The sequence below is a fragment of the Notamacropus eugenii genome, chromosome 1, assembly GCF_028372415.1.
Source record: "Notamacropus eugenii isolate mMacEug1 chromosome 1, mMacEug1.pri_v2, whole genome shotgun sequence".
In the NCBI taxonomy this organism is placed as follows: domain Eukaryota; kingdom Metazoa; phylum Chordata; class Mammalia; order Diprotodontia; family Macropodidae; genus Notamacropus; species Notamacropus eugenii.
Genome location: NC_092872.1, coordinates 627,983,272 through 628,055,360, shown reverse-complemented (window position 1 = coordinate 628,055,360; position 72,089 = coordinate 627,983,272).

Here is a 72,089-nt window from a genome sequence, read left to right as displayed (position 1 = left end):
TGCAATACCTGTTAAGTTCTCTTGTAACAAGAGAAGTTCTCTTTTCAGGTCTACTGGATTTTGTGTTGTCTATTAGTGTGCACATGTTCCATGAGCCGATGGTGAGTGGAATCATCTTTGCAGATGTTTCGTACATTTTTTTGTGTTTCGACCACATAGTGGGATTCCCCACCTGCCGCAGTAACCAGGCCAGGGTTGGGTAAGCAGGTAATGTTTAGGGCACCTTTACTAGCCCCCTTCATCACACCAGGAGGTGAGCAGTGTGATCCTTAACAAGATACTCAGACACCCAGGGACCTGCCAAGTCCCACTGCTGCTTCCAGTGAGAAACAATCCTATGGCCTGGGGTGCCTGTGTGCAGGATTGTAACTACAGCTCCCAGTGTATCTACACCTGCTGCTTCATCACTTGCCTGTTGCCACAGGACTTTGAGGCATATTAGTGAAATGGTATGGATAATGTCTTTTGATTCATGTGTAAATTGGATTTAAGTGAGACAGAGTTGTATGAAGTGGTCAGCCTCACTCTCTTCCAGAGTCATCATAGTCCAGTGGCAGGACAGAGTCAAGATGACTAGTGATGGCTCAGGATGCAGTGGATGACCCTGGTGTCTTCAGTATCTAACCAAGCTCTAAGCACTCCACATCACTAGCTTCATCTGCCTTCATGGCCATTGGACCAAATTGTTCTCATCTTCCCATTACACCAGATGAGGTCTTCACATGCTTCACACACCCCCCTAACTCACTAACATGTTTGGGAACCCTTGGTTACCCTTAACCTGGTTTGGTCTGTCTGCCAAAACAGTTTACCAGGCTTTGCCTGCTGAGCATGCTGCAGCGTCTTGGAGCCACAGGTGAGAGTAGGTGGAACAGGTGGACACCAAAGGTGGAAGATCCCTGAAAAGAGATCGACAGCCATCACAGGTACTGTGTACTGGTACTGGTACTCGTCTTCCCTGAACACATCCTACACCCCAATCTTATCTGTAGAGTATGACTGATTTCTATACCCAATTGGGTATGTATGTTATTCCCTCTTTGAACCAGTTCTGATTAGAGAATACACTCCCCCTCATCTTCCCCCTCCTCTACTCCACTGCAAAAACTTTTTCTTAACTCTTTTATGTGAGATAACCTATTCTTCTTCTCCCTTTTACTTTCCCAGTACATTTTTCTCACCCCTTAATTTAATGTTTTACACATCATTCCTTAATAATTAAGTCATACTCCTTCTAACCACCCTAATAATGAGAAAGGTTTTATGAGTTACAAATATCATCTTTCCATGTCGGAATGTAAAGAGTTTAATCTTATTAAGCCTTTTATATGATTTCACTTTCACATTTACCTTTTTATGTTTCTCTTACTTCTTGTATCTGAAAGTCAAATTTTCTATGCAGTTTTGGTCTTTTCATCAGAAATGTTTGAAAGTCTTTTATCTCATTGAATGTCCAATTCTTCCCCTAAAGGATTATAGTCAATTTTATTGGGTAGGTGATTCTTGGATGTATAGCTAGCTCCTTTCTTCTGTGAAATATCATACTCCAAGCCCTCTGATCCTTTAATATAGGAACTGCTACATCTTGTGTTGTCTTGACTGTGACCCCATGATATTTGAATTGTTTTTTTTTGGCTGCTTGCAGTGTTTTCTCCTTAACCTGGAGACACTGGAATTTGTCTGTAATATTGCTGGGAGTTTTGGAGATCACCTCTTTCAGGAGACAATTGGTAGATTCTTTCAATTTCTATTTTATCCTCTAATTCTAGAATATCAGGGAAGTCTTCCTTGATAATTTCTTGAAAGATGATGTCTAGGCTCTTTTTTTTGATCATGACCTTCAGGTATTCTATCTCTCCCGAATCTATTTTCCAGATCAGTTTTATTTCCAATGAGATATTTCACATTGTCTTCTATTTTTTGTACCTTTGGTTTTGTTTTATTGTTAATTGATTTCTCATGAAGTCATCAGCTTCCACTTGCTGCATTCTAATACTGAAGGAATTATTTTCTTCAGTGAGCTTTTGCACTCCTTTTCCACTTGGCCAATTCCGTTTTTTAAGGCATTCTTCTCCTCATTGACTTTTTGGACCTCTTTTACCATTTGGCCTAGTCTGTTTTTTTAAAGTGCTATTTTCTGCAGCATTTTTGTGTCTCTTACTAAGCTCTTGACTTGTTTTCAAGATTTTCTTGGATCATTGTCATTTCTTTTCCCTTTCTTTTCTCTACCTCTCTTACTTGATTTTCAAAATCCCATTTGAGCTCTCCCAAGGTCTAAAACCAATTCACAATTTTCTTGGAGACTTTGGATGTAAGATCTTTGACTTTATTGTCTTCTTACGAGTGTGTGTTTTGATTTTCCTTGTCACCACAATAACTTTCTATAGTTTGAGCTTGTTTGATTGTTTCCCCAGCCTATTACCTGACTTTTAGTTTTTTGTTAAAGTGGAACTCTATTTACAGGGAGGGGAACACATTCTCCCAAGCTTCAGGAGTTTTGTGCAGCCATTTTCAGAGATACTTCTAAAGATCTGTAAGTTTTCAGTTCTTCCAAAGTGGTATGATCTATTCAGAGAGGTTTACTCCTCTCCTGGACTGTGCTTTGGTCTCTGAGTGACCACAAGAAATATTTTCTTCCTTTTAACTCTGAGGACTGTCCCCTCTACACTGGGGGAAGAAGCTCTGCTATGTTCATACTTCTGCTCACCCCAGGGCTGCCATCCAGGACTGTGACCCAGATCCAAGTATGGGCAAAGCAATAGAGTCCTGCCTCATTGCTAGCAAAAGATCCCCTGTAATCTCCTGATCAGTTGTTTGATCTCCTTACTGTCTGTGGCCTGAGAACTCTGGAAGCAGCCCCTGCCATTGACAATTCAATCATTCTCAAGGAGTGCTTGCTGTAGCCACAGCTATGTGGGCATTGCCTGTGCAGGACAGTGCTCCACTTCCACCAAGGTGCAAGAGACCTTTCCTGCTGATATTCTAAGTTGTCTTTGGTGTCTGTGGGCTGAGAGGTCTGGACACTGCCACTGCTACCAATGATTCAGTTGCCCTGAAGCTTGTTCTGGGTTTTCTGGGGTCAGGTCTGTGCTGCTGCAGCTTGTACTGGACTGCACTCTTATCTCATTCTGCTGTGACATACCTTTCCTGCTGACCTGACAAGTTGTTTTGGGCTGGAAATTTGTTTCATTGCATCTTTTTGTGGATTTTGCTGCTGTAGAATTTATTTAGAGTCATGTCAAAAACATATTTGAAGAGGTTTGGGGAAGAGCTGAGGCAAGTTTCTCCCTTCACTCTGCCATCTTGTGTCTACCTTTGTAGGTCTTTGATCTTATTCATTCTCTATTCCTACACACACACACACACACACACACACACACACATACACACACAGACATATATGTATATATGCTATATATATATATTTATACACATATGCATGTACACACATATGTATATGTATTCACACATATTTGCACTAAAGTGGTCATTTATCATAGTGTATATTGAAATAAATGGTTTTTATCACATCCTTCAAAAAACTTTTCTCCCTCTTTATCTTCTGCAACAAATTTTCTTAATAAGGTGAAGTATTTTATTGGAGGTCTTTTTAATAAAAACTTATCATGAACTTTGCATAAATGATGAATAAATGTCCCAGGAGATGATAGTTCTTGTGGTACTTAAATATTCAGTATAATAGAAGTTCTTCAAGAGGACCCCTGATCAGTTTTATTAGTCTTCCAATAATCATAATGACATTAAAGGGCATGGACTCTTGTATCTCTGTAGTCTTTTATAGCCCCTTTATTGACAAGAGGTAGAGAAATAGGAAAGAGGACTGAGGATGCTAAGGGTTACACCATCTATCAAATCTATATGTCTTTATGGACAGTTTTACTGTGGGCAAAGTAAATGTGAGATCCTTGTCTAATGATTGATGGATCCATATACTACTAGAGCAAATAAATTATTTCAATATTGATACTCATAATAAATGATATCAGAAGATTTAAGGAAGATGCTGTTAAATGGAAGGATAACTCATAGATTCACCTTGGGGAGACACACAAAGATGTTGGAGTAGGCTTTATTGTGCATTTGAAGGTAAAAGGGATAGTATTTAATGGGACATTTTGTTATTTCATATTGAAGTGCTCATGATGAATACTTAAAATGATATTGCCATAAAGATAAATGTAGTTTATGTGTCAACAGCTTTTGAGGAAGAGGAGGAATTAAAGAGATTTTGTGAAGAACTAGATAATATCCTCTACATTATGTTAACATATACTTTAATAATTGGCAACTTTTATGTAAAGGTAGACATAGGATAAATAAAATATAATTCAATAATAACAAAAAAACCAAAATGTGATTGAGAAAATATGAATAATTACTTGTTCATATGCCTACTTAATCATATTTACAATATCTTTATGCATATAGTATATGTCATATCAATGGAATGCTTGCTGAAGGACTGAGAAGTGAACAGGCATGTTTTCACAAATCACACTTTAAAACAAACTTTAGATTTACAGTTGCATAATTGCTTTAATGTAACAGAGAAGTCAAGATCCCACTGAATTATTATTAGTTGATGATTTTAAAAAAGCATTTGATTCAGTAGAACAAAGTATTACCATAAAGGCTCTTCTACTAGAAGGTATCTCCCATGCATATGTTAAAAGCATACATGATTCTTTTAGAGATGTCATCAGGCAAATAAAAATATTTTTTTTACAACCATCTAATAAATAATATTAAGCAAAGTATCCAAAAGGGAGCTATATACTCATCAAAGGTGTTTGCCACAGTCATAGAGAACATCTGGTGCAGAGTACAAATGGCATAGGGGCTTTCTATAGATGTAGAGATTCTCCATATATTCCAATTTATGGTCATGCTAATTGTGCTAATTGCTCCAAGTCTTAGAAATTTCAAATCTCCATAAATGAGATTTATAATTATTCAAGTGTTTTACCTGTCTGCAAAGAAAAAATGAAGATTTTATATAGAATAAATCCTAATAAGTATTTAGATAGATAGTTTGTAGAATTAGACTTTCAGTCCAGATATCTTGCTCATATAGTACTGTGGACAGTGAATTAATTCCAAAATTCAACAGGATTAAGAGAAGGTACCACATTGTTTTGGGAATTTTTTTTTTGGTGCCTTTAATAACCCTGAGTTTCTTTCTGAATGAAACTCTAATTTTTAAATAACAAAATTATTCTGATCTTACGAAAATGATTGTGAACCATAAAATATCAGAATTGCCAAATAGTCCGACTTATAGTTTATTGAAAAGGCAACGAATGGTGCCTGTAGAAGGCAGCATATTTACAATTAATAATTGCTCACATGAAAGAGTGTGAATGTGATCATCAACATGACATGTACTTATATATGTTCTAGACACTAAATAAGGTCAAGAGATTGCTAATGGGAAACCTGCATGCTCCATCAGCAGTCATACAATGTCAAGAGAACCAAAGAAAATCACCCAGCACATTAGAAAGAACCAATTTGGAGAATTTTTAAAGGGCCACAGAAGAAAGTAGCACAGAATGATAAGATATGGGGAGTTCTCACATACATGACATCACTAATTCATATTAAGCATTAAAAGGTGAATAAAATAAGGCATAATAAGAACTATTTAAAGTAACGACAAAAATCATCAAATATTTGAGAAACAAACTATAAAGAAAGAACTATTAACTCATAATAAATGAAATAAAGGAAGATCTAAGTAATTGAAAGAATGGTCAATGTTCATGAATACATCAGTTTATAACAGTAAAAATAGCCATGTAATACTATTCAAAATACCCAGGGATTTCTTTTCAGCACTAGGTAAAACCACAATACAATTTACATTAAAAAAAATGGACAAGACCATCGAAGGGTATGCTGAAAAAGAATGTCAGAAGATGATTATGATGTATTTATACTCCTATACTTAAAACATACTAGAAAATGGCAGCTATTGAAAGTCTAGTACTGGGGGAAAACCTAGATCAAGGGGATAAAAAAGAGTTACCAGAAATATAAACAAAATAGGTGAAAAATTATTAGTGATTGATAGGCCTCTAGGAATGAAAAACTGGTCAGGTTACCCATTTAAAACAATTGTCCTTGGGATAATGGGTAAACAGTTTCAAGAGAAACATCGTTAGGCCCAAATTCCATATTGTATCCCTCAGTGAACTTTAGTTAGGAGACAAAAATATTTTATTTGGAAAACTACAAAAATATGATATAAAGTTGAATGTTTTCATCTTTCTTCTGGAAGGGGTATAGTCCTTAGCTTCCATTGATGCATCATTAATATCATGCATAGTAGAGTCTATAACATTGGGCACAAACCAAGGCTGTGTCTTGGAGGATCTTTCTCTGTTCTATGTACTTGGTCATACTTGCTGATCTCATCAAGTTCCATTATTTATCAACTATAAAGATAATTATAGACAACTCCAAGGTCAAATATCTAGCTCTGTTCTTTCTCCTGAGTTCCAGTTCCACATCAAATAACTATTTCAAATTCATTATCCCATAGACATCTGAACCTCTCTGCTCCCTATTCTAGTCATTTAGGTTTGTAACCTTGGCATCATCCTTGACTCAATTCTTTCTTACTTCTGTATAAACAACCAGTTAATAAATCTTATTTATGCCTTTAAAACATCTCTGGAATCCAACCCTTTCTCTCCACTTTCAAGTCACTATCTCAATTGAAGCCTTCATGAACTATCACCTAGATTATTGCAATAGCTTTCTTATTGATTTCCCTTATTCAAATCTCTGCCCACTTCTGTCCATCTTCTATTGCTACCAAAATAATTTTTCTGAAATATAGAATTGACCATGTCACTCAAATACTCAATAAACTCCAAAGAAATTTTATTTCCTTCATGATCAGTACAAAATTCTTTGTTTGGCATTGAAAACCTTTCACAACTTAGCCCCAACCTACTATTGCAGATTTTCTGCACGTTATTCTTTTTCATGCCCATTAAATTATTATTATTATTACTCCTAAGGCACAATATACATTTTCCATCATTGTGTCTTTAGCACTGGTTGGCCAGGTTACTACTGACCCTTTAAATTACCTTGTTTTTATTTTATGCATGCAGTCCCCAAATATAATACACTTTCATTTTTGCTTTTTTAAATTTTCATTTACTTTGCATATAGAAGAAATTATTAGGGAAAAGATGTAATAGTTTTAAAGTAAAAAATGTCTATATAATACTCTAACTTCCTCCCCCCAAATGAAAATAACAGATTGGGAACAAAATATTTGGAAGATATGAGAGTTCCTAAATGAGTATGGAAACATGGGATAACTATACCATGCAAGCTTTGGATTTGGTGTCAGAAGATCTTACTTCAAGCCTTAGTTCTTTGATTACTATGTGTAAGATATGGGCAAGTCAATAAATTCCCAGGATCTCTGCCTTTTCATCTAAATAGTTGGTATAACAATAGGCATGGTATCTCTTAGAGGTGTTGTTAGTTTCAGATGAAACAACATTGTAAATGGTTTTGCTGTTGCTGAAGCATTACATATTTTCATTATTAAATATATGTCTATAGATATTGATGCAAATATATGTCTGCATATTAAGTATATAGCTTTATATTAAATATCTGTTTATAAATCACTGTTAAAATTTTATGTAGGTAACTCCAATTCCTCAATGGCTAAATGAACTTTGTCTAAAAGAGAAATGTAAGTTTGAAAAGAAGAAGCAAAAATTATTAGCAGTCACTTGTAAATATATTCATCCTTAGAATTAGTCAAAGAAACTTAAAGCAACTTTGAGATGACACTTTGTACCTATCAAACTAGCAAGAATAATTTAAACTGCCAAAATTCAGTGATGGTAGGATTTTAAAAAAATGAGTACACTCTTTCATTGTTGGTAGAATTGCAAATTAGTAGGAACTTTTGGAAAATGACTTAACAATACACAGTAAAATTTCTCATGCATTTGTATTTCTATTGGTGGAATGCTTTCTGTCACAAAAAGGATTTCTCTAAAATCCTGTATGGCAGTTTCCTACCATTTCAGATTTGTAGCTATGTAAAGATGGAGTTTCTCCTCCAGGGAAAGAGAGATAGTGGCTTCCTCCATACATTGAATTTTTAAGCAGGTAAGATTTTTTCCCCTGCAGAAGATGCTAAAGAGATAATATTCCCTATATTCTTGAGGCAAAACAGAACAATCAAAATTTCAGGGGTGTTAGTCTAAATTACTCTGAGATGGCCTGTATACTAACAAAGTGGAGGTCAACAGGGCAGACCCTAAATCCTTTATAGGCAAGACCAGGAAAAGCTGAAGGAACTGAGAAAGGTCACTGAGAGACTCACAGAAAGAAGCCAAGTTGAACTTCAGGACAATTTCCCCCTTCATTGAGTCTATTCACAAAGTACTGGAATGTGATTAAGCAGTCAGAGTGATTTTGGAATTAAACTGCTGGTCTTTTGGTGGCTAGGATGGGGCAATTTCATTGGAAAGTTAGGCTATTTTACTGCTTCTAAAGGTTTTCTTTTAATAAATAAACTTTTTTTTTTTTGGTTAAATCATTTTGTTAATCATACTTCTTGTGGGGGTAGAAAGAGAGCACATAGCAGGGCCCTTAGAGAGACATGGGTCAAGTTCAAATATTGATAGGACAGGAACCTGAACCATTACTAAGTTATTACTGAGGGGACACAAAGATCAAATCTGTTGTTATTAGCTTAAGTTTGATAATGTGAAGCATAGTATTTCATTTGTAAAGGCAAAAAAACTGGAAGCAATCTAAATGTCCATCAGTAGAAGAATGGTTAAACAAATTGTAGTCCACAAATGTAATGGAAAATATATATATATATATATATATGGTCATTAAGATTGACAAGTAAATAGAACATAAAGAAATTTGGCAAAACCTTTATGAAATAAATCAGACTTTAAAAAAACTGAAATAGAAGATCAGAGTATACATACTAATTATGGCCATAAAGAGGAAAAGTGAATGAGGATAAAGGAAAAAAGAGAGAATCTTGATGGAAAAGCAGAGGAAGAAATTGAAATGTTGTTATGGAATTTTATTCACTGAAATTCACGTATTTGAATGTAAAAAGACAGAACACTAAATTGGTTGTATTGGTCTTTAAAACTATTAGAATTATTTTTATTCAATTTGATGGGTATTTAGAGATCATTAAGTAGTCCACACTCTGCTACTAATTAGCTATATGACAAGATCTTGAATAAAACATTTAATGCCTGTGAACTATTATTTTCATATCTGTAAAGTGGAGATAAGGCTACCAATTCTTCCTTTCCCCCCATCCCCAAGAATAATGCAATGTGAAGTATTCTGATAAAATTTTTAAACAGAAAATTACTTTTTTCCTCTTATTTATTTTTTCATTTTTAACATAGTTCATATCATATAAAACAATTCCAATTTTTGGTCAGGTGATACTTCTTTGAAAGCATTTACAATATAGACCACAAACAAGTTTTTTTTTTTTTTTAACATTGACCAACTGAGACACAAATAATAACTTTGTATGCTTAGCCCTTAACCTAATTGTCTCCACACTATTACAAAGAATTAAAGGACCCTAACTTATTGTTGTTGGTCTAAAGTTCTAAGCCTAATAGCTTAAGTTTAGATTTAACCTTGGATGTTCCCCTACCAACAATCTGCAATTTAATGGATCTGGTATTAAGCTTACAAACCTTTTGACTATAGGAAATGGCCATTAAGAGTAGGGACATATCTCCTCAACTTCATGTCAATTCCAGGCAGGAGTAGGTTGTCAACTTGTATTAAGTCAGGCTTAAAGTCTACCAGGTGTCAGTGGGGAAACTGAGTCAGGAGAATCCTATTTCAACCCAGGCTGAACAACTACTCTCCTACTCTCCCCATGAGATCACATTTTGCAGTTCACACCAGCATCTCACAGGCTTACTGGTATAATCAATTGGAGCCTCAGACCACCTTTCTTGCTTTCCATACCTGGAGTTTGACTCAGAAGAACAGCCAGTTAATAGTCCCATAGCATCTTAAAATAGCACGTTCCAATAACCAGGTTTCAGATATGACTAAATTTCACATTGGATAAGGAACATCTTTTGAAGCAAGTCTTAAGGGGCTTATATGTCTTTCTATATATGTTCTAGTTCCTAATTAAATCACAATCATAAAATCAAATTTACCATTAAAACAGTAACTTTTCCCAAAATGCCAAATTTTACCTGAGGTTACCTGTTCCTAGGAAATTTAGACTAAAATTCTTTTCCCCAAACTAAAGATGTCTCTAATTTAGTCTCAGTAATTAATTCAGTCAATTGTTTTAATACTAAATGCTTTTACATCACTTTGTAACATGTCCAATTTTTCTTCCCATCTCTCCCCTCCCCCCACACCCTAATACCCTGCATTCTGATTACCCCTTCCATCAATATACCCTCCCTTCTGTCATATCCCACCCTTCCATTGTCCCCATCTTCTCTCTTTTTTTGTAGGGCAAGAAAAATTTCTATACTCCATTCCCTGTGTTTCTTATTTCCCAGTTATATGCAATAATGATTCTCAACATTTATTTCTAATGCTTTGAATTCCAACTTCTCTCCCTTCCTCCCTTTCTACTCATCCCCACTGAGAAGGCAAGCAATTCAGTACAGATTAAATATGTGTCCTTTTGCAAAAGAGTTCCATAATAATCATGTTGTATAATACTAACTATATTGTCCTCTATCCTACACTATCCCCCCTTATTTTTTTATTCCCTCATTTGACCTTGTCCCTTCCCAAAAGTGTTTATTTCTAGTTACTCCCTTCTCCCATTTGCTGTCCCTTCTATCCTTCCCCTCACCCTACTTGTCGCCTCCTCCCTTACTTTCCTGTAGAGTAAGATAGATTTTCATACCAAATTTAGTGAGCATGTTATTTCCATGGAGATAATAGCTTCACTTTCCCCCCTCACCTTCTCCTTTTTTCTCCTCCATTGAATAAGATTTTTCTTAATTCATTTATGAGTTATAGCCTGCCCCATTACATTTCTCTCTTTTTTCTCCCAGTGTTTTCCTCCCTCACCCCTTAATTTTTATTTTATTTTTGTTTTCTTTTGTGGATATTATCTCCTCTGATTCAACACAACCTGTACTCTCTGCCTAGATGACTGTATGTATGCGTGTGTGTGTAAGTACAATCCCTCCGCCTACCCAAATACTGAGAAAAGTCCCAAGAGTTACAAATATTTTCTTTCCATGTAGAAATGTAAACAGTTCAGATTTAGAAAGTCTTTTATGATTTCTCTTTCCTGTTTACTTTTTCATGCTTCTCTTGATTCTTGTGTTTGAAAGTCAATTTTTTTCTTCAGTTCTGGTCTTTTCATCATGAATACTTGAAAGTCCTCTATATCACTGAATAATCATTTATTCTCTTCAAATATTATACTCAGTTTTGCTGGGTAATTGATTCTTCATTTTAATCCCAGTTCCTTTGACTTCTGGAATATTCTATTCCAAGCCCTTTGATCCCTTAATGTTGAAGCTGCCATATCCTGTGTTATCCTGATTGTATTTCCATAATACTCTAATTGTTTCTTTCTAGCTGCCTGCAGTATTTTCTCCTTGACCTGGGAACTCTGAAATTTGGCCACAATATTCTTAGGAGTTTCTCTCTTTGGGTCTCTTTTAGAAGGTGATCAGTGGATTCTTTCAATATTTATTTTGCTCTCTGGTTCTAGGATATCAGGACATTTTTTCTTGATAATTTCGTGGAAGATAATGTCTAGCTCTTTTTTTGTTCATGGCTTTCAGGTAGTCCCATAATTTTTAAATTGTCTTTCCTGGATCTATTTTCCAGATCAGTTGTTTTTGCAATGAGATGTTTCACATTATCTCCTATTTTTTCAAACTTTGGGTTTTGTTTTTTAACAGTTTGGTTTATGTTATAATCATTAGCTTCCCTGAACTCAATTCTTTCTTTTAAAGAACTATTTTCTTCAGTGAGCTTTTGAGTCTTCTCCTCCATTTGGATAATTCTGCTTTTTAAAGCCTCCTTCTCCTCATTAACTTTTTGGACCTCTTTTTCCAGTTGAGTTAGTCTCTTTTTAAAGGTGTTATTTTCCTCAGCATTTATTTGGTTCTCTTTCAGCAAGCTGCTAACTTGGTTTTCAATCTCTTCTATTGGCTGAGCCTAGTTTAAGGTCCCTTTGGAGGCCCTGGAGGCAGGGGTCATGACTTCCTGTGGCAGTATGCCTTGTTCTTCCTCATCTGAAAGGATGGGAGGATATATCTGTTCACCAAGAAAGTAACCTTCTATGGTCTTATTTTTTTCCATTTTTTGGGCATTTTCCTAGACAGTTACTTGACTTGTGAATCCTTTGTCAAAGTGATGGTCCTATTTCCCCTTCTCTCCCCAGTATCATGTTTAAGGCTGAGATTGGACTTAGCTGCTGCATTCCCCCTGGGGCTTTGGGTGGGGGCAGGGCCCTGAGGTTGAGATCAGCTGCTCCCTACTGCCAGAAGCTTTAAGCTGAACTGCGTGGACAATGCAGCCAGGTTGCTTCTCAGCCAGTGTAGCTGCCTGCAGTCTGCTGCTGCTGTTGCTGACATCAGGAATCCCATTCCACTCTCGCCCTGCTGGGAAAGTCCTCCCACGCTGACTTTTGGAGCTTTCTTTGTGGCTTGTGGGTTGAGGTATCTGGGACCCTCCCTGCTGGCAACTCTGCCCTGGAGGACTGTTCTGGTCCTGTTCCTCCCAGTGCCATGTGGCCAGGGTTGGGCTCCACTCTGCTCAGCGTCCTGTGAGATAGACCTTTTCCGTCCACCTTCCGGGTTACCTTTGGTGGGAAACCACTTTCGCTCTGTTGTTCTGTGACTAGAATTTGTTGAGAGTCATTTTTTACAGGTATTTTGTGTGTTGTGAGGGAAGAGCCAGAGTATATGCATCTTTCTACTCCACCATCTTGGCTCTGCCCCTACAGAAAATTATTTTAAAAAATACAATGCATGGAATCATCATTTCCATGAATTCAAACTGACTATTAGTTTGCTTTTGGGCAGTTATTAAAAAAGAATGGATGATAGATGAGGCACAACAAGAGGCATTTTGTAAAAATGTCATGAGGACAATACTACATGGAAGTTGTGGAGATACGCATGTGTATTTACTACTCCTTTTAGTCTCAAAGCAGAAACATACAACACATTTGACAATATGAAACAATTATCTATCAATACACATATGATCTGAGAAAAGATACAAATGATAATAGTAGCAAAAATAATAACATAACTTTAATGACCTTTACGCTTTGGAAATGCTTTGATATTTTTATTTTATTCATTTCGCCCTCCACAAATCTGAAAGTAAGAGAGAGCTAATTGACTCCATTTTACAGATTACCCTTAAAGAATTTAATAATTTATTAAAAAAAAACAAAACAAAACATAGCTTCTGAGGTACCCAACTAAGATTTCAACACAGATCTTTTGCATCAGAACAGAATCATAGAATCACAAGCCTCAGAAAACAACTAACAGAATTGTGATATGAATAAGAATCACCTCTACAGCATCACTAAAAATAATTATACAGCATTGTCTTGACCACCTCCAGGAATAAAAAACTTACAACCTCCTGAGGCAGTCCATTTCACTTTGGGACAGCTCTAATTAACAAGTTTTTTCTTTTCCTTACATTAAGTTAACATCTATTTTTGTTTTCCTGTGTCCATTATGTCCCTAATAGTATGCTAAACTACAGGGTTACAAAATATAGAGTATATTTCTTGCTCTTGAACAGTGCATTGCTTTACAGGGTGATAACTTACATAAGTGAAACAGAAAATAATACAGCTTGTAATGAAATTATGTGACACAATTCAAAACAAAAGTATGATAAAATAGAATATTTTATATTCTATATTACAGTATAATTTTTGATATACATGTTATATTTTTCTGTATTATAATTTATATTTATATGTTTATATAATATATTATGATTTATATTGTAAAATTATGAATTTTATAACATATATTTTATAATATAATAAAAGTATAATAAAATAATAAAAGGATAATAAAAAGGTATTCTAAGAAAATAGTAGATAATCTTAATTTTTTTTATACTATGAATTTCACTAGTCTAGGTCTTGAAAAATGAATATTGCAATAAAAAGGAAAATCTCAGGTTCAGTGATAATTCTTAGCTCATATGAACATTCATTTATAATGATTTCTAAGTCTCTAATCTTATGTCCTTACTCTTCTGTCTAATTAGTAGACATAAAAAACCACACAGATTCTTAATGTTAATAAATAGAAATTATTATAGAACATTATTCCACATAAATAAAAATTTCTCCAAATAACTGGGGTCATAACTTCATGGTGTCTAACACAATTGCATAGGCAGGCAAATGACCTAGGGAAGTTTTACTTTCTTATAGGTTCATGTATCAGTGAAATAAATAATGACCATTTTTTTGTTTTCTTACTCTAAGACTTTAGGTGGCTCCATATTGCCTATACTATATGGTATAAATCCTTTAGATGACTATTTTAGCCTTTGAAGCATGGGGTAGATAGGGTGTTGTGGGAGAACTACCACCTCTGATGTGAGGGATTGCCAAGATCTTTTCAGGTCTGCTTGTCTACCTTTGGTGTCTACCTGAGATTCAGCTCTCACCTGTGGCTCCAAGAAGCTGTAGTATATGCAGCAGCCAAATCCTATTAAAACAATCTTGGCAGACAAGATAAATAAGATTGTGGATAACCAACAGGTCTCAAACCCATTGGTGATTTAAGAGTGTGTCTACCCCAAGCATGTAAAGACTTTTCCCAGAAGAATGAATAAATTAGAGCAATTTGGTTCAATGACCAGAAGGTGGCTAAAGCAGGCATTATGGAGTGCTTAGAGAGTGGGCAGACATCAAAGATGTCAAGGCCATTCACTGCATGCCAGGCCATCACTGGTCATCTTGACTTTTGTCCTGCCAAAGTCTTGGACTTTGATTATTCTGGAAGAGAGAATGATGATGATGACCTTGTGCAATTATGCCTCACTTAAATCCAATCATACACTAGTGCAGATGTCACCCTTTGATGGCATTGGTCCCCTTGTAAAATCAAGGACAGAGGAGTACAGCCAAAATGGCAAAGTAAAGGCAGTGACTTGCCTGAGCTCTCCCAAATTCCCTTCCAAACAACTTTAAATATTGCCTTAAAACAAATTCTGGATTGTCAGAATCCACAAAAGGATGGAATGAAACAAATTTTCAGCCCAAGATAACTTAGAAAATTGGCAGGAAAAGTCTATCATGCTTGTTTGAAAGTGGAACACAGACAGTACCCCAGCAAACCAAAAACAGACTTTGGGGATGATTGAATTAGCACTGGTCATAGTAATTTCTAGAGTTCCCAGTCCACAAATGGGAAGGGGGTTGAAAAATTGGTCAAAATGGATTACAGGGGTCCCTTTGATGATACTGGGTGCAGTGCACTATTGTATCACCTATATTTAGATCAGGGTTGTAGACTGAGGGCAAAGAGGAGCATTAGCACAACAGATCTTGCACCTGCAGGGGAGCTGGGACTCTGGTCACAGTCCCAGGGTAGAATAGAATGCTTATGTTCACTCAAAGAACAGAGCACAACCCAGGAGAGAAGTAAACACACCTTGCCTTAAATCACACTGCCTTGGGAGAACTAAAGGTTTACAAACCCCAAGAACTAGCTCTCAAACAGTTGCACAGGGAACCTGAAACTTGGAATAGTGCCCTGTCCATCCCGGGAGCAGCACCTAACTTTAATATAAAGCTAAAAGTCAAGAAATAGGCTGGAAACAAGAAAAGATTCTCACCATAAAAAATTTACTGTAGAGACAGGGAAGATCAAAGCAGCAACTCAGAAGACAACAAAGTTAGAACTGGCTACAAAACCTCAAAGAAAAACATGAATTGGTTTCAGGTCCCCTTCCCCCTAAATTCCTTAAAGTGCTCAAAAAGAGTTTTAAAAATCAAATAAGAGAGGAAGAGGAAAAAGTGAAAAAACAAATGAGAGTGATGCTAGAAAATCATGACAAAAGAGGCAACAGTTTGGTAAAGGAGGGGAAAAATACTGATGAAGATAACAACTCAAAGAAGCAAAATAGAAAGAATGCCTCAAAAAGCAGAACTGGCAACATGGAAAAACATGTACAAAAAAATCACTGAAGAAAAGAATTCCTCAAAGGATAGAACTGGCAAAATGGAAAAGGATGTATAAAAGCTCACTGAAGAAAATTATTCCTTACAAATTAAAATCAGGCAAGTAGAAGCTAATGATGCCATGAGATATTAAGAAGCAATAAAACAAAATCAGAGAATAAAAAAAAAAAGATGTAAAATGCCTCATTGATAAAAACAGCTGATCTAGAAAATAGATCCAGAAGAGATAATTTAAGAATTATTTGATTACCTGAAAGTAATGATCAAAGACATCTTTCAAGAAATTATTATGGAAAACTTCCCTGATATTCTAGAACCAGAACAAAAAGTAGAAATGGAGAGAATTCACCAATCACTTCCTGAAAGAGATACCCAAATGAAAACTTACAGGAATATTATAGTCAAATTTTAGAGCTCCCAGTTCAGCAAGGATATATTGCAAATAGTTGAAACAATTCAAATATTATGGAATCAATATAACACAAAATGTAGCAGGTTCTACATTAAAGGATCAGAAGGCTAGGAATATGATATTATGGAAGACAAATGAGCTAGGATTACAACCAAGAATCATCTACCCAACAAAACCAAGCAAAATCCTACTGGGGAAAAATGGACATTTAATAACACAGAAGGTATTTAAGCATTCCTGATGAAAAGACCAGAGTTGAAGAGAAATTTTGATTTTCAAATACAAGATTCAAGAAAAGCATAAAAAAGATAAACAGGAAAGAAATGGCACAAAGAATTCAATAAAGTTAAACTGATTATATTTCTACATGGAAGATGTTACTTGCAACTTCAAAGACTTTAATCATTATTAGGGTAGTTAGAAGGAGAATACACAGAGGGCATGGATATGAGTTGAATATGATGGAATGATCTCTAAAAAAATAAAATTAAGGGTGAGAAAAATTCACTGGGAGAAGAGGGAAGGGAGAGGTAGAATGGCATAAAGGATTTCACATAAAACATGTGTGAAGGAGCTTTTATAGTGGGGGTAAGGATGGGAGAAGTGGGTAGAATTCATGAATCCTACTCTCCTTGGAGTTGGGTGTTGAAATCTATGTTAAACTACAGGAAATTAGGAAGGGAAGAGGATAAGAAAAGAGGGGTTGATACAGGGGAAGACTGATTGAGGAAGGCAATAATCAGAAACAAAACACTTAAGGATGGACGGGGCAAAATGAGAGAGAGTAGGATAAATGGGGGGACATAGGAGAGAGGGAAATAGTCATCATAACTATAAAAAAAATCAGCAAGTATCTTTGATAAAAACCTCATTTGAGAGAGAGAGAGAGAGAGAGAGAGAGAGAGAGAGAGAGAGAGAGAGAGAGAGAGAAAGAGAGAATTGATTCAAATTTATAAAAATAAGAACTCTTCTACAATTGATAAATGATCAAAAAAGAGGCAGTTTCCAGACAAAGTAATCAAAGCTATTTATAATCATGTGAAAATTGCTCTAAACCACTATTAAATAGAGAAACACAAAGTAAAAGAAGAGGTACAACCACACATCTAACAGATTGCCTAGTATGACAGGAAAGGAAAATAAATGTTAGATGGGATGTGGGAAAATTGAAACATTTTGCATTGTTGGTGGAGTTGTGAACTGATTTAAACATTCTGTAAAGCAGTTTGTAACTATGCCTAACACACTATAAAACTGTGTACCTTTTGAACCAGTAATATCACTACTAGGTCTGTATTCCAAAGAGATATTTTTTTAAAGGACCTATATGCACAAAAATATTTATAGCAGATCTTTTAGTGATGGCAAAGAACAAAAGATAGAGGGGATGTCCATCAGTTGGGAAATGGTTGAACAAGTTATGTTATGTGATTGCAATGGAATGCTTTTAGAAAAAAAAAAAATCTTGGAAAGACTTAAATGAACTGCTGAAAAGTGAAGTAAACAGAACCAGGACAACAGTATGCAGAAAGACAGCAATATTGTATGCTGATCATCTGTGAATTATTTAACTTCTCACCAACACAAGGATCCAAGATAATTCCAGAGAACTTATGGTGAAAAGTGCCATCCATCTCCAGAGAAATAGCTGATGGTTGAATGAAGATTGAAGCATACTTTAAAATAATTTAAAAATTTTTCTTGTTTTTATTTTGTTCTGTTTCAAAAAATGACTAATACAAAAATATTTTATACGACTGCACATGTATAATTTATATCAAATTGCTTGCCTTTGCAATGAGAGGGGGAGAAAGGAAGGAAGAGAGAAAATTTGGATCTCAAAATTTTAAGAAAACAGTGTTAAAATTGTTTTTACATGTAATTGGGGAAAATAAAACATTATAACAAAAGAAAATGGAAGACATACACCAACTTCAGTCTCAACATAACTGTACCCTAATTAATCTTTTCAGCTTTATTTCCTGGTGCTCGTTGTCAGAAATTCTTCATTTGTAGCTCCAATGTGATATTCACAGTGGCTATAAATATGTCAACACAATTCTGAATTGCAAAATGTAACAGATTTTCCACATGGAAGACAGAACCAAAATATTTATTCAAACACCAGAAAGCTGAATCCCAACACCAGAAAACCATATCCATCATAGTAATAAAGAAGTCTATACACAATAACAGTGCAGGGGGTATTACCATTCCTAAGTCTTCCCTCTATTAGGCTTTCCACAAACCAGCTCCCTTAAACAAAATCACAAACAAGCTCTCCCATTCATGCTAGTTTGCTCTCTTTCCCAGCTCTGACTGTTCTGACTCATTTTATGGTCTACCCCTTCCTGTCCCACGCATTCAGCAAGCTCCTCCCACCACAGGCTCATGTGACTCAGACTTCCATGTGACCCAGGCAGGTCAGATGGGCCTATTGATGAATAGGGAAAGATATTTCAATTTAAATTATGATTGTAACATTCCAGCTAAATTTTACCATGAGCAATTTCCCAGTCTTTGCTTATCCTCTCTGTCTCCATGCATCTGTAAAGATCATTATTCATGATTAGAATGCACTTTCTCCTCATTTCTGCCTATGGTAATTACTTTCTTTCTCTAAGGACCAGCTTAGGTATAACCTCCTCCATTAAACCTATCCTGATTCCTATAATTTAAAGCTTTCTTACCATCCTCAAGCTTTCCTAGAGTACTTTGGAGATGTCTTTTTTTCTGCCGATATAACATTTAACCTTTTATTTTGTTTATTTGTACACATGAAAAACATGTCAGTAAAGGATGATGATTATTAGAATGTAAATTCATTTGAACAACTTTTCATAGAACTACAATGGAAGATTATGAAGCAATTGGAATGAAAAGAATTTACATAAAGGTAGGTATGAAAACCAATTAAAAAAGACCCCATCCAAAGAGTTTCAAAATTAAATGGAAAGGAAAACAAACATGATCTATAAATAATATGTGGCAAGATTTCATTAAAAACTAATTTGCTTCATCTGTGACAGTGCAACAACATATTAGACTATAGCATTTAAACATATTATCATTGATGACTTCTGTAAAAATTGTATATAAATATAAAGGAGATCATAGAAATGTAGAATCAAAGCTGGGTTATACCTTTGAGGTATACATATAGTTTGACATTTCTTTCCCAGTCAATAGAAAAGAAACACTTGAATTGACACTTTTGTTTTTACATCATCTTCATTTCCAAATGGAGACAACCAGGTGATATCAAGCTCTGGATTTGGAGTTAGAAAAATCAGTCATTTAACTTTTCAGTCTCAGTTTTCTCACATACAAAATAAGGATTTTAAGCTATTATGAAATAGCACCTGCCTCATAGATTGTAAGAATCAAATTATATAGCTTATGTAAAGAACATTATGAACCTTAAATTTCTAAATTCTAGCTATCATCATCATCATCATCATCATCATATCATCATCATAATCAATATCATCAGTCCCCTTATCCCTCCTAGGGATTTACAATTTATATATATGTATGCATATGTATATATATGTATATATATACATATATACACATACATATATTTGTATATATGTATATATACATACATATACACACATATACATATATGTATATATATCCACAATACACATATATATGTATATATGTGTGTATATATATATATATATATATATATATATATATATATATATATATATATATATATACATATACACATATGCTTAACAACATTAACCAGTAATGCAAGGAAATCTGACAATATCATCAGTTTTTTATGGTATAACCCCTACTTCTATAACATGAACAGAGGTTTTTTCAAAAACCTTCTTTGGGGCAAGCTTGGTCACTTTAATTTCAAAGCATTCAGATAAGATTCTTTTGTTGTCTTGTCTATGTTCATTTTTATGGTCATTGTGTATATTTTTTCCTTGCTTTACTAAACTTTGTGTAATATTATATCACTTCCCATTCTTCTTGGCATTCGTCGTATTCATTATATCTAGTAATATTCCATTACATTCATGTACCACAATTTGTTTTTCCATTCTTCAATTAGTGGGCAACTAATTTGTTTCTAGTTCTTTGTTAATATAAAAACAAAACAACTTTGAATATTTTTGGTATACTGTATGGCATCATCATTTTTCATCTTTGATGCCCTTGCTCTGTTTACCTAGCAATGGGATCTCTGAGTGAAAGAGCATAGAGATTTTAATCACTTTCTTAGAATAACTCTAAAGTGCTTTCAAAACTGAAAATTAAATTTTAAACATAAAAATAAAGAGAAGCATGAAAAGGTAAACAGGAAAGAGAAAATATAAGGGCTTTTCTAAAGTTGAATTGTTTACATTCCTGCATGGAAAGATAGTATTTGTAACTCTTGAGACTTTTCTCAGTATTTGGGTATTTGGCAGGATTATGCACTCATAAACACACATACACACATATATGCATGTGTATATATACATACATATATATATGTACATATATATATATATATACACAGAGAGAGAGAGTGCACAGGATGAGCTGAATAAGAAGGGATGATATCTAAAAAAATAAAATTGAGGGGTGAGAGAGGAATATAAAGGGAGGAGAAAGGGAGAAATGGAATGGGGCAAATTATCTCTCATAAAAGAAGTAAGAAAAAGCTTTTTCAATGGAGTACAAAAGGGAGGAGGGAAAAGGGAAAAAGTGAAGCTTACTTACATTTGGCTTAAGGAAGGAATCACATGCTCACTCAATTTGGTATGAAAATCTATCTTACACTACAGGAGAGTAGGGGAGAATGGGACAAGTGGGGTGGGGTGGATGATAGAATGGAGGGCAAATGGGAGGAGGGAGTAAATAGAAGTAAATACTTATGGGGAGGGAGAAGGTCAAAAGAGGGAATAGAATAAATGGGGTGCAGAATAGAATGGAGGAAATGCAGTTAGTATTACACAGCATGACTATTATGGAAGTCTTTTACAAAATTACACATATGTAGCCTATACTGAATTGCTTGCATTCTCAGCGGGAAGAGATGGGGAGGGAAGAAGGGAGAGAAGTTCAAACTCAAAGTTTTAGGAAAGAATGTTGACAATTGCTTTTGCATACAAATGAGAAATAAGAAATACAGGTAATGGGGTATAGAACTCTATCTTGCCCTACAAAAACAGAGAGAAATGGGGATGAGGGTGGGGGGGTTGTGAGAGAAGGAAGGGCATATTGAGTGAAGGGGTAATCAGAATGCAAGACAATATGGCATGGGGGGAGAGGAGAGATGGGGAGAAAATTTGAAACTCACAATTTTGAGAAAATGAATGTTGAAAACTAAAAATAAATAAATAAACATTTACAAACAAATAAAAAAAAAGAAATAGAGGGGTAGATCAGTGGAATTAGTTGTACTCAAAACACGGTAGTCAATGACTGTAGCAGTCTACTGTTTGGTAAACTCAAGGACCTCAACTTCTGGAATAAGAACTCACTGTTCAATAAAAACTGCTGAGAAAACTGGATAATAGTGTGGTGGAAACTGAGCATAGAATAATGCCTGACACCATACACAAGAATAAAGTCCAAACAGGTTCATTATCTAGGTATAAAGGCTGATAATATAAACAAATTAGGGGAGCAAAGCATAGTGTATTCATCAGATTTATGGTGAATTGAGAAATTTATGACCAAACAAGAGATAGAGAACATTATGAAGTGTAATATGGTTCATTTTGATTACAGTAAATTGAAAAGTTTTTGCACAAACAAACCCAATGCAACAAATATTAGGAGGGAAGCAGAAAAATGGGGAAGAATTTTTCAACTAATGTCTGTGATTAAGGCTTCATTTCTAAAATATATAGAGAACTGAGTCAAAAGAACTGAGTCAAACATACAAGAATACAAGTCATTCCCCAACTGATACATGGTCAAAGAATATGAACAGACAATTTTCAAAGGAATAAATTAAAGATATCCATAGTTATATGAAAAAATGCTCTAAATCACTATTGATTAGAGAGATGCAAATCAAAACAACTCTGACATACTACATCATACCTATCAGATTGAATAATATGACAAACAGGAAGATGTTAAGTGTTGGAGAAGATCTAGGAGAGTTGGAATACTAATTCATTGTTGGTGGAGCTGTTAGTTGATCCAACGTTTCTGGAGAGCAATTTGGAAATATTCCTGAAGTGGTTCAAAAGTGTACATGCTCTTTGGCTCAGCAATATCACTTCTAGGGCTGTATCCCATAGAGATCATAAAAATGGGTAAAGGTCTCACATGTACAAAAATATTTAGAGCAGCTCTTTTTGTGGTGGCCAAGGACTGGAAATGGAGGGAACGTCCATCAATTAGGGAGTACTGAAGAAGTTGTGGTATATAAATGTAATAGAATACTATTGTGCTATAAGAAATGACTAACAGCTGGACTTCAGAAAAACCTTGAAACCCTTACATGAACTGATGCTGAATGAAATGAGCAGAATCAGGGGAAAATTATACACAGTAAGAGCCATAGTGGGCAAGGACTGTTTCTGATAGACTTAGTCCTTCATAGCAATGCAAGGACATAAAATATCCCCAAAGGACTCTTGAGGCAAAATGTCATCCATATCCAGAGAAAGAACTATAGAATCAGAACACATAATGAAGCATACTATTTTCTCTTGTGTTTTGTTTTGGTTTTTCTCATGGTTTCTCCCATGCGTTTTAATTCTTCAATGCAACATGACTAATGTGAAAATGTGTTTAATAAGAATGTATGTATAGAACCCACATAATATTGCATGCAGTCTTAGGGAGGGAGGATGGAAGGAGGGGGAGAAAAATTTAAAACTTAGGGAAGTGAATGTTGAAAACTAAAACATAAAAATTAATTAAATTTTTGAAAAAAACAAAAAAAAAATAAAATTGCTGGATCAACTAAATTCCACCAAAAGAGAACATGTTCTCCCATACAGACCTTTCCACAGTTATATTTTTTTTTTAATTTTTTTTTCAAATTGATGGATGTGAGGAAGAATATCAGAATTATGTTAATTTTCATTCCTCTTATTAGTGATTTAGAGTATTTTATATGGTTTTAGATAGATTGGATTTCTTTCTTTGAGAAGTATGTCCATTTCTTTTGACTATTTGTCATTTGGCGAACCACTCTTGTTTTTATGTGCCTGATTCAGTTCTTTGTTCTTCTTGGAAAACAGACCTATACTGAAGAAATTTCATGCAAATGTTTTCTGAGTTAATTGTCTTCACTCTAATTTTAATTCAATTAACTTTTTATGCAGAAGCATTTCATTTTATGCAATTGAATTTTCCATTTTATCTTCTAGGAATCTCCCCTTTGCTCATTCATGAATTTTCCTCCTATTTATTCCTTTATGGTGTGACCTTTTATATATAGGTCATGCATCTATTTGGGATTTTTTTCTTATAATTTGTATATTTGCAGAAAATCAAGCTAGAAAAAGTATTCATGAAATTTTAAAACTATCTCCCCTATTGTTTTCATATCTCTTAGCTTTAAATATTTTATGTCAGGAACCTCCAAAGCTGTAAGGTCTACATTTCTTTTCATGATGTCTGACCTGTGTGTGATACTTAAGGCCTGTAGTACCTGCTGTCAGGTAGGCTGGCAGAAGTGTATCTCTAAAGTCCCAGAGTTCTGAGCTACAACAGGGTATTTCATTTGGGTGCAACACTTAGTCTGGCACCAATATGGTAAGACCGGAGTCAGGTGGAAGGTTCCCTAAGGGCCAGTGAACTGATTCAGGTCAAAAATGAAAGAAGCCAAAGCTCACATTCCATGTAGTGGTGGGATTGGTTTAGTTTGTGAGTCACCACTGCACTTCCAGCCCTGGACAAGATAAGGAGAAGCTGGTCCTTAAAAAATAAAGATGACATTGGGGTCTTTTGGAGTAAGAGGAAGTGAAAAAATGTTTACTTGGGACCACTTTGTAGAGGGCACTCCTGATAGTATGGAATTTGGATTTTATTTCATAAGATTTCTAGGTGGACTCAAACGTACTTTAGGATGATGAATTTAGCAAGATCAGTTGTATGAAGGAGTGTATCAGTAAGCACCCCACACGCACAATGGGGCCTGCTAACACAGGTTCTTTGAAAGGCAATTTTTGAGGGAATAACAATCACTTCAATTAAGCACAGGTATCCAAGAAAATCAGTCAGAATTTCAGAGAAATCAAAATTCAACAGCCCTTCCAAACTGCCTGACCATTAGCATACATTAGCATACAAACATCTTTACCAGAGTCGGAAGCACCAACACCTGAGTTTTCAAAGCTGAAGGTCTCCTTAGCAACTTCCCAGTGTCTTGTCTAGCACGCAAAGCTTCTTTAAAAGACTAAACCCCAAAGAAAAACCTCACCCTCAGAGTATTTATGCACTTTTCAGAACCAGGGGGCGTGAGCCCCTGGCCCAGTGCCTTAATAGAAAAAATAAAAGGTACCTGGGACCCTCCTACAAAACAACTTCCCTAATCAAGCTTCCCTCAATGGGCAGGCCCAACAATGGGTGGGAAATATCCTCCTTAATCATATTATTCAGAGACATTATACTTCTTGGTATAAACAAAAACAGTGAAAACATCTTACTTTCTTGCTTGCCCTCACAAGGAGAGTAGCAATGAGATCATGTAGTTTTTGTTTCTTTGTTTCTAATGAGAAGGAAAAAAGGTATGAGTGGTGAGAGCACTGAACTTTGGAGAAAGAGGAGATTCCGTCTGTGAAGAGAGGATGCTGGCTCTGTTCTTTGAGAAATAAATCGATATTTCAGTGTATTGATGATTTCATGCCTAAGGCTTCTCTTTCAGTGCATTCAGATCACAACCCATCCATGTTCTCTTCTCCTGTGTAATTGTTTTCTATACTTTTTTTTACATTAAACATAGGAGATGTGCCTAACACATTGACAGCCTTCCTTGGACTCCTACTATTTCATTGCTACACTTGGGAGACTTCTCTGGTGTCTCTTTACTTGGATGGCTTTTTTTGCCCATTCCATATGTCTAATGATATATTTTAATCCATTTCTCAAATGCATGCTATTATTATGCTTCATTAAGACATAGATGCAAAAATTTTTCGGGTATACATCCCCTCCACCCTTACCATTAACTTGCAAAGAGAAAGTTGATTGTCACTATATTTCACATGAATAAGCTGAGACACAGAAGCATGAAGTGACCTGCATGGGGAGTTGGGGCTCACTTCAATTAGTGTTAGAGAATTTGTCTCTGTTTTTAAGGGGAGAGTTTTTTCCCCCGTCTTCTTCACCCTTCCACTTTAATCAAACTACTCAACTGCAATTCCATCAATTTAATCACGGCTTTCCTTTTGAAAGATTCGCTGCAGAGGAATTCGTTACCAGGGTCATTGAGCCGCTGTGAGTAGGTTCACCTCTGAATGCCATTGAGAGAGCACATTCTCAATTCAAAGCCTTTACTGCTTAGATCTCTGCTGGAAACCCTACACTGTGGAGTCAACAGCTTACAAGTTACTTGGAAATAAAGTTCTGAGGTCTCAAAAGGACCTCCATGAAGATTTTGAGTTCAGCTCTTACTTTTAATCATGTTTAAAAATGGGGATCTATTTTTTTTTTTAATGTTTTAATTCCTTGTCATAAAATCAGCCTTGCATTCTTAAGTGAGAAACCAAGGAAGGAAATAAACCATATGTTGTCAATGGTGTTGATTGTCAGCTTGGAAAACAAAGGGAATTCCAGAAGAAGCATTTCATTGAAAATTGTCATTTTATTAATAGTGCAGCTATTTCAATGAACTACTTTCTATTTTCATAATATATGTTCATAAAAGTCATTCCTCATGTATGAATGTATGAGTGAAAACTACGAGACAAATGGAAAGATTCCATGTTCCTTAGGATGCAGCAGCAAAACAGATGTTAGTGTCTCTTTTTAATGTCATTACATAATGTGTCTGTTTACATAGCTATTAGGTTCAGAGTCCTGGGCTGTCATCATCAGGATCTGAAGGGAGATAGTAGTCAAGATGGTGGTGGTGATTTGATTTGCCTGGCACATTTGTTATTGCCTCCATATTCAGTTGAACATCTCCCTGTACATATGTGAACGGCATCAACTCCTATTCCTGACAACAACAAGATTTTTTATGCTTGTTATCATCTCTCAGGAGCCGGAGGGGCTATGAGCAGGCTACTGCTTCTTCTATTCTGCCTCAGAAATTACGGTCAGAGTGGACCTGTGGAATTTCTATCTTTATAACTTTGATAAAAGTTGTGATAGAGGTATGGAAAGATCACAGATGGATTTTCTGCTCCTAGGTGGGGTTTTTAGCACCAGTAGTCAGGAAATAAAGAAAACCTTGTTTGACTTGCAAATTTATCATGAGATAAATATGGAACACTGTGATGCCAATTTTGTTGGCACTTCTCTGTCTAGAATAACATTGTAAACTAATCTTTTCTTTTTTCATTGTTCAAAGATGCCTTCTCTGATTCCTCTGTTGAAATATGTTCCTTGACCTCATACAGCACCTTGCTTTCCAATGCACCTATCATTCATTATTGTGCGTTATGCTTATTATGTTTCTGGCTTATTTTCTTCCTATCATGATGACTTTTTGGTGTCCCTTATCACCTTGCTCAAGAAAAAGGTGCTTAATAAATGTCAAGTAAATAAATGTCCAAATATTCTACAAACTTTAGGCAGAGAAGTTCTTTTACACAAAGTGAAAAAAGGTACTAGAACTCTCCCATAATATTAGAAAAGCATTTGGCATCTGACTACCAATAGGAACTATTTTTTTCCTCTAGATTTCTAGGTGTAAGATCATAGATCATAGGGTCACATATATAGGATTGGAAGGGTTCTCCTCTTCTCTTCTCTACCCTTCCTTTTTCCTCCTCTTCCTTCACTCCCTTTCTTTTTATCCTTCCTTTCCCTTTTCCTAACTCCTCTCCTTCTCTCCTTTCTCCACCCTTTGCATTTTCTCCCTAGAAAATGGTGCTAGTACATCAAAATGACAGATTTTGAAAACACCACTAAAGAATTTAATATTCTATTGTAGTTATACCATGTAATTTCTAAGAAGGAAGATGCATTGATTTGATGGTGGTTTTCCATCTCTAACAGAAATGGATGCTCATATATTATGGGAAACAAAGATGGGGGGAACCCAGATCCTTTTCCAATCTTGGCTTTGTAAATTTGAGGTCATAGATCTTCTGATTGTGAGCCCATTTGGCTAGGGATAGATAGAAGAGTGGTTTTGCCTCCCCAGATTACTTTACTTTGGATGAAGGATAACTCTAATATTTTAGAATGAGAGAGCCTCATACTGGACACATTGAGATTTGTCTATGTTTAAAAGCTGGCCTTGTCACTAAAAGTACATTCTGGTACTTTCTCATTTGTTTGACTCATTCCCTTCCCTTAATATCCTTCAGATTTCTCTCCCTTCAGTCCCCTCACTCCGTTTTTGAAATGAAAACATTTCAAAATAGTCAACACAACTGGGTTTGAAACCCACCCTGCTCTGCTACTATGAATAGGTCACTTACCCATTTTGCTCATCAGTTCCTTAAAAACAAATTAGACTCACAGTAGATGAGGTTTAAATTATCTTCCAACTCTAATTCAATGACCCTACATGCTAATTCATGAAAATTAGTAAAAACTATACAGTACGGCACTCAGATCAAACAGCGCATTTGTATCATTGGAACCTTACCCTTAAGGAGTGATAAAGGGAAGGATTTTAGGTACTGTGGCAGACTCATTAGGGAGATACTTTTGGGAAAGGTGCGTCTCTTGTAGCCATTTATGTGAGGCCTGCTACCATTAAATTCATCCTCTGATGCTTCATTATCACATAGAAATGACTTTAATTCTCAAAGGCTATGCCAGAAATATAAAATTTGAGAGTTTCTAACCATCTGAAAGGGGTTTGAAATACAGTCCTAAAGATAAATTGTGTATCTGTCATCTGAGGACTAAAGCAATGTGAAGTTTTTGACAAGAAGCTTGACCGCTACTTGAGTTTTTCTCTCTCCCTCCCTCTCTCCTTCCTTCCTTCCTTCCTTCCTTCCTTCCTTCCTTCCTTCCTTCCTTCCTTCCTTCCTTCCTTCCTTCCTTCCTTCCTTCCTTCCTTCCTTCCTCACTAGAACTCATGTAGATTTGCATGTAGAGGAGTTACAATATAATTTCATGGACATATATACTCACACAGGTAAAATCTCAGATTCTTGAAGAATCTCTGGCCACAGAAATCATAATGCATTCCCCAAAGTCTCAATGTTGAACTGGTTCTGGGATGGAATGAGGATTTATAAATTACAGGAATATACAATGTATTGGGGCAAGTAAGTAGTTCAATGTGGTAAAGGAATGGGTAGATGTTATAGTCAGAAGCAGAGAAAAGAAACAAAGTTTTACTCATGTTTTAAAGCTGAAATAGTATATCCCTCTCATTTTAAAGATGAGAGAAATGAGGGCCAGAGTGGTTAAAGTCACAGAAGAGTGGGTAGCTTAGTAATTGGAAATCAGGGAGGTCTTGTTCTTTTCAGGATGAAGTCTGTAAAATCCTCCATTGTAAAAGGTTATGGGGGAAGGGCCAGGGCATGTAAAAGTCAAACATGAGGAGGATGAAAGATAACAAGATGCTGATTGCCCTTGAGAATGTCATAGCAAAAATAGCTGCCAGCTTGCATTTAGGGCCAAGTTCAAGCAAACAAACTTGTACTTATCCAAGTCAGCATAGAATCTGCTTTTCCTCCACTGGTAAGCTGAAAATTGAAGAGTATGCTTATACACATTCAGAAATCCATTAAGTTTCCAGCATAATCCTAAGCTTGGAAAGTTTAATATGAGATTACAGTCAGCCTTGCAAATAGTATAAGTAAACTGTTGTCTACAGAACATCTTTTTCAAAGAAACGAGAAGTCTCCTCTTTCACCCTCAAAATCTTTCTCACTAAGCTACTATTCCCTAAGATTACATAGATTTATTGTATTAGTTTAAGCTTTGACTTTCATTAAAATGCAAATATTCCCAAGAGAGGTACCTAATTAAATTGTATCAGTCTCTTATACCCCTGTGCCAATGAGTTTTTAAGAACATTTCCTGGGAACAGAATTAGATAGAGGAAAAAAGAGGATCCAGAGTTTGAGAAAGAGAAAAGGAGGGTGTGGAAAAGGAGACTTAGGATACCAATAAAAGCTGTCCTATAGAGTCAACTGATCAAGTGAAAAGCATTTATTAAGGGTTCACCATGTGCCAGGACCAATTTTCTTGTCATTGGACTCTGATGACTCCGGAAAAGTGATTTTGCACAACTCTGCCTCACTTAAATGCAATTCAGTTGCAAGTCAAGACATCACCTTCCTGATGTCATTAGTCCTCTTCAAAAAAGGACTAATATCAATCTGTGATTAGTAGTAGTAATAGTAGTAGTAGTAGTAGTAGTGGTAGCTGCCCCTGGGGACTCAACTACCTTGTTCCAGTTGGCTGAGCTACTATTTCCTCCTCCTCCTTCTCTTCCTCCTCCTTTCCCTTTGTCCACACAGAGAGTCATACACTTTACTGCGGGTGCTCTATCCAAAGGAATATAAATTTTCATTGTTTATACTTTGCAATGTATCTTGGAGTTTGAGAGCTTTCTTTCTTTCTTCTCTATTCTATCATTGCTTTTTTTTTTTTAAAAAACTGGGACAATTAACTCTTGTCCTGTGTCATTTTCATTTATGATTTCTTGAGACACAGCTCTGTAAAACCTGACTTTTTAAAAATCCCATTGTGACTCAAATGGAGCTACACGACTATCCCTTTAAATGCAAATCACTCTGACTTTCACTGATTGGCCAATAATCAGTCTCAGCCCAAGCCTCACTCATTATTTGGGTCTTGATGGCTCAGAGTGAGTATAAATAGCAATTGTTTCTGCTGTGGCCAGAAACTTTGAGAGTCTTCCCTTCCCAGGTTAATTAAGAGGGCGTTCTTTGTCTCATTTCTTACCTAGCCTTTATCACTGAATGGGCATTGTCTCAATTAAACTGAGACCTGGGAAAGACCTTAGCTTAAAAAGGCCAAGGTTTCCCACTGCATCCTGGGCCATAGCCAGCCTGACTGACCTATGTCTTGCCACTGGACTCTAATGGCTTTGGAAGAGAGAGTGAAGCTGATGAGTTTACACAGCTCTGCCTCATTTAAATGCAATTCACTCACAAATCAAGATTTCACCCTCCTGATGTCACGGATTCTCTTAGAGAATGAAGGATGAACAACTATGTGCCAGGCACTGTGCAAAATACTGGGGACACAGGAACAAAGTGAAAACTGTCCCTATGTAAAAGGAGTTTACATCTTAATGGGGGGGAGAACGTACATGTAGATATAAGATGCAGACAAAGTTGATATAAGGTAATAAGAAATATCAGGTTGTAACAAATATGAGTAGTAAGGTGGGAAATGGGAAAGCCTTTTGTAGAAGGCAGCACTTGAGATGAATCAGGGCTTCTAAGAAGCAGAGTTGAGTAGGGAGAACATTTTAGACATAGGTGACAATGCAAAGATACAGAGTTGAGAGATGAAGCTTCCTGTGTGAGAAGTAGCAATCAGGCAAGCATGACTGAACCATGGAATGCAGGAAAGGGATGATATTACACAGCCTAGAAACATAGAAAATGACCAAGTTGCAAAGAGCATTAAATGTCAGAAATAAGGATTTTTATTTGGTCCTAGAGGTAATAGAGAGTAACTGAAGTTTGTTGACATTTACATGATCATGCCTTTGTTGTAGGAAAATCAGTTTGGAAGCTATGAAAATTGAAATGGGGAGATCTGAGGCAGGAGACCAGCTAGAAGGCTATCACCATGCAAGAGATGATGATGTCTTGGACTAGGATGGTAAATGGAAAGAAATTAATTCATAAAAAATGATGTGAAGATAAAATTGCAAGACTTGATCAGTTATTTGACTTTGGGGTGATAATGAGAAGCTGAGAATGACACTGAGGTTGAGAACATTGGCAAGTCAAAAGATGATAGTGATAATAATGGTAAGAGGGAATTTTGTGAGGAGGGTAGTTTAGGGGGAAAATAATGAGTTGTTTTTGACAAATTGAGTTTAAAATGTCCTTGGGACTTTCGTTTCAAAATCTTCATTAGGCAGTTGGTGATATGGTACTGAATTTTAGTAGACAGTCCAGAGTCAGGTAGATGGACCTTGGAGTCATTTGCATAGAGATGATAATTTAACACAAAAGCTGATGAGATCATCAAGTTTAGAAAGAAAATAGAAGAGGACTTAATACAGAACATTGAGCTATACCCACAATGACTGTTTCTGACTCTTATGAAGATCCAGCAAAGATGAGGGAACAAAAGTAATATAAGAAGAGAGAAGAGTATCATGAAAACCTACAAAGGAGAGGGGGCATATAAGAACATGATCAACAGGGTCAAAAGTTACAAGAGATCAAGAAGGATGAGAATTGAGAAGAGGTAATAAGATTTAGGAATTACCAGATCCTCATTTACCCTAGAAACAACAAGAGGCAATAAGATTTAGGAATTACCAGATCCTCATTTACCCTAGAAACAACATGAGTTCAGTGATGAGTTCAGAAGCCAGATAGCAGAAGAGAGAAAGGAGTCTAGCTGAAAAAAAGTGAAGAGAAATATAGAATGGTAGGTTCTTTTTTTTTTTAGCAAGTGGGAGATGGATATATCAAGAAGCAATGGGAAGGGACTAGGAGATACAGAAAGACTGAAGACTATAGAGAATTAGTTTTAGGAAAAATTATGAAAGAGGCCATTTCATGTCCACATGGAATGACAGAATTTATTTCAGTGTGGAAAGAAAGCATGATGTAGTTTAGAAGAAGATCATACTGAGTTAAAGCTCTAGCTTGCCTGTTTCTAGCTAGCTAGGCAAGTCACTACTTTTCCTGGGTCTCAGTTTCCTCCTATATAAAAATCAATGTAGTTGACTTTAAGATACTTTCCAGCTGTAAATAAACATTAACGATTCTTTACTTCCAAAGCTGCAGAGAAACACAGCAACAGGAGATGACAATATAGAGCAGTAGCAAAAAAAAAAAAAAAATTAACTTGGTATCCTAATACTCTCAAGTCAATTCAGCAAACATTTATTAAGCAACCTCTATGTTCAATGCACCATATGGAGCGTTCAGAAAACAAAGATGTGATACAACTCTTCTTTCCCATAAAGGTGCCCACAGCCTGATAAAGATTTGACACATGTTTTGTCATTTGTGGTAACAAAATGGAATGCAATAACTGCACAGGGACAATTAGCTCACCAGGGGGTGGTGTGAGATTGGAGAAGGAAGAATCGTAGAATGACTAGTACCTGGGAGGTGAGGCACAGTAAATCATGGAATTTTCATGCTGAAGGTAACAACCAAGCCTTACCTTAAAGGCAGTCAAATAAAAAAATATGTATTAAATGCCTACCACATGCCAGGCATTGTGATAAGTGCTGGAGATACAAAGAAAGGCAAATGACAATTCCTGCTCTTAAGGAAATCACAATCTAATGGGAGAAGGAAGCATATAGAAAGAGGCTGAAAAGGAGGTATGAGGGAGAGTAACTGGCAAAAGTGTGGAAGTGGCATGATGAACTCCAGTGGAGTACAGCTTGGTGGGAAAATATGAGATGAGTGCCTTGAGCTTCCTCCTCTATTGGAAGATCTAGAAGGAGCTGTCCAATGCCCACCCTTTTCAATTAAAAGTAGGTAGGGATCAGAAGGACAGAGGATACTGAGGAAGTATAAGTTTCAGATTCATGTATTTTTTCAGAATGATGAGGTTATGAAGATGATGAGAGTCCAGGACTGCAATCAGACAGAAAATGATTACAGAAGGAATTTCAATAATAATTGTTGTGTACATGGTCCATTCAAGAATGGGGAGCAGTATATACAGATTCACAAAGCCATATGAAAGCAGCTTAAAACTAAGGAATGGCTGGTAGCCTTGTTTGTCTGGAAGAAACCTTAGAAGTAATCTAGTCCAAACCTCTAATTTTATAGATAAGAAACAGAGACCCAAGAAGGTAAGTGACTTGTCCAGTGTGTCTCATAGTTAGTGGCCAGTCTCGAGATAGAATGTTGCCTGAGATCACTGCTCTTTCTATGACACCAAATATTAATTCAAGTGAAAATGAGAATGTTTAGCTTGCCAGGATCAGTGCAAAGTAATACTTATGGGCCTCAGTTCATGTTGCTTGTAGCATGCTGAAGGTTCTCATTTACATAGTTGCATATTCATGAAGATGAGAGTGTTTCAATTGAATGTGAACTTTTGTTTTGGATTTGTTTCCACTGCCTTGTAGAGAGAGCCTGAATGTGGCCTTGGGCTTACTATGCCAAACCTCAACAATACCACAGAAATATTATGAGTTCACAGCTGTTCTGCAAGAGTACTTGTTGGTAAAACTCTAGGGGAAAAGGGATAGTCCCTAGTTCTACCCCCTCATTTGCAACCAAATACTATGTCAAATTAAGCTATTACTCCCATTTGGCAAATAGGAAACTGAGGCTATTTGATTAGATTTAAAAAATGATCCAGAGTGAACGAACAAGACGTGAATCATAGTAAATTTTTTTAGTGGAATAAAGTTCTCTTGTCTTGCAGTAACTACACGAAAACAAAATCTGTTCTAAAATGTGTTCTGTGGAATCTCTGTTTATGCTTTTGAATAAAGAAGTAAAGAAAAAAAAGAAAAAAGAATCGTTTATTCAGAATCCCAGGAAGAACTAAAAGTGAGTGAGAATAGATAGAAAAGGGAAGAAGAGTATTTGTGTACGCAGCACACACACACACAGAAGCCAAGTCATGAAACACATCAAAAGAATGGAAGACATACCTCCTTCTGTTAACACTAAATATACCTAAATCATTCTTAACACCAATGCATCAGGTGCAAATTAAAACATCTGGATGTACCCAGCGAAATACTCAGGGAAAGTAAAGGAAGCAGCAGTGGGTGAAATCTTTAAGAGAACACCTGTGAAATGCTACAGACGTTGCCTAATAGCTCCATATTGAACCAGCTCTTATTCCTTGTCCACTGCTAATGATTTTTAACACTTTTCTCAAAGATTGAAAATCTGCTTGTGTTCATTCTCTTTCTCACTCTTGTCTCACTTCCCTGCATCTCCCTATAGACATTTACTGTAAAACAGTGCCTCTCACTTTAAAATAGTTTATCCATTTCTTCAGCTATTTTCTTCACAGTTGAATTCAATGCATCTGTGATGATGCAAGCATTGCCACAATATCCAATGTGATGACACATTATGGTTTCAGCAGATGGTAGAGATAATCGGTACAGATGCACTTAGGGAATAAGGGTCTGGGGCCCTTAGAAATGTCTTTAGGTGATAATAAAAAAGGAGTTGAAATATAAGCTTTCATCTGCCAAAGTCTGGGAATTTGGAGATTTCATCTAAAAATTCACCAAGTTGCCCACTGTGGAAGGCAAAAGAAAACAAAACAAAGAGCTAAGCCTTCTGCCAATTATGGGAAATTATGGGAAGCAGCATGCCATAGGAGAAAGCAGAGTGACTGGAGTGAGAGGACCAAGCTTTTATCCAGTGCTTCTCTGTGTGACCTTGAGAAGAGTCTTAAACTCCCTGGGCCTCTGAGATTTCCTGTATGTAAATGTTCATCATGTGCTACTAAATGAAGATGGAGAAAATCATAAAGCCATAACCAGGACCGCTACAAATTCATGCTACACAATCTCAACTGTGCCCTCACTGTCATGAGACAATCCTTTTACACCTCCTTAATTGATTCTATCCTGCTGACCATAGTGAATTTTCAAAGATTTTTAATCCCTCCTCAAACCTCACATGGCTCCCCTGCTCCCACATTTTCAGCTGAGAACCTTGTGTCATATTTCACTGAGAAAATCGAGTTTGCTGAATTTCCTCTTCCTTTCTCATCAATGAGGTGGCATCTGCCAATTTCTCCTTTACCTCTACCTCACACAAAGATGTGACTCTTTCTCTTATCAAAGTGAACCTCTCTATATGCACAAATAACCTCATTATATTCCACGTTCTACAGCCGCTTGTCCCCTCTAGTATCCCCACTTTCACTTAGCTTTAATCTCTTTGTGTATTGACTTCTTCCTTGCTGCCTACATACAATCCCATGTCTCCTCAAAACAAACAAACAAATAAAACAAAAACAATAAAACTAATTTTCATTTGGTCTATCCATCTCTGCTGTCATTCTCTGTGTTCTCTTGTGGGAGAACTCTTTAGGAAGAGTTTCTATAACAAATACTTCCACTTACTTTCCTCTCAATCTCTTCTTAGCCTCCCCTCCAGTCTGGCTTCTGACTTCATTATTCAACTGCAACTGCTCTCTCCATCATTAAATTTGATCATTTGGAAAATATCTCAGTCTTCATTCTTTTTAACCTCACTATAGTCTTTGACATTGTCAGTATTATTTCTGTGCAGATGATTCTCAGATTTATTTTTCACCTATGACCTCTCTACTGACCTCCAGATTCCCATCTCTAACTGTCAAATTAGATGTCTCATAGACATCTCAATCTCAACATATCTAAAGTTGAAGTCATCATCCCCCCCCGCATACTGTCACATCTTCTAATCATTCTTATTGCTGTTGAGAATATAACCATCTTCCCAATCACCCAGGCTTGGAACTCAGGTCATCCTTAATTCTTCTGTTTCTTTTACCTCACATATCCAATCATGTGCCAAGTCCTGTCGTCTCTACCTTCTTAGCACCTTTTTAATCTCAATGTCTTCTCTCCTCTGACATGACCACCACTCTGATACAGGTCTTCACCTCATGCCTAGATTATTTCACTAGTCTTCTGGTTGGTCTCCTTGCTGCAAATCTCTCCTCTTAAAATCCAATCTAGCCTCCACTCAGCAGTCTGATCTTCTTAAATACTGAATCTGACCATGTCGCACCTGTATTCCATTCCATTGTCTGTTTCCAGGATCAAAACTAAATTCTGCTTGGCTTTTAAAATTCTTAATAACCTGTCCCTTTCTTACTTTTTCAGTCTTGTTATACCTTCTACTCCCCCATTTAATCTGATAGACTGATAGTGGACTTCTTTAATATGGCACTTAGGTTGCTCCCCTGCCTGGAACTTTCACCTTCCACCTCATTTCCCCATCCTAGCTTCTCTGGCTTCCTTCAAGTTTCAGATAAAGTCCCACATTTCTCAAGAAGCTTTTTCTGATCTCCTTTCATGGGAATACCTTCATTTTGTTAATTAATTCCAATTTATCCTGTTTACATCTTGTTTGTACATAGCTGTCTTCATGCTGTCTCCCTCATTAAACTGAAAACTCTTTAAGAACAGAAACTGTCCTCTGCTTTATTTGTATCTCAAGTGCTTAGCACAATGCTGGGCACATCATAGATGCTTTATAAATACTTTTTTACTTATTACCAAATGAGAAGGTTGGGTTAGGTAGCTTCTAACTTTTTTTTTCTGGCTCTAGATCTATGATACTATGTTTGGTGAGCATTAGACTCCTCATTATAAGCCCAGATACCAAGTCACTGCACAGATAATTAACTAATTAAATAATTCATTACATGCTTTTTTACTTAATGGTCTGGCTATTTTCTAAGCCTGCTTTGCAGCAGGACACTCCTTTCGAATTCAGTTAAAATTCCATTGTTAGTGATTTCAGAAACATGGACAGTTACCCCAAGTCACCCACTCCATTTCCCATCACCTTCCAAATTGCAGATAAAGAGCATATATTTCTGCCTTGTTTTAAAGATGATTTTTTTCAATAGAAGTAGAAGAAGCAATAATTTGCTAGCCAAAAGGAGAGAAGAGAAATTTACTGTTAATTGAAGTTATAAGAATTACTTAGACATATATATTATTTCAAACATTGTATCATATCTTATGAATTTTCAAATGTTGAGGAGAGTTTTTTTCTTCTAAACTTTTATATTCTTAACACAAAGGAAGAATAAAAAAAAAATCAAAAAGAAATTTTAAGCTTCCAAATAGCATTATTGCTTATTTGTCTGATTTGGTAAATATCTATATTATTCTTTATCAAGTCAACACTCAACGATATAGTGTTGTGTTTGCATATAAAAGGTTTTGGCCATGAGCCTCCTCAAGCAATGTGTTCATTTCTAACCTTGTTTTCCAATACAAATATACTTTGGGTTGGGCTGGAGCCAGATTTCCTGACAGGTAGAGTCAGAAAACTAATAGAGTTAGTACTTCAGCTGCATTTTCTCCTTGCTTTTATAATACCATTAAGTTATGTTCGATTGAGGGAGAGTCTTCAACATAAATGGGTTATGAAAAGAAACCTAATTAAGGAGATGGGCGGAAGCTTAGGCTACAGTTAGTGTTCTCCACATTGGAAACATCCTTTGCTTGTAGAGCTCTAGGACAAATTTGTATAAGTGATGTATCTTTAAGTACGTTTCATGGTTAATCCAGATAACTTTGCTATGTTGCTTGCATCAGAACTTCAAAAGTTTCATGTTTTCATCAGCACGGGTCCTTCCTCCTTAGGCCCAGGTCACAACCTTTTTCGTGTCTTAATGCATCATCTGCATGGTTATTTAAGCTAAAATAATATATCGCTTGGTGTCTGGCACTCTCTCTCTCTCTCTCTCCATACACATGTGTGTACATGCATGTGAATATGTGTATATACATATGCATTCCTATAAATATATACACTCACACATATGTATATGTGTGCATGTATTTGTGTGTATGTATATATGTGTATATACACATACATATGCATGTATGTATGTATCTTGGAAAGGCTTCTAGGTTGTCACACTGTGGTAACATGGCCTTTGAGAACACAAGGTACCTCCATACCATAGTAGAGCAATGTGGGACTTTTATTTTCTCTTTCCCACATCACCCTTTTTAAATCAAGCACATTGAACATCTATTAGATGACACATTTGATCTTAGACTAGAGGACTTTTCCACATATATGCTTGGGGAAGGCGCTAATGCATCACAGATACTTAATGAATCTTGAAATTCAGTACTGATTGAAGATCTTGTTTTACTAAACTCTTTTCAGATATTTTATTGTTAAAAATGGTTAAGATAGTCCAATTTGATTGGAAAACAGGGAATGAAGGGAAGTAATGTAAAATAAGGTCAAAAGCTATTTTAGAGCCAAACTGTGGAGGGATATAAATGTTAAGTCAACTCTTTGGTATTTTTTCTTGAGACATCATGAATACATTAAAAACTTTGGAGCAAAAATAAACAAGTAAATTAGTTCTTGATCATATATACAACAGTGTATTATTCTGGGAAATCAGATGATTTTCTTTTATTTTTCTCTTTTTTAAACCTTAAGGACCTATGAATTCTACAGTGAGTCCTTTTCCTTCACTGATGCACACTACAACACTTCTAGGCTTTAGCAGAAGAATTGATGAGTTACTATTAATTTAATTCATTAATTACTATTTAAGTAACAAGTAAATAAACAAAAAATCATCACATGGAAGCCAAACCTCTGATTTTAAGACTCTTTAAACTTCAGTAGATTGGTTCTGAAAATGCACAAAGAGGCTATCACTGGACCTATAGCCAAGATATTTACAGCTTGATAAAACCTGTCAATAAAACAGTCAAAATGTGTTTTATTAATGTAGCCTTTAAGAAGCCAGGGTCACCAAGTAAAAGGGTTTTAATGGTGGTTACTTCTATTCATGGGGAAAAAAAAATAAGTGCAAAAAATCGAGTTAAAAACAACCTATGTTCATCTATATGGGTTTGTTCTTGGGATGGTTGGAAGTTGCTGTAATTTTCCTTCCCAATTTCCAAACCAAGACTGAAGCAGAAAAATTGGAGGTGTTTTTAAGGACATAGCAAGTAACTGTCCTCGCTCTTACTGCCAATCATAATTGTAAGTATCAGAATGGGGCATGCTCTAGCACCTTGCTGAGCCAATCTTGTTTAAAATTGTTACTTAAATGTTGAGTTGGGCTATTTGCAAATCCTCTTGTACTTTATTATAAATACAGTATTTTTCATTTCTGGACTTTGACAGAGCTGGAGTTAACCAGATGTTGCACTCTATTTCAGAAAAAGCTGTCACTGTAATAGTGGATAGAGTTCTTCCCTGTGTACATATATCACTTTAAGTCTGAGATGAAAATGCCCCATATAAATGTAAGTTATTAACAGGATTAAGGACTTCACCAATGTGGGCTGATGCAAGATACGCTAATAGTTCTGAAGAAGCCATTATGGTTTATGGTGTCAGCGATCTGATGAGGCACTATAATAAGGACATCTTCCCTGTGACCCAGGAAAATAACTTTTATACCTACAGTAAGATAGAATGAAAGACATTAAACTTATGGAATGTCTTAAGTTCCAAAGCAGGGTAGAGGAATGTTAGGTGACCTTGTGAATCAAGCCTGTCAGTGCTGAGGGGTAGTAGCCTGAGATGGCACTAGAAAGTATCTTCACTTATTTATAAAGCTTCCTACTAAACGCCTCAGAGGCTGCATAGAAAATTAAAATCCAGTACTCAAAAACTCTACAACCCTAAAAATCAAGCACAGAATATATAGTGGGGAAAAAAAAGAATTTCTTGAAGTAATAACTCTCTCACACACACATACATACATACAGAGAGAGAGAGAGAGAGAGAGAGAGAGAGAGAGAGAGAGAGAGAGAGAGAGAGAGAGAATTCCTAACATGACACTTTGAGGCAAGTATTGTTTTCCCTCATATAAAAAGAGAGGACGGGGAAAAGACTCAGGTTGGTTAAGTGACTTGATCATAAACAGATAGCTTATTAAAGTAGGATTTGAACGCAGGTCTCCTAACTTCAAGTCCAACAGTATTTTCCATTAGCTGGGTGCCTCTGGACTCACTGGCCAACCTATAACTCCTTTTTTTTTTCTTTTTTTATGATTCCTTCCTTTAAGGAAATCCCTTATACCTTCAGCTTTTACTTTCAAAAAAGCCATACAAATAGATTTTCTTTTGCATAAGCTGTACACATACACATACGCATATTTTGAACTTGTGATTTTATTGATTTTATCACCATAGGGAACACCCAGTGAGGAAAATTCCCTCTACCAAGGCAGAATTTTGGGCAGACACTGTCAGTATCTGTCACAGGGAAGGCTTTCCTCAATCTGAGGCCCTGTCTCTCTATATTGCATCCTATTACTTCTCAAAGATATGGCTGAAATATTAACATAAAGATGTTGTCATATATATATATATGTATGTATATATTTCAACTTTACATTTGCTCATATATATGTATATATATGTTTGTCTATATGCAACATGTGTATACACACATATGTATCTGTCTCCATATATCTTTCTACATACCTGTATATGAAACTAGGATCGCAGAAGACAATATATTCTACTTGTGTCTCATCCTTGTTTATCCTCCCACCCTGGCACTTAGCAGTTTTCTCCTTGCTGCTGAAGATGCTATGCTGATTTGACTTTTGGGGATTTTTCTTGATTTGTATGTGTTGTGTTGCAGTAGACTCCAAAGGGGAGTTAGAATCAATATGCTTAAGCAGCAGCACTGATAGAGAAATTAGGGCTTGTGGTAAGTGAGAAACAGTTTGAAAGAAATGAAAAGAGCATATAAAGGACTGGAAACTAATCCATAACCACATGTCTTTTCTAATGTTTTTGTACTCATTTCCACAGGGTCAGGAGGGCTTATTTTGTATGTCACTGAGGTTTAATCTTGACTTCCTCAGGTTTAGATCAAATTCCCTATCCCAGCATTCTCTTCAGACAGGCGTGCCCCTGCCCCCTTCTTGCCCTTCCTCCATACCAGTCACTGGTCAGCTGGCAGAGATTATTCCTCCAGTTCCACCTTGGAGCCTGATTATTGAACCAACTGCTACCCATTATCACTCCTGGTCCAAATAGCTAGGATAGATATTTTGCTATAAATTTGGGATGTTTATCTTGAAGAAGATGAAACTAGGGGATGGGGCAGGAGAATAGTAGTCTTCAAGTGTTTATTTGAATGTATTCGACTATTTATTTATTTGAAATCTGGTGTGTCCTTCAAGCAGCAAGGTGACACAGTAGATAGAGTGCTGGAACTTTAGTCAGGAAGACTCATCTTCATGAGTTCAAATCTACCCTCAGATACATACTAGCTGTGTGATCCTAGGCAAGTCATTTTAACCCTCTTTGCCTCAGTTTCCTTATCTGTAAAATAAGCTGGTGAAGAAAATAGAAAACCACTTCAGTATCTTTGCCACGAAAACCACAAGAACACATCTTGGACCAGAGACAATAATTGTAAGCTGCTTATTTCAATTCATTTTAATTGTAAAGGGGATAAGGATGTTTGCTATGGCAGCTGAAGGATGGGCAAATAGCACCAGCTTCACCCTACCCGCTCCATTCTTACTCAGCGTAGCCCAGTAATGGTTGTTAGGGGTGTGAAGTAGGTTGAAAGGCCATTTGAAAAGTGGCACGTGTTTATCGACAACCACCAACATACTCAGTAAATGGTGTTAGTACATGGAGGATGATACATAACACAGCTTGAAGCATGTGAAACTCAGAACTTCTAGTTACCAGAAGTCTTTTCTTCCCTTTGTGGAGTTCTAATAAGTTTTCTGTAGGTATAGCTCTCTGCTGGATCTGACTGTCAATGCCCTTGTAGAATTTTGAATCTGCATTTCCTCAGTATATTTAGTTTGTCTTAGTATGTCTCTCTGTTCCTGATGCTGATGTTGCTAGCCAATGTTGCTCTGAGAATGTTGTGCCAACTCCAGTGGCCACTGTTATTGATGCTTAAGGTACTTATAGTTCTTATTTTTCAGTGTTCACAAGGTTATACATATGCTATTTCATTCTTTCTCTGAATAGTTATTTTTCTTTTCTTGGGAGACTTTGTATTTGCCATTGACATGCCTCTCTATTTCCAGCTGGATGCACTGTTTCCTATGAGTCCATTTACTCTGCTAACATACTTAATAAGTGTGGGGGGACATGGGGGAGGGGGCAGTGACTCTCCCTATTCTCTCTAAGCTCCTGTTCAGGTAACTGAATTTCTTGGTTCTCATATTTTGTAGTTCTCTCTTATTAAACTGGCTAGCTCTGCTTTTATAAGGAGTGGTATAACTTGTCCCTCTCAATCAATCATAAATTGTTTCCTATATGTCATCACAGCAATAGATATGGTGAAGATTCCATAAGAAAATGTGTCGATTGGTCCCCAAAGCATGTTGGCCAGGGTAGTCTCACAAAAGCTGTAGAAACCTCACTCAGTAGTAGGTGACAATTGTAACAGCAGCAGCAGTGCCAGGCACTTTGCTAAGTCTTAGGAAACATTATCTCATTGATTCTCATAGCAATCCTTGGTGGCAGGGGAAGGTGCTGTTAGGATCCACATTTTCATTCAATCAGTGGAGGAAACTGAGGCAGACAGAGGTTAAGTGATTTGTCCAGGTTCATTCAGACTGCTTAAGCCTGAGGCTTAAACTGAATTCAGGCTTTCTTGACACCAGACCCATCACTCTTTCCACTGTACCACCTAGCTGCCTAAAAGAGAGGTTTTAATGTCTATTATAGCTACGAAGGCTGAGTGGATAAGAAGGGGGAAAGGAAGTTCTAGAGTCATGCCAAAAGCATCCATGAGCTGTAGAGTTAAGAATAGCTAAGACATAACAGTTTTGAGGAAAAAACAAACAAACAAATAAAAACACAAAACAGGTTGGAGGCCAAATTTGACCCTTAGGCCAAAGTCTTCCTGACCCCTGTTGTAGGTTGATTTAGGAGACTGTCAAAATTTCACTGCTTATAAGGTCTGGATTCTTCTCTTTTATTTGAGTCAAGCTCATTAAATGCCTCTAATATCTCCCAGAGAGAAGGGTGAATATTTCCCTCCCCCCACAACAATTCACATAAAGTGCAAATGCCTAGACACTTTGACTGAATCATCCAGAAGAATGACCATCCAACTATGGGTGAGGACAACAATGATTATAGCTAGTATTTCTATTTCACTTTAAGCTTTGAAGAGAGGTTTGCAACTATTATCTCATTTGGCCCTAAAAGTAAGAGCTAACTGCTATTATGATCATAATTTTACCGATGAAGAAACCAAGGGAGAGGTGGAGTGACTTGCCGAGGAACATAAACATAGCAAGAAAGTTTATGAATAAGTCTCTAATAATTTTGAAATGACCAAAAAGACCTTTTGGGTTATTGAATGAAAGGTACAGATGAAAGGGAGTTAAGAATGATCCTGTTAAGTTTTTACCCTTGTCATTACTATATTACCTCAATAAAAAGCTTGCTTAATTGATTTATGGGGCCCTTAGGTGGTGCAGTGGGTAGAGTGCCTGGCTTAGAACCAAGAAGACTCATCTTACATAGACATATATAGGCATACACACGTATACATATGGGCACTACTTACATTTACATAATACATATAGAGACAGGCAGGTGGTACAGTGGGTAGAGTGCTGGGCCTGGCATCAGAAAGTTCTAAATTCAAATCCTGCCTCAGACACTTATTACCTATGTGACCATGGGCAAGTCACTTAACTTCTGTTTGCCTCAGTTTCCTTATCTTTAAAATGGGGATAATAATAGCACCTACCTCCCAGGACTGTTGTGAGAATCAAGTGAGATTATATTTGGAAAGCACCCTGCAAACCTGAAAGTAACATATAAATAGTAACTACGATTATAATTATATGACATTACATTATCACTTTTTCAAAGTGCTTTGCAAATATCAGCTCATTTGATTCTCACACCAACCTTGGGAAGTACTTGATATTACTATGCCCATTTTACAGCTGAAGAGATTGAGGCAGGTAGATGTTAAGCAGCTTGTTCAGCATCACACAGCTCACAAGAATCTGAGGCTTCATTTGAACTTTGACTCCAGGGCTATCCACTGCACCATCTCTCAGTGTGTTACCTCATCATTATGCAATACTATGTATAACTGTAGATGGTATATAAAATGGAGGGGAATGAATTTGGAACTCAGTAAATACTGTAGAATTTAGTTTAAAAGTTAATTACTGCTCTGTGACTAGAATGTAGTGAGCTCCTTTCTGAAATAATTATTTCTTTTTGAACAAAATCTTTGATGGCCTCTTTTGTATTCTTAAGGATATGCATTAATGCATTCATTCAATAAGCACTTACTGCAATCTACTGTGCTATTCTCGGTCTTTTATTTTCCTCACCAAATAAATTTTGTTATTTTTTTCTAGTTCTGTAAAGTATTCCCTTGGTATTTTGATTGGCAAAGTACTAAATCTATAAATTTAATTTAGGTAGTATTGTTATATTTTATAACATTGGTATGGCCTAGCCATGAGCACTTAATATGCTTTCACTTATTTAACTCATTCTTTCCTTCAATTTGTTTTTTTATTATTGTTCATATATAGTTATTGAGTGTATTTGATTCCCAGATATATTGTGCATTTTATAGTTATTTTCAATGGGATTTCCCTTCCTATTATTGCTTCTTGAATTTTGGTGTTATTATATAATTATGGTTGAGAACTATCAAGTATATGGATCATCATGTGAAATTCCTAGCACAATATAAATTTATAGCTATCACAAACATTTCTCCCATATAAACGAAATATAATTCTTTGCAAAAATCTTAGAAATCTAGCACAATGATTACTGAAAGAAGATGGCAATGGATTAGCAGTGAAAACCTGTCCTTGACCCAATAGGCCCTATACTGACCCAAGTCTACGTGGATTTTTGGATTTTCTACATCCTATCAAATAAAGAGGAAAAGAAAATACTAAATACTAATGGTTTATTCTTTGCCTACCAAAAACAAAGCTTCCATCCACAGAGAACTGGGGTAATCATTATGCTCCCCATTCCATTATATTTTATTTTCCAAAAGAGGAGGAAGCAAAGAAAGGAAGGAAGAAAGCCCAATATCCTGCTACCCTTGAGGAAAAGCAGAGCATGCTCAGAACAAAATCAAGAGACTGATACTCCCATTTTGAACAAATGGGAAGGCGGAAAGATCAAGAGAGATATCCTTGAAATTCTGTGTTTTAAATTTTACTACTCTTAGTCAACAATTTCACTTCTTCTTAAAAGAATCCAGGACTTCTCCTTAGCTACTCCCTTGGGGGTGAAAAAATAATCTTTCTTTCTTCATTCCAATAGCTCTTGAAAACTTCATTCCCTTTCTCTCTCTCTCTCTCTTTCTTTCTCTCTCTCTGAGATGGACCCATTTGGAAGTCTGGCAGTCTACTGACTACTTCTCATAATATAATTTTTAAATGCATAAAATAAAATACACAAGACTATAAAGGAAAACAATTATATTGAAATGCAGCTATCGTTGGTTGGTTGGTTGTTGTCCATTTTTGAAGAGAACCAAAATGACATCACTATGATAAAGTCAAGTTTCAACGTGTCTGACTATGGCTGATCAGACCGATATGAGCTCATAATGCTCTACCACACATTGGACACAAATAGTCCATGTGAACATTTGGGGTGGGTACTCCAAATTTGTACATCCTTTGTTTCTTTTGAACTGTTTCAATTCTGCTTTGTTCATAGAGCACAGCACCATCTCTGAAGTGGGCACAAAGTAGTCCTATGCCAGTGTCTCCCATGTCACACAATCAATTCCAAAGTTCTTGAGACTTTGAGAGTGTCCTTGCATCACTTCTTCTGATCACCATCAATCAATGATTCACATTTCTTCTTACAAGAATTTAGGACTTCTCCTTAGCTACTCCCTTGGGGGTGAATTAATATATCCTTTCCTTCTTCATTCCAATAGTTCTTGAAACCTTAATTCTCTCTCTCTCCCCCTCTCTCTCCTTTCTTCCTCTCCCCCTATGTGTTTGTGTGTGTGAGAGATGGACCCCTTTGGATGTCTGGTAGCCTACTGACTGTTTCTCATAATACATTTTTTAAATGCATAAAATAAAATACACAAGACTATAAAGGAAAACAATTATATTGAAATGCAGCTATCAAAGTGTGAAGCATGAACCCTTCTAGCTATATCAATGGAAGAGGTATCTCTTTTTGAAACAAAAGTCAGTTTTGAAGCCAAAGAAATCTGAAACCTGTTTGGGACTACTGCTGTATTTGTTAGAGCAAAATGAAGGAAAGGTAGATTATGCTATGTCTTGTCCAAATCATCATTTAGTCACCTAGAAAATGCTACATAATTCTGTTATTTCTAAGTTTGACCAAGATGAGGGAGCTCTGTAATAATTCCAACTATTTGATGATTAAACTCCTTATATTAATAAAGATTGCTGATGTGAAGTCTTCTATAGAGGAAAATGAACAGAACCAGATTTTGGGCTTAGTATCTTTCTCCTTTAGTAGTGAAGTGAACTCCGTGTAGGAAATGGGATAACTGTAATTTTCTTCTGGCTTTTCATTTCTAGGATATGGCAGCTTGTCCTGGATTTTATGCACAGAGACAGTTAGTTTAAGGATGATAGTTCTTCCAGAAGAACATGACATAAAAAAAACCTACTCAAACTTCTAAATACAAAAACAAATTAGTGTCAGTAGAAAGAACACATAAATAGATTACTTCCAGAGAAAACAAAACCAGACAAAACAACAGCACAATACTATACTTAAAACACCAGGATACATCTTGTGATTAAAGTTGAGACTTTCATTGACAAACAAAAAACACATTTTGAAGTGAACAAAAGGAAGGCCTTCAAATATGAAGGAAATGATATTAGAACATAAAATTACTTGGCACCAAAGAATGGAATATAATTGTATATTTTAAAAAGTAAACAAGTTCAAACTGCAATCCTAAATGACCTATCCAACATATGTGATCCTAATTGTCATGAAAAAAGACAGCCAGACAACAAGAGAGACATTGAATCGTTGCTGAAAAATAGCAGTCAGCATCCAAAAGGACTCGTGCTGTGTATTTGGGTTGCTAATACTAACCAAATGAAGTTTAAAAAAGAAACTAAAAATAAGTGCCGTTACCAAGTAAAGAATAAGTCATGAAATACATTACCTCAAGCTTGAAGATTAGTATTTTTAAATGCAAAGACTCATCCACAAGGTAAAAAAGGAAGGACTATTTTTAACGTCCACAAAGGGATACAGATGTATAGCAGAATTAAAAACAATAATGTGAAAATGGAGCAGCAGAACTGAAACACTATGGACTAAACAGTGTAACTCTTGTTAATAGTATATAATTGATGGTTCAGATTTACCGAATGGGAAGGCGAATAACTGAAGAGAGGGAAGGTGGAGGACGATGGCGGAATGGGAGATATGCCTTTATCGAATCCATGAGTAAACAACAAAAAGGTGACAACTTCTATAGTCTCTCATTAAGATGAGCTAACAGAGAATGGGAGAAACAGCATAAGGGAGGGATTGAGAATGGCTCCATGGAAGGGGAGGGTCTCAGTCCAACAAGAGAGAGTATGTCCTAAAAACAAGAACAATCATGATGGGCAGAGGAATATGTGATTACAATAGGAAATGGGGACGTTATGATGGGTTTAATGATGATATGGTACATTTAAGACCATTTTATCCCAAGAATTTTTGTCCCTCCATCGTGGGCAACAACATTTTTTATAAGAAAGGGGTATGTGAAATCCTAGGGTCAGCTGGTACACAGAAGAAGGGGAAGGGAAATGTGGTTCAGACATTAAATAACATGGGACAATGGGAAAGAATACAGTAAAAGGAGGGAAGAGAAACATTCTAGATTTCATAATTAGAAACACAGTTTAATTTTTACCATGAGACAATCAGTTACTGGACAAACATTTATTAAGTGCTAATTATGTGCCAGGCACTGCTTCTGTAGGTAATGCATAATAGAAAAAAGGGACTATGGGGCAAGATCTAAATATAAAAACAAAGAAATTGGTTATAACTATATAAAGTAGACATACATAAACTATGATAATTGATTAGAAGAGGAAATTCAAGCCTTATAATTCAGAATCTTTCATTGAACAACATAAATATATTAGAGGAGTAAATAAAGATAAAGATGATGAGTCAGAGAATACAATTTTAGGATAAGAAGAGAAGAGAATAAAAAAGAGGACAAAGGACAGCTAGTCTTACCAAAAAGGTCCAAGAAAACAAACTCATAAACATAAGAAATTGGAGGAAAGGATAAGAGGAAAAAATATTGAACTAACTAAAATTCAAAGGGAAAAAGAAAGAACAAAAGATGAGAATAGATAATTAAACAAAGAAAAAGAAACCAGTAATTTAAGTAAAACCTTCAAACTAGAGCAGAGAATAACAAATGAAAGTAGGGAATAGGAAGCAAGAGATAGAGCCTCTGCTAGAGGTCTATTAAAATAGATTGTACAAAACGAACTACATCAAAATATTGGCTTAGAAGAGGAAGGTGATTTAAAATAAATTTAAAAAATACTACATATACAAATTGGGCAAAGCAATCTAACTCATAACATTTAATATGTACAGATTTTATAATTAAAGGGAAAGAAAATAGGACAAGAAAACAACCTGTTGCTTACAAGAAACTCATCTTCAAAACAAAGCCATATGTGAAATGAAGATGAAAGATTGGAAAAAAAATTATTATGCACGATGTAAATTTTAAAAAGGAGCTGTGATCATGCTACCTGACAAAGGAAAAATAAATATTCACCATGTCAGTGGAGATAAACAAGGACATTAATTTATGCTGTTCAACATGTTTGTCAATAACTTGAATGAAGACATAGTTGATGTATTTATGAAAACTGCAGATGACTTAAATCTGGAAGGTATAACTAATATATTGAGTGAGTGAGTGAATGAATGAATGAATGAAATATACTTGTTAGTACTTACTATATGCCTGGGGCTATTTTAAGTGTTAGGGTTACAAATAAAATGCAAGATAGTTTTTACTTTCAAACATTTTTTATTGCAATAGGAAGAAATAAACCATATAAGGGAATCATGGAAGTAGAGGCTATTTTTGTCCTGGGAAGTCACAGTGGCAGGTAATAGAACTTGTAGGGTACCTTATTGATATGCTCTTTTCAGTAGCATTGGTAACGTTCACTTAATTACTGTCCCCAAATTAAAATATGAAAAAGAAAAGGGTAAATAAGGAATATTTAGAGCAGATGACAAAGATATGGGCAAAGTCAGGTGTGATTGGGGTCTGGGTCTGGCTAGATATGATGTGAATGAGTTGGGGCTCATATACTCCACAGTGGCAGAAGTAGTAGTAGTGTCCATATCACAAAAGTTCTGAGAAGGTTAGATTATTGGTCCAAGTGTACTATGAAGGAATTTTAAAATATGTGTGTATTTATATATAAAATGACTCACACAATTTCATAATTCACAATGCAGGGGATGGGGGATGGGATATAGATAGCCAATAGTATGTAGAAAAAAGTTCTCAGAGTTTTAAAGAACTGCCAGCTTATCCTAAGTAAAAAACCTTATGAAACCCTAGATGAGCTGGAGTGTCATCATATTCACAACAAAGTTGGTCACTGAGGGGCATGACGGTGGAATGGAACAAGTATTACTGACCTGGGAGTCAGAAGGTCTGACTGAATGCTAACTACTATCTGTTTGACTTTAGGCAAGTCACTTATCCTCTATGGGCCTCAGTTTCTTCATTTGTAAAATGAAAAAGTTGGTCTTTGTGAATTTTTGAGAACCCTTTCAGCTCTAAATCCATTATCTAAATCTTGATGTATTCTGTCCTTGCCAGAACACATCTGGAATATAATATTCACTTCTGGGCACTGCATTTTCAAAAGAATATTAATCAACTGAAAAGTACCCAGAGCAGGAAAACGGACATTGATGGAACTAGGGATCATAATGTCCAAAGATTCATTCTTAGTGCTCTCTCCATTCTCAAATTACATTGTTTTAATTTATTGGTTTACATATTGCACTATCCCTTCCCCAGTAGAATGTAAACTCCCTGAGGGCAAGAATAATTTTAATTTATTTCATTTCCTTGGTGCATTGCACAGCACCTGGATAATAGGTAGTTAGTAGATGTTTGTTGAATTGAATTGAAAGAACTAGGAATGTATAAAGAAATATTTTTCGTAGAGGACGTGGTACCTGCCTACAAATATTTGAGAACTATGAGAAGGAAGTAAGATTAGATTTCTGTTTCATTGCAAACATCAGAAACATGAACAGAGGCAGTTGCAGTCAGAGCCACACAAAAAAATGGAATGACCTGCTTTAGAAAGTAATAGGTTACTCATCATTGGAAGTCTTTAAATGAGTTTTGTATGATACCTTGCAGAGAACGTATGATAGTGAAAAAATTATTGCACCTATGTTCCTCTTGGACACATTCAATTCATTTGTCTCAGCCTACATTTGCTTAGGACATGGGCCATACTCTCTCTTTCTGCTTTCTTTTTCCCTGGAAACTTTACACAGTCCAGGCCTATAACTCCCAATGTGGTTGACCCACCCTCCCTCCCTCCATTCCTTCCTTCCTTCCTTCCTTCCTTCCTTCCTTCCTTCCTTCCTTCCTTCCTTCCTTCCTTCCTTCCTTCCTTCCTTCCTTCCCTATGATTCTGAGAAAACTCTACAAATTATTCAACAATGATTTACATTAAAATCCTTCAAATCAAATGTCATGGAAAACAGGATTCCTCTGCCCAAAGCAAAGCCCCCCCCCCCCCCCCCAAGTCCCTCTAGGCCTGCTTTTTCCCGATTTTGATCTTTCTGGCTTCCCTTGATGTTTATCTTATCCAGACTTGTTAAAACAGCAATAACGACACAGATCAAGATGATGTCACTCAGATCCATGCTACATTCCTCCCTCTCCATCATCTTCAGCTCCCAGGCTGTACATACGTTATCACCACCACCACCACCATCAGTAGCAGCAGCAATATAATCATTGCCATAGGTAGGTAGATAGATAGCATTTATATAGCACTTAAAGGTTTGCCAATTACATGTGAATTTATTTGACTCTCAAGACAAAAATAACATAATAGCTAGCATTTGTATAGTGCTATCCTCATAACAATGCTAGCTCACATGTTTGTTTTAAAAATATAATCCAACCTTAGGGCATATTTGCTATTATTATTATGGCTGTTTTACAGATAAGGAAACTGAGAGAGATATCATTTAAGTGATTTGCCATATTATAAGTGAATAGAATAAGTGTCTAAGGCAACTTTTGAAATCAGATGTTGTTAATTTCCTGTCCAGTGTTCTGTATACCAGACCTCTTAGCTGCCTTGTCTGAACGTACCTGAATAGATATTTGGATATACACTTGAATATAGATGAATAGGTGTAATAACCTGAAAGTATATGCATGAATAGGTAAAAGCAATCTAATTTGTGCTGGTAACTCTTCCCAGTCCAAACTCTGGAGACATGGATGTTGGCCCTGAGAATAATGAGTACAGTTGGAGAAAACTGGAGATTTTTAACTAAGGAGACTTCCGAAGAAACTAGGGGTTTGGATTGCTGCTTAAAACTGGGCATAAGCATAACAAAATTTCCTTAAACCAACTGAAGATTATGCATTGAGGTAATTTCTTGTCTGCTTCAATACCCTTCTTCTCTCCTAGCATTATTCCTTTTCATCCTTAACCCCTGTCTTTACTTCTTGCTAGCCTGCTATTTGGTCCCCAGAGGCAAACTACTTTACATGGAGTGGAAGTTTCAGGGAGTTAAAATTCAACTGGACAAAAAAAGAAAAACAAACACAAAACTTCCTAACAATTACAGGAGAACAAAGAATAGACAGCAATGTGTTTGAATCACACAGAAAAGAAAGGTCCAAAGGAATCACAGAAAAGCAGGGACAGCTTTGAAAATATGTTAAATTTAGTATATTCAGAAAAAGAAAAGGAAAAAGTAAGTAAACAGATATTCACAGTTTTACATACAACCCCCTCTGTGCTCTTTGTGTTTGGAAATGCTCATCTTAGTTCAAGTTTACAATATTTTTTAAATGAAAAAAAAAGTGTGTAATGAATTTCTTATCTAGAAGCAGCTGACGGTGAGGTGGGGAGAGTGCTGCACCTGGAGTCAGGAAGATGTGTTTAAATTTGGCCTGAGAGACTGCTTATGTGACCCTGGGCAAGTCAGTCACTTAACCTCTGTTTGTTTTCTCAACTGTAAAGTTGAGATAATAATAGCTCCTATCTTCCAGGGTAATTGTGAGGTTCAAATGAAATAATGTTTATAAAAAGCACTTAGCACAGTACCTGGCACATGGTATAAATGCTTATTCTTCTCCCCATCCCTTCCCCCTCACTCCATCCCTCACAACATGTATCTGTATACACATTATATACATTGAGTTGTATTGAATACTCCCATTCTATGATTCCGGATTTTTATTCTGATTACTCTTACAGCTCATCAAGGCATTTGTTCAGTTTTTCATCTTGGCTTTTTCCTATTGTGGTTCCATCCCTGACCTATTCAAAGGACTTCTTTTGGGCAATATACTCAGTCACTCACATACTAAACTGGTTTCCATCAGCACAACTAGCTATTCAATATAATAGCAGAATATAAGGACTTTGTGTATTGTCTTTCTCTGCCTAAATCTTTCTTTTTCTACCTGACATTCTTCCCCACCAACACTAGTAATAGTAGGAAAAACAAGGAAGTCAATCATTAACAAGACTTTATTTATCTATGCATCAAATATTTAGAATGAGATAATCTAACCTCTCTCCTGATCTCCAGACTCACGTCTCCAGATGTTAATCCTCTAGATGATGTACTGGACATCTTAAACATAGCACATCCACTATTGAACTCATTGTCTTTTCCCCAAAATTCTTGCCTTTTCCTAACTTCCCTGTTACTGTGGAAGGTACCACTATCTGCCCAGTCACCCAAACTTGAAACCTAAGTGTCATCTTCAACTTCTCACTGTCATATGTCTAACAAATTGTCAAATCCTCTCATTTCTACCTTTTTAAGATCTCTCCTATATATACCCCCTTTTCTCCTCTAATAGTGCACTCCCCTGGTATCTTATCACTTCAAACCTAGAATATTGCAATAGGCTTCTGATTGGTCTTTTTGCCTTGTCTCTCCCCACTCTGATCAATGTTATTAATCAATATTTTAGCTATTATTATTCCTTTCTGTGAATATTTAAGTAGATCATGCTAACTCTACAACCATATCCAACAATGGAATAGAGTTGAGGGTTTATTAACAACTCTCTACATTGAATAAATGGATCCTGGCATTTCTGTTAAACTGAGTCCTTGTAGGTGACTCTTCAGATGAGTCAATTGCTGTACTGTTAACGTGGCAGAAAAGAAAGTATGTAAAACTTGAAGTTAGAAGATGAAGCTTCAAGTTTTGCTACTGCCATTTATAAGCTTTGGGACATTGGGAGAATTACTTTAACCTCTCAGTTCTTTCACTTGTAAAATAGGGATGAAAATAAAATTTTATACTCCCCAGAATGTATTAAGGGTCAAATGAGATGAATTATGTGAAAATACTTTGTCAGCTTCATGATGATATTAATACACATTCCTTTAAATACTTTTATAACAATATTATGCGTTTTCTATAACTATAGATTTCTAACTATAGATTTCTATAATCATGGTCAAACTCAACTCAGGCTTGCAGAACTAGTTATGTGGTATTATTTAAGGAGCAATGACATTTCCTTAGCCCAAAATATCAATTAATGTGAATGTTAAAAAGTCCTCCAGTTGTCCAATGTCTGTAAAGAAAGTTTCTTCTAAAAGAGTAAACAATTATGCCCTAGAAATTTATTGTACCATTTTCTCTCTCTTTTGACACTTCCCTCTCTCTCTCATACACATGTTCATGTATGTATGTTGTGTATATATATGTATATATATGCACATATGTATGTATGTAAATACATGTATCTCCACAGGCAGGCACAGACACACATATATTTATGGTAATGGAGAAGTGATATAATTTAAATGATTAGAGGTTTCAGGACTGAGTATATAGTCTGAGTCTGTGTTGACCAGGAATAAGACAGGAATCTTTTGATCTATTTATTGGTGGTTGGTATTAATTGAACTTAGATGAAAGAGCTAGAACAGGGGTGGGGACCTGAAACCTTAAGGCCACATGTGTCCTTCTAGGTCCTTGGGTGTGGTTTTTTAATTGAATCCAAGTTTTACAGAACAAATCTTTTGATTAAGGGGATTTGTTCCGGGAAGTTTGGATTCAGTCAAAGTGCTGCACTTGAGGACGTAGAGGGCCATATGTGGCCTCAAGGCTGCAGGTTCCCCACCCCTGAACTAGACTAAATGACCTCTAAGGTCACGTCTGAAAATACCAGGTTCTACATAGAATTATAGCCAGATATAGACAACTGTCCAACGGCATGTAAAGTAGTTCTCTAGTTCCATAGTATTTATCTAAGTCATTGTGCTTCCTAGTCAGATCTGACCTTGTCACAACAATAAGGTAAAAAAAAAGATTTATACAAGAGCTGGTTTTCTTTCAGTAGCCATAACACACTTAAGAAAATGATATGTATTCTGGTTGTATCCATCACCAATATCAATAATCCCTTTACTATTGTATTTACAGGGTCTTGGATAAGACCTTGCACAAAATGGGGGCTGTTCAATAAGTCTTTGTTGAATGACAACAAAGGGTTTTTTTGCAATTTTTCATGAGAAAAATTGCAACTTTCATACACACACACACATGTGTGTATGTGTGTGTGTTCGTAGTTCTACTTTTTCCTTCTTTTATATGACTGCCTGGTACATTATTCTCTCCATTTTACAGTAGCTCAGCTCATAGAGAGGCAGCATTATGTGGCAGACAGGGCATTGGATTTGAAGACCTAGGCATCTTGGTTCAACTCCTAACAGTTCTACTTCTCAATCCAGATCTTTGTGGGTAAGTCATTTTCTCTCTCTAGCCTTTAACATCTTCTTTCTATTAGATCTATGGTCAAATGCTCCTCTGTTAATCATTTAAAAGTCAAATTTAGCTTTCTAGCCTTATTATGTATTGTTCTCCATCATGGATTTTATGATCCTTCCCCAAAGGCCTCCTAACTGTTCTTTACTACGACACTCCAACTTTCATCTTTGTGCTTTTATACTGGCTCTCCCACCTCGTCCCACCAAGTCTGTAAAGCACTCTTTCACAACCTTCTCCCATAGAACACTTCCTTCAAGAGGAGTTTCTTAGAATTTCTAGTTTCTTTCATAGCCCACCTCAAATGCCAGCTTCTTCATCAAGATTTTCTTGGTTCCTCTAGGTTCTAGTGCTTCATCTCCACCCCATCCCCTTTTGCATTTTATTTTATTTTTTATGTGTGTGTATATGTACATATGTGTGTGTGTGTGAATGTATATATTTTGTCTCTTTTGATAGAATTTAATCTCCCAGAGGACAGATACCATTTCATCTTTTTATAGCACTTTTGGCATTGGCATTTAGTCACCAAATTATTTTTCACTGATTTGTTAAGGAAGCAAATAAGTAAATAAATAAATAGGGAAATAAAAAGATAAATACATAAGTGAGGGCAATAATATATGGTGACAGGCTCTGCTTCAAATGGTATCCTAAGTCAGTTCAATTCAGCTGATATTTAGTAAGCACTTGCTGTATAGAAGGAGAACTATATTAAGTATGGAGGATACTAAGATGAAAAATGACACAGTTGGGATGATTGCATGTGGTGCTGGATTTTTCACATCTGATATTTATCAGGTGGAGACATGAGAATCTGTCAAAATGCTTGTCCCAGTGCTCTTGCCATCCTTGCGCTGTTTTTACTCTCCCTTATACAAATCTGTTCTGAGTAAGATTTGGGTTAGTTTCCCCTAGTTGCTGCACTGTCGGCCACTGTTGTAAAATATTTTTAATCTCTTTTTCTGAGCACGGTTCAGATATTCAACAGCTGGGAATAAATAAGCAATATAAATCTCTATTTCTTGAAAACAGAAATGAAGTCTATACCTTTCAGATAACTTAATAACCTCTAGCATCAGTAATAAATATCCAGCTTTCTGAATAAATTACTTTGAGTCCTCGAATATTGTGTTCAGCTCTGAATTATTTGTTTCAAATATTTTTCATATTCATATATTGTTTCATATATCGTATCTATGGATATACAAATTAAAAAGAAATGCTTTGAAATGTGATTAAATCATGATTGGATGGGGTGTGCATAGATGAATATAGTTCTGACTAGCATGCCGTACCTTAGTCAAGCATTTTTAGATTCACTGCTTCATTTTCTATAATTTGTTGTCAATACTTCAAAAGATTTGTGCATCCCTGAATGTGGCAGCTCCCTTCACAAATGCAGATTTCAGCCTCTTCATGCCTTGGTAGTTGGTTTTAATGAGTTACTATGGCCCCAAACTTTGCTACCTGCTCTAGAGAGAAATGAACCTTATTCCGCTTTGTTCAGGTGATTCTCAGACAACACTCAGTCCTTTGCTAAAGTCTTACTTGGAATCATTTCAATTGAGCAAGAACTACCAGAGTTTGTGTCTTGCTAATGGAGTCTTTTATCTCTAAGTAATCGTGAGGTACTGGAGAGGGACTTCTGTGCAGGTTGCTTATTATTTAATTTAGTTAAATACATTTTCTAGAAGCCCAATATAAAATGTCCATAATGGAGGAAAGAGAAAGAACCTAGCCTTGTCATTAATCTACTCATCCTAACCCTGTCTCACAATAAGGAGATCTCTGAATGTGGCAATCTTCAGCATTTTATCTGAAATCAGCACTGCTGCTTTCAGAATATAGGATTATACTAATGTAGTGCTTCAGGTTTAGCTTTTTTTATGTGTGGTCAGTCTCTTGTTCTCATTTTACACTAGATACCTGGTAAGTATCTAGTGTATCCTAGATTACAATTGAAGTCATTTGATTATTTTGTATGTAGATTGTAGTATCATAGAATGTCAGAGTTGGAAAGGAAGGGAGAGGTCAGAGTATTGAATCCAGGTCAGTATGATCCCCTATATAGTGTGACCAGCGGGCACTGATCAACTGATTGGACAAGACAGACACACGAGCTTTTTTTCAGAGTCCTTAATTGTCTACCAGCAATGGATAGTAGAGGAATCAGATTTGATGGGAAACACTTCTGTTTTGCTGTGCTTTGGCAGATGGAGCTAAACCTCCCAGTGGAAGGAAATAAACTTTGGTACTGATTCAACTAAACATCTATCTTCCAGAAGACTTAGAGAAAGGAATGCCAAGACCATTAGGGCAGTTTTCTTATTCTTTTTCCAATTCAATACTTTAATAATTATAAATTTAGGTAATAATTTATATTTGATAGACTGAACAGAAAGTGTGTTTATGCCCACATGCATAAACACATAAATAAAAAAAGGCAGTGACATCTATAACATGCATGACATACTTTCCTTGAAAATCACTGTTTTCTGACATCATTTCCTCTAACCTCACATGGATAGCCTTATGCAGGAATTGTAGTTATTGATTTTTTCATGGGCTGCAGAGTTCCTGACCTTTGTTTTGACAACAGTGCATTAAGTTCAAGATACTAATGTCTCAGATGATACATGAAAGATGGTCGTGAAGGGAAATTAAATATATGTCATATATTGCACACTGGTGAATAGAATATTTAGGTCTTGTCTTTTTCCTTTAAAGACTTTTGATAGGGATCATTATGATACTGAAGCCCTCATTCAAAAAGGCTGTGAATTCAGTTTTATAGGGAAATATATTCATCACATTTATGTGGGCATATATCTGCACATATTTTATATACACATGAGCACTATTAATACATATGTGTGCATGTATGTATATGCCATGCATTTATACGAATGTATGCTATTTGATCTATGTGCACAAAGTATATGACATAAAGGACATAACCATGGAAATTTGTGAGTAGAAAAGATAGTGGGCCAGTAATGTGGCAGAGGGAAAGATAACAAGTAGTATGCCCAAGTGCTCTACTGATACCCGCAGAAAATAAAAAGAGCTACTGGAAGTACTCTGGAACATTGGAGGATCCTGTGTGGAGGATCTATGAAAGAACATGGGTACATATGTCAAGGGATGAGAAGGCATGGAGAGGTTATAATTTATATCAATAGATGTTATATATGCATTGGCATGTATATATATATGTAAATGTGTGTATGTGTACATGCATGTATCTATCAACCAGTCAGCCATCAATTAACAATTAATAACTACCTACTATGTTCTATGAATCAAATAATTCAATCTCTCTCTTTTACTGTATCTCTCTTTCTCCTATCTTTCTCTATCTCTATCCATGTAACTCTCTCTCTCTGATTCATCTAGCCACTCATTTATCCATCCATCCATCCATCCATCCATCCATCCATCCATCCATCCATCCATCCATTTCTCTTGTCTATCTGTCTACCTATTTTCTATCTAAGAAACACACAGAGGCATGCTCATACACACATGTGCACAAAGAGTTTTTGTTCAAACAATGATTTCACGAGCACAGGGAACTGCTGAAGCAAACCACCAAATATTCTACAATTCAGTCTTAGACAATTTCTTTGGCCCCTTGGGCTCTGAGAGGTTAAGCAACTTGACTAAGGCCGTATAGCAAGTATGTACCTGAAATGGGACTTGTACCCCGGTCTCCTTAGCTGTAGAGCCAGTTCTGCTTCTTCCTAAACCACATGTGCATATAGCTTTTCACATATGCACATGTTCTTAAATGATTGGAACCTCAAGAACCTATCATGCATAATGAAAAGGTTTGGCTCTACCTTCTATTCCTTCTGTGCCCTGAATCGCCTGATTCTCCCTATAATACTAAAATATGTTCAACATATCACTCAGAGTCTCAGTGTCAACAGGCACACTAGGAACACTGGCATTTTAATTGTAGTTGGATTAATCATAATGTGCCAAAGCTATGAAATGAATAGGCACCTATAAGCAGACAAGTGATAGCCTCTATAGAGACTCTCTTTCTTTATGTATATGACTTTACTACAGTTGTCATTCAAAGAAATGTCACCAACGAAATAAAGAACTGGTCACTGCAATGTGTTATTGCAATTATAAAATGGAATTAATAAGAACAAAAAAATTCACGTTTCTATAGTGATTTAACTTTTTAAACGTGCTTTTGTCAAACTTATTTTGTGAATTAGGTAGAGCATAGTTCAGTGTACTCTATTCGCTATACACTATTTCCTTAGTATGGCTAAGGAAACTGAGGCATAAGGATTTAAAGTAATTTTCCCATTGCCATTCAGCTGGTACTTATCAGTAAGTTTTCACCCATGCCTCATATTCAAGTATTTTTCTATTGGTTTATCCCAGACAACACTATCACAAAGAAACAGTACGCTTAGGAGATCAAGATGCTGGGAATCCAGACACATGAGTTTTAGTGCCATGCCAAACCACTCACTCTCTCTTACCCTATTACCTCATTCAGAAAAAGTGACAAGAGCACTGTTCTTGACCACATTCTGCTATCCCTGTCTCTCAGCATGAAACAACATGTCCCTAAATCTGGGTTAATAGAGAACTCTCCTTTAGCTGTTCTTTTTATATAATACTGAGGTGGGTTTTTCCCTGCCTTTATACTTACCTACTATAAAGATATAAAAGGTATCCACAGACAAGAATATAGCATGCCAGCCTGCAATCCATCATCAGAGAACAGGGTAGAATGCAATGTGGACAGGTGCTATGTCTTAATCAGGTTGATGATTCCTCACAGTGCCCCACATGTAGAAGGTTCCCAGGTGTTTAAATAGAAACTTACTGATATCTGGGTGCTAGATAGTAGAATAGACATTAATGCCAAGCAAAGCTCAGAATATTTGGAAGGGGGAAGGAATTGGTAGCTCCTACTAGATGAGAAGATGTAAACTGGAGAGCTTTTTTTTTTTCAAAGAGCAAAGTTGAACTCTCTTTTACTTCCCTCTGTGAATCTGAATATTGAAACTATCCTACAGAAGCCAGGACTACATGATAACTACGGGGTTATGCAATTAATATCTGGAAAGAATATTAGAGATAATCTTATCTAAGAGAGATGTGTTGGCCTAGACAGGAGACCTAGATTGTAGTTTAGCCTTTTAACACCCACTGTCAACATGGTTGGACAAATCACTTAACCTTTCAGGGCCCTAGGCAACTAAAACAATAGGTTACAAAGAAAGTATCTATTTGCATTGAAAGAGGGAGTTTTTTCTATCAATTTAATCACAAATCCAGTCCTGTTCCTAATCTGATCTTTTTATTTGAAAATATGAGGGAACTGAGATTGAGAGAATTGAAATAACTTGGCTCAGGTGATTGAGAATTAAAACTCTAAGAATTTTTACTCCAAATCTAGTTATGTTTCCACTACTACAAGAAAATGTGTATCTTTAAAATATAGATTACATCTAAATCTCTATGATGGTCAGCTTTACAAAAATAGAATTTTGCATTCACTAATACTATATATATATATACACACACACATATAAATATACACACATATATACACATGCATATACACATATATGCACACACTACATATACACATGCACATACACACATGTGTACACACAATATACATATATGCACACACATTCACAGACATATACACACATATACATATATACACATACATATATGTATAGATACATACACACATATGTTTCTCCATATACACATAGTATACATGTGCTGAGGCCAGTGCAGTCCAGCAGGTCCGGGGCAGTTATGGGGCTCACAGAGGGAGGATGAAAAGACAGGCAGGACACAGCAGTCTGAACAAGCTGAGTTTATTTTAGACATACTGAGCCAATAAATTAGGGGCTGGGGTGCTTAAATAGTAAAAAACCATAGGGGTAGCAATTGAGGCATGAAGCAGAAGAGATTGTGATAAGTAGAATGGGAGGCCTCAAGGCCTCTTTATCGGAATGTTATCCTGTATAGCAGGGGCCCTGATTCCTGTAACTTCAACACCGGAATTCAAGGACGTGCACCTGAGAACAATATATCACTTAACTTCTCAAGTCAGCTACTCTCCTTTGGAGGAGGGGAACTCTTGATAAGGGGCTCTTTCAAACCCCTCAAGGTTCTTTACAGACATGTGTATGTATATATATATATATATATATATATATATATATATATATATATATATATATATATATATATATATATATATATATATATATATATATATATATATATATATATATATATATATATATATATATATATATATATATATATATATATATATATATATATATATATTCCTAGTTTGGGATGTGGCAGCAATTATTCAGACTTCCAGACTGGAGGAAAAAATACACTTTGTTGGCTTTATTGAAAAGTAAACTGGTTTTAATCTGAGTGTGTTATTATGGCTTGTTTCCTTTAAACTTTCCCTGAGTTTAGTGTCTTTCAGTTGTATAAACTGAAGGGCAACTATAAATAAACAGAGCTATGTAACCAGGTACTGGCGGCTGAGCCCAGTCCACATGATCATGTGCAGAGTACTACCAATGCAATTCCCCTTATGGGACAGGCTAGGGCGTCTGCTTTTGGGAGAGCGGAATGTCTTTAAAGAAAATGCCTTGGAGGAACTTTGGAGCAAGCATAGACATTCTGTTGCTGGTTCTGGTCTGCTTACCATGTGATATTTGTCTGGAGGTACTCTCAAACGGCAATAACTGAGCATAGCCTCGAACACTTTGTGTTGTTATTTATTTGTTATTTTGATTTCTCTTTGTATGAAATTTTCCTGGATGATAGCATCTGGTGAGACACAAAACTTTGAGGGGAAAGGCTTTAGGCCCTTCTCATATGAGACCAATATGTGGCCTGTGACAAAGGACCTTGGATCTTTGCCTCAGCATTCATTCTTTCCTTTTTAGGAAAAGGAAATTAAGCTGGAGGCTAAAACCTTGTGAGTTTTGAAATGCCAAGAGAGGCCAGCATCTGAGGGCTAGGATTCCAGGAGTCAAATGCATGCCAGGTTTAACAGCAAGACCAGCATCAATATCCTGGGAGATAGTAAACCCAGGTCAATGTTAGCTGTAACAAGAACTCAATCAATGGTGACTTTTCATTCAAACCTAAACTTGGGGGTACTGATGCTATGTGTGAACTACAGTTCAATATGAACTCATTTTCCTAGAGACCAAAGTGCTATAGGTGTAAGTGTGCCCCTAAATGTTAGAGGAAATGTTTTCACTTCTGTTCATGTTCACTTTGGCGCAAATATCCTTTTATACAAGATAATTGATGTTATTTGGTCAAATAGAATTGGGACATTGTGAGTGTTTCTAATAGTGATAAGCAAAATATCCACAGTAGTTGCTCAAGGCAATGGCATCAGAGAAGACATTTCAACCCCTTAGAGTTACTCCATAAGCCTGAGAGGGAGATATAACTGATCACAATATGGAAAAGTACCAGCATTGGTATTCAAATGTCATCAGTACTTTCAACTGCCTCTGTCCTTCTGACTGAAGCATTGCAGGGTAGAGTAAAAACAAAACAAAACAAAAGCACCTCCCCCAAATCCTCCCCCTAATGGTTTCTTTTAAAGACAGCCAGAAGATCAGCCAATTCTTCAGTTCCCTTTAGTTGTACTGCTTAGTTTTGAAACCATCGTTGTCAGGGCTTAGAAATAAATAGACTGGCTGGGCAATGGAATTTGTCCCAACTAGGGTTTCTTTATATCCATACGATCACTATATCCCCACCAGGTGCCTTCTGCCTATCCCCCTTTCAGCTTCCTTTTTGGTATTGTCTTCCTGTATTAGATTATAAGCCCATGCAGCATAGGATCTGTGTTCTTCTTTACATCTCCAGTGTTTAGCAGTGTCTGCCTTGTAGTAGGTGCTCAATAAATTGTTTATTGTATTGCATTGTATGGAGCAGATACTCACTGCAATTATGTCAAGACTTTTCCCCCTTTGAAGTTGTTTTGGGACCATCATTTCACTTAAGGTGTATTTCCTTCTCCTGGTGCTTTTGACAGATTTGTGTTATCAAAGTATTTTGATCTTCTCATTCTGTAAAAAACAACATCAAAACCTTTATATACTGTGTGATCCTATAGTCAGTCAAACGCCAGGAGAATATGAGAGGATTACCTGAGATGAGATAGGACATGGTTTCTCATTCTCTCCATGACATGGTGGTCCTGCTTTTGCTCACCTTATTTCCCATGCCTGAAGTTATTTCCCTTTCCTTTTTAAATTCTTATCCATTTCTTAAGCCCAGATCAAATTCAATCTCCTTCAGAAAGCTTCCCCTGTTTTTCCTGCTTGATAATGATCTCCCCAGACCTTACATATGACATTCTTTTTTTTCTACTCTATAAATGCTCTTCTCTATTGTCGTTTTGTTTTTAATTTTTGAAATATTATTTACTTTTAGTTTTCAACAAGTACTTCCACAGGATTTTGAGTTCCAAATTTTCTCCCCATCTCTCCTCTCCACCCACCCCAAGACAGCATGCATTCTGATTACCACTTCCCCCAATCTGCTCTCCCTTCTATCAAACCCCTCCCTTCTCTAATTCCCATCCCCTCTATTTACTTGTAGGGCAAGATAGATTTCTTTACCCTGTGCCTATATATCTTATTTCCCAATTTTCAAAACCTTGAGTTCCAGTTACTCTCCCTTCATCCCTCCCCACCCATGCCCACCATGAAGGCAAGCAATTCAGGATAGGTTACACATGTATAGCTAGGCAAAACACTTCCATAACAGTCATATTGTAAAAGACTATATTTCTCTCCTTCTATCCTACCTCCCCCATTTATTCTATTCTCTCTTTTGACCCTATCCCTCCTCAAAAGTGGTTACTTCTAATTACCCCATCCTCTCATTTGCCTTCCCTTTTATCAATCCCCCTTGTTTTCTTTCCCCCCTACTTTCTTGTAGTGTAAGACACATCTTCATACAAAATTGAGGGTTCATGTCATTCCCTCCTCAAGTCAAATGAGATGAAAGTAAGTTTCACTCTTTCCCTCTTACCTCCCTCCTCTTGCCTTTCACTGAAAAAGCTTTTCCTTGATTCTTGTACATGAGATAATTTGTCTCATTCTATTTATCCCTTTCTCCTCCAATATGTTTCTGTTTCTCCTTTTAATTTTATTTTTTTAGATATCATCTCTACCTATTCAACTCACCATGTGTCCTCTGTCTATATGTATATAATCACACCAACTATCCTAATAGTGCGAAAACACTCAAGAGTTACAAATATGATCTTTCCATATACGAATGTAAACAGTTCAGTTTTAGCAAGTCCCTTATGATTTCTCTTTCCTGTTTAACTTTTCATACTTCTCTTGACTCTTGTGGTTGAAAGTCAAATTTTCTATTCAGCTCTGGTCATTTCAATAAGAATGCTTGAAAGTCCCTCTATTTCATTGAATAACCATGTTTTCCCCCTGAAGTGTTATACTCAGTTTTTCTAAGTAGATGATTCTTGGTTTTAATCCTAGCTACTTTTCCCTCTAGAATATCATATTCCAAGCCCTTTGATCCCTTAATGTAGAAGCTGCTATATATTGTATTATCCTGATCATATTGCCACAATACTCGAATTGTTTGTTTCTGGGTGCTTGCAATATTTTCTCTTTGATTTGGGATCCCTGGAATTTGGCTACAATATTCCTAAGAGTTATTCTTTTTAGATCTCTTTCAGGAAAATATGGGTGGATTCTTTCAATATCTATTTTACCCTCTGGTTCGAGAATATCAGGATAGTTTTACTCTATAATTTCTTGAAAGATGATGTCTAGGATGTTTTTGTTAATTTTTTTATGTTAATTTTATTTATTTTCAGTTTTCTACAATCAATACCATATAACTTAGACTGTTTTCCTCTCCCTCTCCCCTACCTCCTCACTCTCTCTCTGAGACAGCACACAACTTTATATAGGTTATACACATACATTCCTATTAAATAAATTTTCACCACAGTCATGCTGCATAGAAGAATTAAAATGAATGGAAGAAATCATATAACAAACCAAAACATAATACAAAATAAGATAATCTGCTGCATTCTGCAATTGAATTTCATAGTACTTTCTTTGGATGTGGAAGGCATTTTACCTTAAAAGACCACTGGGAATTTTATTTTTTAAGTCCTTGCATTGCAATGAAGATCCAAGTCTACCAGAAAAAACTCTCACACACTGTGGTCATTGCTGTGCACAAAGTTCTCCCGGTTCTGCTCCTTTTGCTCAACATCAGATCATATGTCTTTCCAGGCCTCTTTGAAGTCTTCTTGTTCATCCTTCCTTATAGCACAATAGTATTCCATTACATTCATATACCATAATCTATTCAGCCATTCCCCAATTGATGGACATCCCTTTGATTTCCAGTTTTTGGCTATCACAAAGAGTGCTGCTATAAATATTTTTGTACATGTGGGACCCTTTCCCATTTTTAGGACCTCTTGGGGATACAGTCCTTGAAGCACTATTGCTGGGTCAAAGGGTATATACATTTTTGTAGCCCTTTCGGCATAGTTCCAAATTGCTCTCCAGAATGGTTGGATCAGCTCACAGCTCCACCAACAATAAATTAGTGTTCCAACTCTCCCACATCCTCTCCAACATTTATCATTTTCCTGTTCTGTCACGTTTGCCAATCTGATAAGAGTGATGTGGTACCTCAGAGTTGTTTTGATTTGCATCTCTCTAATCAATAGTGATTTAGAGCATTTTTTCATATGACTATAGATATCTTTAATTTCTTCCTCTGAAAATTGCCTGTTCATATACTTTGACCATTTATCAATTGGGGAATAACTTGTATTCTTGTACATTTGACTCGGTTCTCTATATATGTTAGAAATGAGACCTTTATAACAGACACCAGCTGCAAAAATTCTTTCAGAGTTTTCTCCTTCCCTCCTAATCTTGGTTGCACTGGGTTTGGTTGTGCAAAATCTTTTCAGTTAATATAATCAAAATGATCAATCTTGCACTTCATAATGCTTTCTATCTCTTCTTTAGTCAAAAATTCTTCCCTTACCCATAAATCTGATAAATACACTACTCCTTGCTCCACCAATTTGTCCATAGTATCAATCTTTATACCTAGATCATGTACCCATTTGGATTTTATTCATATATACGGTGTCAGGCATTGCTCTATCCCTAGTTTCTGCCACACTGTTAACCAGTTTTCTCAGCAATTGTTCTTGAAGAGTGAGTTCTTATTCCAGAAGTTGGGGTCCTTTGGTTTATCAAACAGTAGATTGCTATGTTCATTGCCTAATGTGTCTTGAGTACCTAGCATGTTCCACTTGTTTACCCTTCTGTTTCTTAGCCAGTACCAAGTGGTTTTGATAATTGCTGCCTTAAATTACAATTTGAGATCTGGTAGCTAGGCCACCTTCCCTAGCATTTCTTTTCATTAGTTCCCTTGATATTCTGGACATTTTGTTCATCCAGATGAATTTTGATATTATTTTTTCCAGCTCTAGAAAATAATTATCTTATAGTTTCATTGGTATGGCACTAAATAAGTAAATTAATTTAGGTAGAATTGTCATTTTAATTATATTGGCTTGATCTACCCAGTAGCAACTGATGTTTTTCCACTTATTTAGATATGACTTTATTTGTGTGAAAAGTGTCTTGTAGTTGTGTTCATATAGTCCCTAGGTTTGTTTTGCCAGGTAAACTCCCAAATATTTTGTAGTGTCTACCCAAGCTTTAAATGGGATTTCTCTTTCTTTCTCTTGCTGTTGGACTTTGTTGCTAATATATAGAAATGCAGATGATTTGTGTGGGTTTGTTTTGTAACCTGCAACTTTGCCTAAGTTGTTTATTGTTTCAAGCAGTTTTTTACTTGAATCGCTGGAATTTTCTAAGCATATCATTATATTATCTGCAAAGAGTGATAACTTAGTTTCTTCTTTGCCCAGTCTAATTCCTTCAGTTTCTTTTTCTTCCCTTATTACTACAGCTAACATTTATAGTACCATATTGAATGATAATGGTGATAATGGACATCCTTTTTTCACCCCTGATATTATTGGAAATGCCTCTTGCTTATCACCATTGCATATAATGCTTGCAGAAGGTTTTAGATAGACACTGCTTATTATTTTGTGGAAAGTTCCCTTTATTTCTATGCTCTCCAATGTTTTTAATAGTAATGGGTGCTGTATTTTGTCTAAAGCATGTGATTCCTGTTAGATTTTTTTGTTGATATGGTAGATAATCCTAATAGTTTTCCTAATATTGAACTAACGCTGCATTCCTGGTATGAATCCTACCTGATCATAATATATTATTCTCGTGATAAGTTACTGTATTTGTTTTGCTAAAATCTTATTTAAAATGTTCACATCTATGTTCATTAGATAAATTGGTCTATAGTTTTCTTTCTCTGTTTTGGATCTTCCTGGTTTAGGTATCAAAATCATATTTGTATCATAAATAAAATTTGGGAGGATTCCTTCTTCCCCAATTTTCCTAAATAGTCTATATAGTATTGGAATTAACTGTTCTTTAAATGTTTGATAAAATTCATTTGTAAATCTATCTGGCCCTGGAGATATTTTCCTACGGAGTTCATTAATGACTTGTTCAATTTCTTCTTCTGAGATGGGGTTGTTTAAGTATTCAACTTCCTCTTCTGTTAATATGAGCATTTTGTATTCCTTAAGATACTCATCCATTTTATTTAGATTGTCAAATTTACGGGCATAAAGTTGGGCAAAGTAATTTCTAATTATTGTTTTAATTTCCTCCTCATTGGAGGCGAGTTCACCCCTTTCATTTTTGATTTTAGTAATTTGGTTTTTATCTTTCTTTTTTTAAAATCAAATTAGTTTATCAATTTTATTAGTTTTTTTCATAAAACCAACTATTGGTTTTATTTACTCGTTAAATAGTTTTCTTGATTTCAATTTTTATTAAGCTCTCCTTTGGTTTTCAGTATTTCTAATTTGGTATTTACTTGGGGATTTTCAATTTGTTCTTTTTCTAGCTTTTTGGCTTCATGCTCAAATCATTGATCTCCTTTTTATCTATTTTATTCATGTAGGCATTCAAAGATATAATACTTCCCCTAAGAACTGCTTTTACAGTATCCCATAAGATTTGGTAGGTTGTGTCATTATTTGCATTCTCTTGAATGCAGTTGTTGATTGTTTCTATGATTTCTTGTTTAACCCACTCCTTCTTTAGAATTAGATTAGTTAGTTTCCAATTAATTTTTGGTTTATCTTTCCATGGCCTTTTATTACATATAGTTTTTGTTGCATTATGATCTGAGAAGGATGCATTGAGTATCTCTCCCTTTCTGCCCTGGATTGTGAGGTTTTTATGCCCTAGAACATGGTCAATTTTTATATATGTGCCATGTACCACTGAGAAAAAGGTATATTCTTTTCTATTCCCATTCAACTTTCTCCAGAAATCTATCATATCTAACTTATCCATTTACCTCCTTTACCTCTTTCTTGTCTGTTTTGAGGTTAGCTTTATCACGTTCAGAGAGGGGAGGTTGAGGTCCCCTACTAGTATAGTTTTGCTGTCTGTTTCTTCCTTCAACTCCCCCAACCTCTTCTCTAGAAATTTGGGTGCTATACCACTTGAAGCATAGATGTTTGGTAATGATATTGCTTCATTATTTATTGTGCCTTTTAGCAGGATATAGTTTCCTTCCTTATCTCTTTTGATTAGATCTTTTTCTGCTTTTGCTTAGTCTGAGATTAGGATTGCTACCCCTTCTTTTGTTACATCAGCCGAAGTACAATATATTCTGCTCCACCCTTTTACCTTTATTCTTTTTGTATCCCCCCATTTCAAAAATATTTCCTGTAAAAACATATTGTTGGATTATGGCTTTTAATCCATTCTGCTATCTGTCTCTGTTTTATGAGAGAGTTCATTCCATCCTCATTCACAGTTATGATAATAATCTGTGTCTTCCCCTCCATAATCTTTCCCACCATTTGTGCTTTTAGTTCTCCCGTCTCCCTTCCCCTCCTCAATAGAGTTTTTACTTTTCTCCATTTCCACTACAGTCTTCCCTTCCTTTTTTCATCCCCCTCCCTTTTACTCCCCTTTACCCTTTCTACTTCTTCCCTCCCTTTTAGCTTCCCCTCCCCTTTCTTCCCCCTTCCCCTCCTACTGCCTATAGAGCTAATTAGATTTATATACTTAATTAAGTTTATTGCTCCCTCCTTGAACCAAATCAGATGAGAGTACCTTTCAAACAATGTTCATCTCTCTCCCTTCTTTCCTTCTACTATAATTTTGTACTTCTTCCTGTGATGTAATTAATCATATTCTGCTTCCTCCTTTTCACATCTCCTGTTACGATCCCTTTGCATGCTTAAATCCTATTTTTATCTTCACATCATTTACTTTAAACCCATTTCCTCTATGTATTTCCCTTTTATATTTCATAATAGATGTTTAATTCTCAGGATTAACAAGTATGATCTTCCTTTATAGGAAGGGAAACAGTTTGCCCAAATTGAGTAATAAGTTTTTCTTTTCCCCTGTTTACCTTTTTATTCCTCTCTTGTGACCTGCACTTGAAGATCAAATTTTCTATTGAGTTCTGACCTTTTTGACAGGAAGGTCTGGAAATCCCAAATTTTGTTGAATTTCCATCTCCTTGCCTGAAATGTTATGCTAAACTTTGCTAGACATTTGATCCTTGGTTGTAGTTCCAGCTCCTTTGCCTCAATAATATCATAGTCCTATTCCTTTGATCTTTTAACGCAGAAGCTGCAAGGTCCTGTGTAATCCTGTCTGTTGCTTCTCGATATCTGAATGGTTTGTTTCTGGCTGCCTGTGGTATTGTCTCCTTCACCTGATAGTTCTAGAATTTGGCAACAACATATCTTGGGGTATTTAGTTTGTGATCCCTTTGGGGAGGTGAACGGTGGATTCTTTTGATGACTATTTTGCCCTCTGGATCTAGCACTTCTGGGCAGTTTTCCTTGATGATTTCTTGGAAGATATTATCCAGACTCTTTTTTTCATCATGGCTTTCTGGTAGGCATATAATTCTTAATTTTCTCTCCTGGATCTATTTTCCAGGTCAGTTGTTTGTCTAATTAGGTATTTTACATTTTCTTCTATCTTTTCATTCTTTAGATTTTGTTTGACTGATTCTTGATGTCTCATAGAGTCATTAGTTTTTACTTGTTCAGTTCTAATTTTTATCAAATTGTTTTCTTCATTTAACTTTTGCATCTCCTTTTCCATCTGTCCAATTTTTCCTTTTAAGGAGTTATTTTCTCCAGTTAGTTTTTGTCCTTCCTTTTCCATTTTCCTAATTTTCCCAGTTAGGTTTTGTGCTTCCTTTTCCATTTGTTCAATTTTCCTTTTTAAAGAGATGTTCTTATCAGTGAATTCTTTTTTCATACTTTTAAAATGATTGGCCAGTTTTTCTTCTATTTCCTTCCTCAACTGTTCCAGGAGAGCTGTTTATGCATGCAAACAGTTCATGTTCCCTTCTGAAGTTTCAGATGGAAGTACAGTCTCACTACTGACCTCTTTGCTATTCTTCTTTTGGTCCTTGTCCCCATAAAAAGATTCTATGGTTTTTGCAGCCTTGCTTTGCTTTTTCTTGCTCATGATGTTGATTTGTATTGTGGCTATTGGTTCTTTCAGTTAGAAGCTGCAGAACTTGGTGTTGAGCTGACTGGTATAAAAAAGCTAAGGACAGATGCCTTTTTATCGTTTTGTTTTGTGTTTCCCTGATCAGCCCTGGGCTAACTCTTTAAGTGTAGGGGAGGGGTGATCTGGTCATAAGAGATCTCCTCAGCTGAGGTGAGGCAAAGGCAAGCTCAGGGGTTGGTGATCCTGGCTGCCCTATTGTCTTCCCAATTCCCCTGGAGCACTGAGGCACTCCTAGGTCCTAGGCCAAGTTTCCAGCACCCTGGGGCCCCTCTCCTTCTGGTTCACCTCTGCCACAGTAAGAGGAATCCCCCTTAGCTATTTTCCTAGCCTCAGGTGTTATGAGGCTGTTTGTCTCTTCACTGTGCCTACGGATCTGTTATATTTCTGGAGAAATATTTTATGGTTCTTTCAATGTCAACAAAGGGGGAGGAGAGAGCATTTACTGATCATTCTGCCATTTTAGCTCCTGGATCTGTGGGCTGAAAGTCTCATTATTTGCTGTGGCTGATATCTATGGCTCAGCAGCTGTCACTCACTCAGCTCTGCTGATCTCTCACCCTGGGTTACTGCTTCACCATTCTGCCTGCTGCTGCCTCAGGCCTCCCCAGGACTTTCCTGCTCTGCGGTGCTGTGTGCTGTGGGCTCACCCCCATGGAACAGATCCTTCCCATTGACCTTCCAGTCTGTCCTGGTCTGTGAATCTGCCACAGTCTGTCTCCTATT